The 72089-nt window shown below is 44.7% G+C and overlaps 1 protein-coding gene and 1 long non-coding RNA gene across 2 annotated transcripts in view; both read right to left on the bottom strand.

Annotated features, from left to right (window-relative positions):
- Window positions 1-25002: 25002 nt before the first annotated feature.
- On the bottom strand, window positions 25003-38280 carry LOC119401893 (female-specific histamine-binding protein 2). The gene is made up of 5 exons (XM_037668899.2): window positions 38126-38280; window positions 34743-34915; window positions 33878-33957; window positions 30673-30762; window positions 25003-25289 (listed from the first exon to the last, which is right to left on the bottom strand). The coding sequence occupies exons 1-5, from the start codon at window positions 38237-38239 to the stop codon at window positions 25174-25176; spliced, it is 573 nt and encodes a 190-aa protein (XP_037524827.1). The 5' UTR covers window positions 38240-38280; the 3' UTR covers window positions 25003-25173.
- A 32524-nt stretch (window positions 38281-70804) lies between these two features.
- Window positions 70805-72089, bottom strand: part of LOC119402736 (uncharacterized) — a 21976-nt gene continuing 20691 nt past the window's right edge. Inside the window, exon 4 of the long non-coding RNA XR_005185906.1 lies at window positions 70805-71084. This is a non-coding gene — a long non-coding RNA (uncharacterized LOC119402736). The remainder of the gene's footprint in view (window positions 71085-72089) is intronic.

The raw sequence follows: 72089 nt of genomic DNA on the forward strand, positions 1-72089 counted from the left end.
TTTTCAACACCAACCCATGGCATTCGTACAGTGCAATACAGAACCGAAACCGAAACACAACAATGAGCTCGTGCGAAGGGCACGGAGGAAGGCAAATTTCAGCCCAGTCGCATTTTCAGCTTTGTTGAAACAGCGCTCACTAGACGACGACGAAGTAAAAGAAGGCACAGGACAGGCGCTGCCTGTAGTAGTAGTAGTAGTAGTAGTAGTGTCCTCTACTGCATGGCTCATACCCACTCAGGGAGATTGGCCAAGAAGTTGTCTTACAAATTTTTTTTTATATTTTGAGTATTGAATGCAGATGCCAATAAAAAGAATAAATAAATAAATAATAGCAATGAATATACAAAAAAACACGTACGCATCAATGAAAGAGTGCAATAATAGTTTTTTAAACATCCAGATCAGACACTTTAATCATTGTTCCGAATAGGAATTAGAATAAAAATAAGAAGAAGAAGAAGCACAATAATAATGAAAATAATATCAAAACTTTTTTTCTTATAATAATACTTATACAAGCGGAAATTTAAAGCCGTATTCGTTTTGTTTCTTGAAGGTAGCTACACACGGCATCAAACGCATTTCTGTGGCTGAAGCCCAGAGTTGAAGCACCGAAGGTAAGCACATTGTCAATTGTGAATTGCAGCCCCAGGTTAGCGAATGGGATATCAAGTCTTTTTCTGAGTAACCTGTATCTGCGACATGATAAAAAGTAGTGCTCTATTGATTCTATTTCTAAACAAAAGTGACATAGGGGCGATACCGCCAGACCAGCCCTGTGTGAATATAGATTTAACGGGGGCACACGACATCGTAGTCTAGTTACTAATACTTCCAATTGTCTAGTAGGACACCATTGGATCTTCCACGGAAATTTTAAATGACTAAATTATGTCCTAGCTGTTATTGATTCTATGGCGTCTGCACGAAGTGAAAATTTTCTATATCTAATCGCAGTTACACTGGCCACTACAGGAAGGACAGGAACAACTGGACCATTCAATGCAGCTCGCGCTAGTGAGTCGGACATTTCATTTAATTCCAATTCAGAGTGGCCAGGCACCCATAATAATTTTAAGAGCTTCAGCTGTGGAGGAATTAGCGTCAGGAACGTCTTTAGGGCAGTTGATTTTGATGAAGCTGTAAGGGACGTGCATACTGACATGGAGTCTGTTATTATTATTGCGCTATGGGCGTTCAAATCTAATTTACGCAGGGCTAGAATAATTGCCAAGAGTTCAGCTTCAAAAATGGGGGTGAAGTCCGGTAGTCTTAATGAAAATGACCAACCTGTCCTGTGCCTTCTTTTACTTCGTCGTCGTCTAGTGAGCGCTGTTTCAACAAAGATGAACGCATACCAACTCGCTCAAGCTTCCATTCTTATGCATTTTCAGCGCAGCTTAAGAAGCTAGGGTCCTTAAAGTTACGTATGTATGCATTTTCTATTAAAGGAACACGCCACCTAATACTTACCTAGTGATGTTGCACCTCAGATATGCATGATATTTAATTTTTGATCGACAACGTTCACAAGTATGAACAGCCGTACCAGTTCAAGACGGCTGGCCCTTGGGCAAGTGGTTCAACTTTGGCCGAGTGGCTGAATTGAGGGACGTGCCGACAAACAGAGACAGACAGACAGAGAGAAAGACAGACCAAAATTTCTGCGTTTAAGTTCCCCAAGAAAGACTATCGTCTTTAATATAGCGGACAAATTTGGTAACGCATAAATGACTCATTGTATGAGCCTAGGAATCAGGTCAACAATGACAATGCATCTAGACGTATTTCTTGCACAATACTTCAAAAAGTGCGGCTGGGTAGCAGGCTTTGACAGATGTGTTATCGTAGGCAGTTGTCGCGAACATTTGATGCGCGAAAACACTGAGGAAAAATGATATTACGGAATTTGTGAATATGTGCATGATATAACCTGTGTATCATTACGTTCTGAAAGATGAAGTTCGGACGCTATAAGACGCTATTCCTAAGTGAGAATCTTTAGATGTCTGTTGCGCGCAGTTGAAAATGTCTCTGCTGGAGTCATGTGTAAAGTAGAACCCATTTTGTTCAGTGTTTTTTGCTTGTGTCCTCTTATGTGCCCTCTCAATTCACGCTGCCGTAAGTACAACACATTGGTAATACATATTCTGTCGTTATTATTGTGTAGAAGTTTCGTATTATTGAAGAGAAACATTGCGAGCAGTAGTTCTGTGGTAAATCACAACTGCCCAAAATTTGGGTTGCTTACTGCTTGCTTATTGGCATGAAAAATGTCATATACTTCATTCTATTTTGCGCATTCCTTGGTTATATCTTAAAACGAACAGTCTTCTTGACAGGTAGTAAATTGTACGACTGTCGAAAAAAAATTACATATCCTTCTTTGCCGGCTGGTTCTAATTAAAAAACGATGACTCTAGTGTTGCGTTTGCTTTCGCAGAATGAATCGTGAAGCCTTTGTGTATTTTATTAGGGACATAATCAACACAAGAAAATTTGTGGTTGGCCTGCTTATTCTATATACTCGCTTCGGAATTACACTGTGATACGTTGCACACCTCCATGGCTTTCGCTGTACTAAGTTATGTTGCAAAATATCATGTATGAATCACTAAGCAACTGCCTTTTTCAATGCCTAAAATGTACAATAATTGCTAAATTTGTGTGACACACCTGCGATTTTCGTGGCATGAATTCGCTAGAAATACAAGAACAGCGAAATTGGGCCTGGAATTACGCACTACGGAAGAAACGTGAAAGCGACCTGTACCCATGTGTTCATGGAACAAATTTCTCCTAACGACAATATTTGCAATTTAATCTGCTTCGGCCATAACTAACTACGTTATCCGTGTATATTCGTATAGAAGAAATAAGGAAGAGGACATGCGTTCGGAGAAAAGCTATCTCGCAACATTCCCCCTTAGTGGTGGAGCCACGCGTACAGGACTCTACAGCCAACCAGTCTAGTGAATATTGTACTGCCTAAAGTCATACTTCAGAAACACTGAAACTACCAACACTCGCGCTCATTTTCATATGAAAGAAAAATATTCCCGACTGACGGCGGGGAAAGCTACAAAGGATGAATTCCCAAGGCACACATTTAACATTTTTCACTTACAGCAATGGCTTCATGCAAAGAGATCGCAAGCAATACGAAAGCGTTTACCTTCCAGGCGTCTTGGTTTTCACCATATTTCTCTTCATCCGCCCACACTGGGTTTTCTCCCTTAACCTGGCTGAGAATCAGGGATAGAGCAAGAGAGAGTACTACAGACATCATGTTGTCTGCCTTCGGAGTTCCCTTGGTGGATGCAGTGCTGGGTGACTGGAAGCTACGGTATTTATACATGCTCGTCCGGCTGATTAACAATGAATTGCAGAAGAGTGGTAAGTTGGGCGAGTTGGTAATGATCCATTATGTATCTGCGCAAAAAAAAACGGACGGTGACACAAGAGGAGAGGAAAGCACAAACAGGCTGCTCTTGTGTCACCGTCCGGTTTTTGCGCAGTTAAATAATGATTACCAATGAGCTAATATGCGAGCACCGTGGCAACGATCGATTATCCCCAGAGCACTATTATTTGTTGTGTTATCGAAAGTTGCGACGCTTGACTAAAAAAATTATTGCATGAGTCTCATGTCATAATTACCTTGTTTCATTTCTTTTTCTACGTATGCTTACGCTAGCGCTTAATCACATTGCGCAGATGCTCAGTCCTTGCAGAAATAATTTTTTCAACAGATGTCATATAATGGATTTTCATCGCGGCTTGACCAAATTGATGTGATAAAGCCATCTGTGCGTATCTAATATGAGCTCAATAAATGCCAGATGGCGTTAGCACGATAAATGTATTCGTAAGGTAAACATCAACGAGGTTTCGACTGCGCAAGAAGGCTATTTACTTATTGCCATAATACACCATAACATAATTGCATAATATGGCGCTGACATGCAAGCATGGCAATCGCGACAATCTTGCAAGATAGCGGGTTTCAATGCCAAAAAGTGATAATGCGGCCGTCAGTACTGCTGGGTGCGGGAAGTAGGGGGTGGGGGAGGTGACTACGGCATAACCTAGAACACGTGATCATGAGCTCTGTCGAAAACATTACTTCTTTCCGAGATCATGTGGGATAAAACATCCAGAAGACAACAAAGTAGGGCATACATCACACTGAAAACCACCACGTACACGCGTCAGGTGTTGCAGTGCTCCTTTAAATGCTTCTGGCAAACCACAACTAACAACCATGCATTTCTGCGCAGATACTTCAGTTGTATGTTTTTCTCAATACTGAAAATTTTTGTAAACTAATATTCCGTTGCAGTTGCCATTTAGCTCATAATATTTACAGTGGTCTATAGGTAACGTCATGCATATTTAGTCTCGGAGGTACATGTATAATCATTTTTATAGGCTTCCAAAGCAACGCTTAGCGGCGCTGCTGCTCTTGACAGGCAGCGCCATCTCTGGCAGAAAAAGAGAAACTGGGGTGTAAGCAGCGCGCGTTTTCCCTTCTCTCCACCGCGTTGCTGCTCGCTTCTGTGCACGTGCAGAGCTCTCGCGGTGCACTTGCGACGCCTCACAATGGAGCGCTTGCAGTGCGGCTTCAAAAGGATTTTCAAGCTTGACTGGCACTTCGAAAAAGCGAACTTGATATAATGAGAAAGGCTCGTCAATCACGTTAACGGTGAAGAGCAGATGATCGACGACAACGACGCCCGACTCAAAGCGAAATGCATTTCCCAAGTCGCGATTACACCGTGTAGGACGTACACCTCGAGGTAAGTCTCATTCTGTCATGTTAAAGATGAATAATGGTCCACATGCACTCCTAAATGAAGCCGTACACGCTATCGATGTGCTGCGGCGTGGACTACGAATCATATGATTGTTGTTGTTTTGATATAACATGCTCACAGTAGCAGCCGTGTACTTTCGTGAACAAACGTCTGCGGCGTGCGAAAAAAAGATTATACGGCCATGGCACTGCTACCTGAGAAGGTTAGAGTCAAGTCCTCTGTGCCGCTGGAGAATCACCCGCCGATTAAGATGCGAGGCAGCTAGCTGAGCTTTAACCACTGTGAAGCAAGATGAACTGCTCGCCTCGTTTTTTCAGCTCTCGCGTCATGCTTGCAGTCTCTTTTATGATATCGACTTGACAGGCGTATAAAACCTGTTGCGTGAACGTGACTAGAAAATCGCACAAAATCAGAAGGTGGTTACTTCAAGGTTGCATTTGCAAAGCATGTATTAAGTGCCAGTTATATTTAGCGGCTTAAATATATATCACCCTAATAAAGTAACAAAAACAAAGCAAACCTGCAGAACGATGTCAAAGCTTGCTGAAAATGCACAGACCTCCGTTCCGGCGTGATAAAGCAGCCTTCCAGGCGCGTGAAATGCAGGCGCCGAACTTCTGACAATGTGCCGAGTTCAGTTGATTTCAACCAACCGCGCAACGCTAACGGTATAACGCGAATGTGAACGTTCAACAACGACGGGTAGGTCTCGCGAGCACGGGGAATCAAAACATAAAGTTGCTTCACCTACAGCCGTAACTGGACTTTAACAATGCGAGAAGACAGCGAGTAATCATTACTGTAGTCGCTGCGTGCATGCGCCGCGTTACTTACCGATTCAGGTAGTCGGAACGAACGAAAGCGATGAACTCAGACAGCTAAAATAGAAGGCGAGACAGCGCTGTCAGCTATCCACGCTTGCCGCCTTTATTTCTCGTGCGACACGCCCGGGAACCGATACAGTTTAACACGTGAATCGTGTGCCTTGGTGTTGTCTGCACTGTTGTGGCTGGCCACTAACCCGCAATACTTCGGACCATGCTTGCGCTTCCGCGGGGTCGCTTCTGCCATCGAGGAAATGCGCAGCTTCGTACAGCAAGCCTCACGTTTCAACGTACCCAGCTGACGGCCCTCCAGTTACCCGCGCCGAGAGAAGAACACGTGCGCTACCGCTACCGTGAAAGGGGCTGAGTTGGCCGCGCCTAAGGTTCAGAGCTTTCCGGCAGAGCCGCAGCGCGGCTGGCGCGGCGCTGTCGTCGCGCCGCAAACTTGAGCTTGGGTCCCCTATAGTGACCTAAAAGAAAACAGCAGTTATATATTGCAGTAAATGCTCGTGTTCAACCAATCAAACCGAAAAAATCATGAATAACGATGCCTGACAAAGAGATTTAAGTACACGGCTCCTTTTGCACGACTGATAGTGAAGACTGAGAACAAATATTAAATGCCCGTTGTTCAGTGTAAGGTGTTTTGGGCTAATAACGAGCCGGTTGTTGTGGCGATAATATGCACCTTCGCCGCCGCCGATGTCCGTCGCCGCTATTTCGCATAATGAGACGAAACTGCGCGGTTCGAGCAGCAATTGTGCGATGCTACTAGATCATACGATGTAAAAAAGTTTCTTTTGCTTACCGATTGATACACAGTGCGGCACGCAACATTTTTTGTTAGTGCATGAACTGCAAACTTCTAGTCGGTATTGAAAACCAGCTATCGATTTTGCTGGTTTTATTTGTTTATTTATTCCGTACATCAGACCACTGATGCTTCTGAACAATGATGTACAATTTATACCAAATTCCCGCACGTTATTTGTTTATACAGCTGCAGGATTTCCGTACGTTTTCTTTGAGTAGCATTTTTAACTGCACGACTTCACAAAGGTAAAGCATGGTGTTTGCGCTGACAGCATGTCGATATAATGCACATTTATTCACGGATTGATTTGTAGAAGTTGAAAAGGATTTTACTTTTAACATATAGCCGACAAGCTTTCGTTGAGCCATGGTACACAAAAGAAGCTGATTTCTTGAGCGGTTACCATCCGTTATAACCACGCTGTGAAAACACGTCCGCGGTGATACTGCAACAGGTGGCCTTCCCGAACATTCCGTCTTTCTTGCTCTCCGTGCATTCTGGCGTGCTAGTGTTACGGCTCCTCTGCTAATAATAGTGAGATGAGCGAACGCCTCAACTGCTACATTCTGTGCAGACCCTTGAAACTACGCGTCAGCTGCGGAACGGAAGTGGCATGGCCGTGTTCAGGAGTGAATATTCATGCATGCAACTATCATCTACTTCTATTCTATCACTAGTCATCGAGGTTCCAGTCGCCGACGAGGAATTACTGACTACTGTGCTTCCGTGCGTGACCTTTTCAATGAAACGTGTCGCGATGAACCGGTAACCATTATTGTGTTCTGTACAGGTTCTGTTCCAGCAGAGGCATGTTCCAAAATTATTGGTTTGCGTACAGTTCCGTCTGTTATATATTGGTTCGAGTCCGGTTTTTGTTTGATATCTGTGTTCCCTTGTTCTCACTACGTCATAATGGCGTGTGCTCATTACTGAAATAGAGTCGATTTTCTTATCCATTACGAAGCTCATTATTATGCGAAAGGGAGTTATTTATTGGCAGAGCCACATCGTGACCCATTCGTATTGCAAAGAAATAAGGCTACCGCCCGATTGCCGTGGCCCTCGCGACTTTAAATGCACATGAGAAGACGAAAATTGGACATAACAAGTATATTGAGTTGCTCTTGAGAAAATGTCGTAACCATCCGGCGTGGCAGTTTTTCGTCGCTGGCAATTTCTTGTATGATACGCACTACGGCGAGACCTCTTTATTTTCGCACACTCTTCGACTCTCGCCCAAGAGCGTGCAAAAAGGCAATAGAGCCCCCCCCCCCCTCGTTACCTTCCTCACTGCTACGTTTTCCCGGCTGTTGCGTTGTTTTCCGCCGGTCCCGGCATAGCTCCCATAGGATCCAATATATTGGGAACCCCGCTCCTGCATCGCAACTGCGAGACCATTCCCGTAACATACGCCGCGAAGTGCGCTCCGAGCAGGGGGGGGGGGGGGTCACGGAAGAGAGCGGTCATGTTGACTTTTCATGCAGCTTGGCCTGGCTTGCCCGTAAGTTAAGCTGTGTGAGTGACGCGAGCGACACAAAAACGTACTTTCAGCCGCCGCGAACAAAAGCATAGCCTTCGAGATTCGTATTGCAAAGATTGCGTTTAAAACGTTTCAAACTTGTTTATAGCGCTTGCGAAAGTAAGGCCCTCGAGATTGGCGTTTCTTTCTCGCTGAAGGCCTTGACCACTTGAGGAAAACATCTATTTTCATTTACTTTCGGCAAAACGCCCCCTCCATCAGATTTTCGGGGGCAGTTTTAAGAAAGAGCGTGGCGTCCTGGGTTCTATTCTCACTCGCACCCGAAGACTTTTATTTATTTTATTTGCATCTTAATTTTTCGGCCATTGACCAGATAATTTTTCGCTCATAACAAAGGACGCCGTAACCGACGCCGACGCCGGAATTCCTCCGAAACGACTCTTTAACGCTATGGCGTTACAATAGTACCTCGCGTGGACAAGAAAAGCGTTGTCTTGACTACTTCAGGAAAACGTCTATTTTCATTCTCTGTTTTCGCCAAACAGCCCCTATTCATCGCATTTTCGCGGGGCAAAGCAGGCCCCAGCCCCCCCACCCCTCCCATAGCTTGGCTGGCTAGTGTCAGGACCAATGGCTAGACATAGCACATATATCAGGAAAAGGTACCTTGCCGAGCCCGTCGGCCTCCTCGTTAAATAAATCATGTTGTTGGGCTAGTTGTTTTGTACTTTGCAAAAGGTAAAAACATAATGCAAGGTGAAGAAACAACATGTACTGCAGAGAAGAGCATCAACTTGCAACTAGATTTATTTGAAGACAGGTAAATCCTTGTTCCCAGGGGCATATACTTGGGCGGGCAGCCAGTGGAGTAACACCTGGCAGCCGGCGTATTTCAGCAAAGCCAGCCTCGTAGCAAGGAGGGCAACGCTAGCGCTGGCTTCCTCGCGTCACTTGAGCGAAAGCAGCGCTGCCTTCGGGTCGCAGCATATGGCTACCAGAATCCACGGGAGCCCCTGCATCAGTTGTTATGCTGCTCATTGTCATGTTGTGTCTTTAAGGTCCTCTTGAATATTTATTAATAATAACATAATAAGTTCTGGAGTTTAGCGCCCCAAAACCATGAAATGATTATGAAGGACGCCGTAATGGAGGACAACGGAAATTGCGACCACCTGGGTTTCCTTAACGTTCATCTAAATTTAAGTAAACGGGCCTCAAGCCTTTTTGCCACCTTCCAAAACGCGGCCGACGCAGCCGGCATTCCATCCCGCGAACTTCAGTTCAGCTGTCGAGCACCATAACCACAAACCCATCGTGACGACTGAATATTTGCTATTCCTCAACTCGTTTTCACGGGGCTTGTTGCTGAGCTAGTTGGTTCATAACTTGAGGTAAAACTGTAATGACGCAAAGAAGACGGGGACGAAGCGAAGACACGAACAGACAGACACGGGCGCCATTGGCGCCCGTGTCTGTCTGTTCGTGTCTTCGCTTCGTCCCCGTATTCTTTGCGTCATTACAGTTTTACCTCGTTTTCACGATGTGTTATCACGATGTGCAGTGCAAACGTCAATTGCGTTTGCACTGCACAATCTTAGCTGTTTAACCCATATGATAATAACATTGTCAGGACCTAGAAAGACGAGTCGTTCTAGCGTAACGAGGTTGTAAACTAGAAAAACGAAAAAAAATGCGGTCACTTTGCAACATGACTCAAAAACAATGCAATGAACGGAAACATAATTGGCGACCGTGCGGTGCCTCGTTTCGTCTTGATTAAGGCTTCACATGAATTCACATATTCTTTAAATCTTAATAAAGAACTCAATAGGCAATGCGTCAACCGCAGAAAGGAACTTTGAGAATCAATCAATTGAATTTAGCGGCTATGAATCTCTATGAATAGAAATCTCTAAACCGGCTCATTGACTCAACCGTTACGCATGAAATTAGCGCGAAACATTTAAAGCAATGACAACTATTCTCGTACGTCAGATTTGATCAATAAAACCTGTTTATATTGATCCATGTTAATGCAGAACATTGCACACGTACGAATGCCTCTTGGAACGTTTCTTGTGCTTGCTTGGTGGCGAACACAGCCGAGGTCACTATCGTTATCTTCAAAAGCTAGCAGTACGTACGTGCGCCTACTTTCGTACGTCAACATTTCATTTTGTCTCGGCTCTGACCATGCGGCGCCTTGATTCGTCCTAATTATGGCTTCCTATAAATTGACATATTCCTTCAAGCTCAATAACTCTCTCAATTGGCTATCCTTTATCCGAAGATGCGAACTTTGTAATGAGTCAATTGAATTTAGCGCCTATGAATCGCTATGAACACATATCTGAGAGCGGCATTCTGCGTAAAGATTGAACACTATACAAAACGCTGTGTTAATGGTTAGTTTCAAGGTGTGTAGTTTTTTTACCTGGTATATGGAAAACTCCTGTTAGTGGGTCCATACTTGCGTTGATATGCAGTCGCCGGTCCAATGAAAGCTCAATTGCAATGTCGTAACATCTACATTAAATACTACAGTTGTATAATAAAACAGTATTTGTCAGGCCTTTCTCCACTATTTCCTACGCACGGCCGGCGTAGGGGACATTATTGGCCACTCGTGAAATTCTTTTACCAATGCTAATGAGAACTAAAAAGACAATAATGCCAAGGAAAGTATAGGGGATGTTTTTAGTAGTAAATGTAAAGTAATTGTGAAGAAAGAAAAGTGGACGAAAAGATAGCTTGCCGCGGGCAGGGACCGAACCTGCGACCTTCGAATAACGCGTCCGATGCTCTACCAACTGAGCTACCGCGGCGGCCATCCCCCCGTCCACTTTATAGGGTATATATGTGCATTTAAACGTGGGAGCGTCAGTCAGCGCCGCCAGTAGCCATGACGGCGAGAGTGAAACACTCTTTTTCTGCCTGTTGGCGTCACGTAGCACGTGAACTTATTACGAGCTGGCAGCTGACCAATAATCCCTCGCATACTACCTGAAAGCATCAAGTCTGCCAGAACGAGACCCTCGCTATGAATGAAGGAAAGAAGTGTTAATTTCAAGGGCTCGTTTTCTTTGTTATACACAATATTAATGAGAACTAACAGACAATAATGCCAAGGAAAGTATAGGGGATGTTTTTAGTAGTAAATGTAAAGTAATTGTGAAGAAAGAAAAGTGGACGAAAAGATAGCTTGCCGCGGGCAGGGACCGAACCTGCGACCTTCGAATAACGCGTCCGATGCTCTACCAACTGAGCTACCGCGGCGGCCATCCCCCCGTCCACTTTATAGGGTATATATGTGCATTTAAACGTGGGAGCGTCAGTCAGCGCCGCCAGTAGCCATGACGGCGAGAGTGAAACACTCTTTTTCTGCCTGTTGGCGTCACGTAGCACGTGAACTTATTACGAGCTGGCAGCTGACCAATAATCCCTCGCATACTACCTGAAAGCATCAAGTCTGCCAGAACGAGACCCTCGCTATGAATGAAGGAAAGAAGTGTTAATTTCAAGGGCTCGTTTTCTTTGTTATACACAATATTAATGAGAACTAACAGACAATAATGCCAAGGAAAGTATAGGGGATGTTTTTAGTAGTAAATGTAAAGTAATTGTGAAGAAAGAAAAGTGGACGAAAAGATAGCTTGCCGCGGGCGGCGCTGACTGACGCTCCCACGTTTAAATGCACATATATACCCTATAAAGTGGACGGGGGGATGGCCGCCGCGGTAGCTCAGTTGGTAGAGCATCGGACGCGTTATTCGAAGGTCGCAGGTTCGGTCCCTGCCCGCGGCAAGCTATCTTTTCGTCCACTTTTCTTTCTTCACAATTACTTTACATTTACTACTAAAAACATCCCCTATACTTTCCTTGGCATTATTGTCTGTTAGTTCTCATTAATATTGTGTATAACAAAGAAAACGAGCCCTTGAAATTAACACTTCTTTCCTTCATTCATAGCGAGGGTCTCGTTCTGGCAGACTTGATGCTTTCAGGTAGTATGCGAGGGATTATTGGTCAGCTGCCAGCTCGTAATAAGTTCACGTGCTACGTGACGCCAACAGGCAGAAAAAGAGTGTTTCACTCTCGCCGTCATGGCTACTGGCGGCGCTGACTGACGCTCCCACGTTTAAATGCACATATATACCCTATAAAGTGGACGGGGGGATGGCCGCCGCGGTAGCTCAGTTGGTAGAGCATCGGACGCGTTATTCGAAGGTCGCAGGTTCGGTCCCTGCCCGCGGCAAGCTATCTTTTCGTCCACTTTTCTTTCTTCACAATTACTTTACATTTACTACTAAAAACATCCCCTATACTTTCCTTGGCATTATTGTCTGTTAGTTCTCATTAATATTGTGTATAACAAAGAAAACGAGCCCTTGAAATTAACACTTCTTTCCTTTTACCAATGCTGGCACACAATGAGTTCCCCAGTGAAGAGTCATGCATTTAAACACGAAAGTGTTTTATGCTGGGGTCCACCGCGGCTCCACTGACGTATTTCCATCACGGATATGACGTTGTAAAATATAAAGACTAACAGTGGGCAAAGAAATAAACCAGAAGAAAAAGTTCCGCCACAGGGATCGAATTTACGACCCCTCGCTCCACAGCGCGCAGCGTGGAACGGTTCGGCCACGGACGGCATGTTCTCCGCCATGCTAACGGCGAGCTATTCATACACACCATTTGACGGTGGCCGTACTCAGAGATCTGTTACATCGCGTGTTTTTGTCATCACTAGTCAGATGGCGCGCAGGGCTCGAATAGCACGCTTTAAAGGTCGTCGCCGTTGCGACGAACGGCCGCTTCTAGAGGGCGTTGTCGCTAGTGCGCGCGCTTATCTACCGCGGTGGTTTGTACGTCTTGCGTTGAGAGCACGAAGGTCACTTGGCTCACTGCAACGGCCGCTTTTGGAAAAGGAGCGCCGTGCTCACGCAGAAATAAGTTACAAATGTGTCAGTTAGTTCGCGCTCGTCCTGTGTACGTCCGTTTAGGGCGTCTTTTCTGCTTAAGCAGCGTGTTGCAAGTTTCGAGCTGCTTGCCGTTCTTCGCGTGACATTAAATTTGTTGCTGTAGCATTCATTCCATCGCCCTTGGGGCGAAAGAATACACAACAAACGCCCAACTACGTCTGTGAAGACACGTTTCAATTTTATGTTATACCGATTCCTATGACAGAGGGATCAGCCATGTTTTTTTTTCAGTATAGTAAGCTAAATTATTATGAACGTCATTTTTGTGATGCAGGACCTCGTACAATTGGCAGCTGTCTATTTAGGTCATACGTTTTTCTCCACATGCAGCGCTCACGTGCATTAGAATGGCATACTCAAAACATAAATAATGAAGCAGGAAAATCTTCGTGCGTGTAGACGTAATTTGACGTGGTTCATCAGTACGTTGTAAATAAAAAAGTACCGAGCTTCCGCACAAAGGATCATTAGGATTGACACGATTTATTTCTCCCAATGCAAGTGGCGAGATACCGGGCCTCTATATTTGTTATGTTCTGTATTATCGCAATCACCTTCATTTAGACAGGACATATTCCACAGTGCTATAGTAGCGTGTTTTTTCACTCAACATTCAACAATCTCATTTTCATTCAACAATCTTTCGGCGAATGAAACAAGATACGTCACTCTACAGCAGACTCCGCATAACTTAGGTGTTCTTCTTTAGCGTATGCTGTATTTTTTTTTCGCTTATGAGCTGAAGCTTTGACAGTGATGTATAAGCTTAAGGAGCTGCAGTTCCCCTGACAAAGAATCACCAGATGTTTTGCAAGAATTCTGCTGTACAGAAACGTAGTTACTAAGCACCAATTTTTTACTAAAAATATTAAGCTTTAACTATTGCCCCTTTTCTACCCGTTGTTTTTAACAAAGATATGATCAAAATTACTTATACTTCCTCTGCTCATCACCCACGACTGTTCGTGTCGGCGTAATCAATACTCTGAATCTCTAGCCAATTACAAAATGCGCATAACTATATGAAATGCGAAACACAAAACAAGGGTCTCTATTGTTCTTTCTGAGCTGGCATTATGACGGGGAGAACTTTTTTAAAAATCATAGTTTCGCCGCAAGGCCAAAGCCATGAGTACAATAGCAACGAACTGGAATGTCACTCAAAGTAAGGCTAGCAGCTAATTCGTTTAGAATCCGATTTGGCGATACTCTACAAAACACTCGCATAAGACAACACGACCGCTCCAGTGATTGGAGCGGTTTTGGCGCTGCCTGCCGCTTCAACGCGGAGTAAGCGGCGAAAGTACAGCGCGCACAAAGTTATGAGCCGTCTACTGATGTCTAGCGAGGTAGCGCGCGTCCCAGATCTCGCGACCGCGAGATCTGGGACGCGCGCTACCTCAGTTGCTGCCTCAGTTGCTACCTCAGTTGCTGTTCGAGCGACGCAGCCTGCACACTGGCACCCTCTCATGCTCCTTCGCAACGCCCGTCTGTAGCCATCCCAAACTTTGACTCGCACATAGAAGATACGATGCGCAGGGGGAGATGTTCTCGATTTCGACTATATACCGAACATGATGGTGACGACGTCATCTAAAATCCGGCTTCAGTGCCATATTATTTCTATTGCAATGATAAATGACACTTATTGGTAGGCTGACCGGCTGTGCGATTCCTGTTGTACCTAACTGCATAGTACCAACAGCGTTGGGTAATTTTGCCTAACGTTGGGTGTTTGTATGGCTGGCGGGTGATCGCTAATGCTTGCTTTTCTTGACGCGGCCATGAATTCAGGCTTATTAGAGGTAATTAAGAGTAATTGTGTCCCGTTTATGTTTCATTTACTGCTCAATCGCAAGTGTATTATGGTTCGGCAAGACTTACCTCTACAAGAGAGTGTGTGACTTTCCCGCTGTCTCCTTGTTTCGACAGTTTCTTTATGCGTAGTCACAAGTCTTAGGTTTTGATGCACTTTAAGGAACACGACGTGGTCTAAATTCCGAAAACCCTCAACCATGGCGTGCCTCCTAATCATTCGCGGATTTCGCATGTAAAATGCCGCATATTGTTGATGTAACGGGTAATTATATTCGTTCAATGTCACAAGCAACTAAACATGATCCCGCATAAGTAGTAACTGTGTTGTAGCCCTTCTGAAAGCGCCCACCAAATATGTTGATTCCTTGGTAAATTGACGATAAAACTCGTCGATGGCGATTCCACGAATAATGGCCAAAGCGGTGAACGATTGCTAAGCGATCAAATCAATTATCCGCCCACCCTTCTTACATCGCACTCGCGATTAGAACTCAAAACTGCTTTAGTCGGCTTAGCACGTAAATTGTGTTTCCCCTGCCTAGGATGATAATAATGATATATTATTATTATTATTATTATTATTATTATTATTATTATTATTATTATTATTATTATTATTATTATTATTATTATTATAAATGCGAAGCATTTCTTAGCGAACCCTTGGCAACTTGAGCGTTTTTATCTACATATCTAATAATAAAAATGATTACCAATATTATTTTTTTCGTCCATGCAGTGATGGTTGAAAGCTTCAGATAAAAGCTCTTCTCTGAGGCAGCTTGTGAAAGGTCCGCAGTTAGCAGTGTCAACTTCAATGGCGTGCAAGATCAGCAAACACAGGACTCTTTAGTCTTAAACATCAACACTACTAACAATGTTGTAAATGTGGAACTTGTTTTAAAACTTAGAATATACATTCCTTGCAATTTGGGCTGTGTAGAGCTCAATAAATCTATGCAAGTTTTTCGCACATATAAGATGATGCTCGTCCTGTTTATTGTAGGTAAAGAGGTTCTCAAGCTGGTGATGAAAGCTAACTATATTTCCTTGCGGTGACTCATATTAGAAAGTTCAAGAACATTTTCCACGTGTCAAAGACAAATGTGCATCATATCATATGTGTCATTGGTGTGCTACTATTTATTACCGCAGACATTCGCTTTGAAAAATTAGTCAATGCAAAATATTTCTGTTATGCGTGAGGAAAGAATGTTCTATAATTTGTTTTCTTGGTGACACAGCTACCTCTTCAATGCCACGTCGCACTAAACGTAATGATAATAAAACTGCAATTGAAAAGCATCGTGTCTGGCGAGTATCTCATCAACATTCTTTTAGAGTTAGTGTTCACATGAAAGCAGGGCAAACATAAAAGAAAGGGTTATGGAACATATGGTAGTACCAAAGCGAAGGAAATATCTGTAGGCTTCATCAGCAGTTGGAGTTCTCCCTAAGTCGTAACAATTGGTTTGCTGTAGGCTGCGTGAAAAGTATTTAGATGAGTATTGCAAAACGTTCTCAGTCTTTCAGGATTATGTTTTAGCGCCTCAATCACACCGCGTCAGGATCCTACAGACATCCGATAACTCATGTAGGAAGCCACAACCCGGTGATTTGTTCCGTGCAATTCTAAATTTTGTATAAGTAGACCTCTCGATGGCTGTCTTGGAAGAGTGATGCGTTAAACATGGAAAACCTTGCACACCCAACACTTCCTAGAATTCATGGACAATTCTGATGCAACACATTTTTATATAGGAGTCACCTTAGTGTGGCCTTACTATATATCCATATTTACCATTGTGTACATTCATAACAGCGTAACTTTTACGATATAAATAAACCCTTTCTTTATGGAAGGTTAGAAACTAAAGTTTATAAAAACTCTACAGACGACAATACTATATATAAAACTTTGTTTAATGCGAGCGATAACTAGAGACCGAAGAAGTGAATGCGCTTGAAAGACGAGGACGAAGAAGAGACGGGACACGCACTGCGCAACTTATAAATTGTTTATTGGAAAAAAGGGAGTAGCGTCACTTATATACGCCGAAGCACGTTACACAGGGCCTGCGCATTACACGTTACTGAGGACTCAGAAATTCACTCTCTTTCTTAGATAATGTGAATTTTTAGTGCTCAGTAACGCGTAATGCGCAGGCACTGTGTCACGTGCTTCAGGGTATATAAGTGACGCTGCTCCCTTTTTTCCAATAAACAATTTGTAAGTTGCGCAGTGCGTGTCCCGTCTCTTCTTCGTCCTCGTCTATCAAGCGCATCCACTTCATCGACATGCAGAACCAACTGGCGCAACTAAGTGCACTAACAAGCAAGAGACCGGATTTTAGGCTAATGCCTATTTTGTTCTTTATGCTCCTATCACCCCACTTTGATATATCCCTATTGAAAATTTATCCACCATGTGGGATGGTGGATTCCACCATCCACCATTATGGTGGATTATGGTGCTGGAAGATGGTGGCACATGGTGTATGCTGGATGCTGGCGTATGATGGATGCTGGGAATAGCGGAGCGTAAAACGGCTCTACAGCGTCGGGACCATCGTGATTAGCTGTTACACATAAATAATTGTATAGAAGGCGATGTAGAAAGCATTAGTACAAAAAAAAGAAAAAAAAAGCCGTATGCAAAAAAAAAAACTGCCGCCACCGGGAGTCAAACGTGCGACCTTCGGATCTCGAGCCGAGTACTTTACCACTACGCCACGCTGACTTTTTTTTTCTTTTTTTTTCTCTTTCATGGTATTTACCACACTTAGTATTACAGTGCACAATAATAGCACAAATAAAGCGAGCAAAAGTACAATCACATAGCGACAATATGCGCTCAAGCGCTACTAAGTGCACACTCGATGGCTAACACAACGTGCAGTAGAACGGTGAGAGTTCTTCACATCGTGTTATACTGGAAAGGTGGTGAGGCCGAGCACCTCACCAAGAGGGGGTACCAGTCTGGTCTAAAGTCCAAGTCGTCATAAATGTCCTTTAGCTGACAGTTGCTTCGAGTTCTGCAAAATGACTAGTCAACATACGAATACACCGTTTGACTTCAGCTTTGTATGTCTCATACTGGACACAGACGCGATCTTCACATCGTACTAAAATTTGCATAGTTATTAAACACGAACAAACTGCTGCCGGTAACGAATGACACGTCGATAATGGCAACAGCGCTAACTTTCTTGTAGAATTCACAACGTAACTCCAAAAAAAGTGTCAAGTGGACCGAGGAGCGGGTATAGTGAACCGAATGTTACAGCTAAGTTTAATTGCCGTTTCTCGCTTTTTCCAAAGGGCGACATGTGCAGAGGCTTTATGTCGACTCAAATCTCATTCGATGAATACGCGCGTACAGTTGATTGAGTATTGTGATCCTTTTGTCGCGCAACCTACAGCGCAGCCGTGCCAGCGCACTGATCTGACGCTGTATCATTAGCTACAACTGCAGAACAGCTCGGCCAAACGCAAGTGCAGTGCGCGGGAAAAATATGCCATCATATTGGTTCAGTAAGGCGTTCGAATTGACAAGTCTATGTTCTCGCATACGTGTCAGAGAAGCGCCGGCGAGTGCGACCGGCGGCGGTTGGTGAGCGGAGGCGTTTGCTGGAAGCGCGTCGCATCTGTGGTGATCGCTTCTTGTGCGGACACCGTACACAAGAAAAAACGCTTCATTTAGGTTAGCCGATGCCACAGCTGTGCTGTAAAGTCATTCGCACTCATCGGAATTGTGTATCCTGAAACCCAGAAGTGCCGATAACACGTAGACGGACTCGGTCGGTAAGCTATGCCTAACCTTTGGTGGCAATCATGGTGGTAGAATATGATGGTGGAAGTGATACTTGGTCGGGCTTATCTCGACGCAGGCCGAAGGTAAAAGTTTGTGCATTTTAGCTTCGCACGCATTTCTACTGTTACCTTAAAGTACCGCTGAGGTAAGTGAGTGTACAAGAATTGCCAGAGTTGCGTTTCTAGCGTGACGGTATCAAGCGGCGGCTGTTTTCTGGTCTACCCACTGGAAGGGCTCACTTCTCGGCAACTGCGCGCCGATGTAACACAGATACTGTCGCTGTTCACACCGACACTTCTAGACTTGTAAACATCACAATAGAGCAGCACATCGCGGATGTAAACCTGATAAGTACGTGCGTAAAATGTAAACATTCACGGCTGCTGTGCTCCACAAATCTTGAGGCGGTTACGCCGCATGAATAAAAAAAAAGCGTGCTGAAAAGCTTAATGATCGGCGTTAGCTTCTTTGAACTGTAAACAGATTTTTCTACACATTGAACAGCAAAACATTAGAAGTGACAGTGATTTCACATAATGTCACGTGCACTTCCATCATGCCACCGTCATCCAGCTTGTTCACCAAGCCATCCACCGAAACACGTTTTGCTCGCCACCATCAGCCAGCATTTTCCACTTAACACCAAAAAAAAAGCTCGCCACCACCACCACCATCTGCCACCATTTTTCCACTCTCGCCACCATCAGCCAGCATTTTCCACTTAACACCAAAAGAAGCTCGCCACCACCACCACCATCTGCCACCATTTTTCCACTCTCGCCACCATCAGCCAGCATTTTCCACTTAACACCAAAAGAAGCTCGCCACCACCACCACCATCTGCCACCATTTTTTCCACTCTCGCCATCATCAGCCATTATGACCACCACAGTTTCCACCACATCCACTATTGTTTCCACCTTGTCCACCAAGAATTCCAGCATCCACCAACCCACGATTTTCAATAGGGATGAATATGAATTTGAGGTTAAGAAGAGGATATAGAGTGCTATTTACTGTAATAAATACCTATTTTTGGCGTTTGTGCCTTAATGCCTATAAGTGCCCGTAAATACCGTTATTGAAAATCGGGGCATATGTGAGGACTATTCAGATTCACCCTTCGGTTCCGAGTGCAGTTTGAAACCGTTATCCATGTTACCGCGCAAAACTGACTGTTCAGAATTCTATTGGGTTCAACATAGTGATCTTGTTCTGCCAACCTCCGAAAAACAACTGCTAGCAGCAGTGAAATCGGATGCGCCGCGCTTACATGGTGCGAGCTGCTGGCGAATGTGAAACCACAGAGAGCAAAGAAAGAAAGAAAAATGTGGTGTGCACGCGGCTTTTGCTTTGTTTGTATTTTTATTTTCAAGGTGTTCACCGACAGAGAAGAAATCGTCCCTACGCGATTCAACCTGGCAATACTAGCTATGCCTCCATTATGTCGTTTTAGTGGTCTGGCTATCTGCTCCTGCTCTGCCCTCGCCAGCCATGCGGAAAATATACACACCCACGAGTGTGTTGCTTCGACAGCACAAAAAATACAAAAAGAATTGGCCGCCTATCTGCGTGCTTCGCTGCAAATGTCGTCTAAAGACGATAGAAGAGGCGCTGCGTGAGATATGGACGCCATCTGGCAATACGTCGGGAAACATTAGTGCTGTGTTGCGGGCTGGTAGTCCCGGCGCAGCGGCAGGCGAAGACCGGCGGTGACCAACGCGACCGGTGGGGACGCCGGCCAGCCCGAACACGCTGTTTGGCGCGATGCGCCGAAGGAGAAGAAACGTCCGCACTCAACGAGTACTCTCCACAAACTCTCTTACTTACACGTCACCTGAGTAAAACAGGAATGCCAGAGCGGCGCCCCCTGTCATTCGTACAATGCAATACTGAACCGAAACCGAAACACAACATGAGCTTGTGCAGAGGGCACGGAGGAAGACAAGTTTCAGCGCAGTCGCATTTTCAGCGCACCTTAAGAAACTATGGTTGTAACATTGTAGGGCGAGTAGGGCCAGAAGGACCGTCACGACGAAAACCTGCCTCCTCAGTCGTATTCGCCTGGAACGTTGGTGTGGCTTCGCGTTCCCTCCTCCGCTCCTGGCCTTTCCACAAAGCTACTGCCTAAGTACGAAGGCCCCTACCGCGTCCTACGTCAAGCATCCCCAGTTAACTATATGATTGAGCCTGTTCAATCATCTACGGACTGCCGTCGTCGTGGCCGCGAGACTGCTCACGTCGATCGACTGAAGCCGCATTATGACCCGCCAGTTGTACCTGTTCCTTAGGTCGCCAGGATGGCTCCTTTTCCGCGGGGGAGTGATTTGTAACATGGTAGGGCGCAGACAAGAACGCCTGCGAAAGAAGAAGACGAAGACGGTTGTTGTTGGCACTCGCGCTTGCTCGGCTTGGACCGCTGACCGCTTCAGCTGTGGCAATCTTTTAATAAACGCGTTACTGTCTCAACGTTAAACGCATACCATCAAGGTCTTTAAAACTGCGTATCTATGTATTTTCTATTAAAGGAACACACCACCTAATACTTACCTAATGATGTTACGCCTCAGATATGCGTAATATTTACTTTTTGATCGACAACGTTCACAAGTATGAACAGCCGTACCAGTTCAAGATGGGTGGGCGGTAAGCGAGTGGTTCAACTTTGGCCGGTGGCTGAATCGGGTGACGTGCCGACAAACAGAAAGACAGAAAGACAGACCAAAATTTCTGCGTTTAAGTTCCCCAAGAAAGATTATCGTCTTTAAAAAATACGCAGCCTGCACAAAGTCTCGTAAGACTAGGACACAGGAGAGCTTGTGGAATGGTGGTGGACAAATCGGCGCGCGTATTCTGGGAGCGAAGTACAAGAGGAAGAAAGGGACGAAGATTAAGAAGCTAACGAATACAGTACGTGCCGGTTCGTAAAGGTCATAGTTTTTCTACTCCACACGGCAAACTATACTTGCTGTAGTGTACATTACAGGGCTATGCTTTCTATCTTTTTTTTTCTGTCATATTTTTGGGTATGTTGCTTTCTATCCCCATCTCTGTCTATTCCTTTCTTCGTCTTTCTGTATTTTTCTCTCTTTCTTTCGTTCCATCTTGTTTTGACCATCTGCGTGACAAGCAGGTGTCCTACCACAGGGCCCCGGTATTGCTTGAAACTGCTTCGGCAAAAAATTGTATATGAATGTCATGTCCTGGAAGGAGTCTTCTTAACGCATGTAATATTGCGTGGCAGAAGCGTAGAATCACGCCAGTCGTCATAACATGCTAATTGCGCAACCAGTGGGTGTTCTAAAGGCCCACCCATTACAAAGCTTTCACGCATAATTAGTCATCATCATCTGCAAAAGCAGCAACAACGTGAGCAGCTACGTAGGTTCGCGTGTTGCCCTACGGACGCGTAGAAGGCCTTTCGCTGATTCGCAAAAGGAGGAATTATGGCGTAGTGGGCACTTCACAACTGTACTTGCAATAAACATTCTAGGATAGTTTGAAACGGCCAATGTTACGCGCACAGTCGTTCGTTTCCTAACTACACGGTTGAGGCATGCACCCAGAACAGAATCGAGGCTAGCACTTGAGAAGGCGATGCGCACGGGCCTGATTACGTTATCGCGTTCTGCTCTTGAAGCCGAAGTTCAAGCGTTCTTCAAGCTTTTTTTTCGTTCAAAATTGATAGCACGTTACGCTGCCTAGCTTCATACGTTAGTATTTCACTTTGGCTAGAAACAAAACGTTACTTGCATACGAAACGTTATGTAAAGAGTTTATTTTAACGTACATAGCTCTTTTATTGTTAATGACTTCCCTGACACAGTGTAGAGTGACACAGTGACACAATAGACAGCACATAACGATGGCTTCATGTTTGTGTTAAAACGCAATGGTTGGGTCAAAGAAGGTTCAATTTTAACGTTAAAACTCGGACATTTCCTAGTACAGTTGTACAAAAATACAGCATTTGGTAGGCTTTTGTCCCCTCTTGCCACTACGCAACGGGCAGCCACTTTGATTTTGGGTCCATGATGATGTTACCTTGGCAACTCTGGCAAGGCATTATGTACGCCATTGTGGAGTCCTCATGCTAAAAATGACGTGCAATAACACACGTAAAGCGATGTGCATTAATGGATTACTCTCTTTCTTCCTCTGTTTCTCTTTCCTCCCTTCCTTTCTGTCTATTTCGCTCTTTCTCTTTCGTTTGATGTTACGCTTCTTTCTTTTTTTATTGTCTGTATTTCTCTTTCTTTCTCTTTCTGTCTTTGTTCCATTCTTTTTACTCTATTTCTCCCCTTCGCTTTCTTTCTGCGCTATGGGGCTCTGTCTTCTCTCCTCATTTCCCTCCTTCACGCCACTACTCCCTTTCCCACCCCTTTGCTATACTATACCACACAAGGCTATGCTCTGCTGTGCCAGCGTGCCTGGATAACCGAGTGGTTACGATGCTCGCCTTCGGATCGTGGGACCGCTGGTTCCTATCCCACCTCGCCAAGAAATTTTTTCGCGAAGAATTTCTCTTTCTTTCTCTCTGTTGCTGTCTTTTTCTCTCTCTTTTTCTCTCCTTGTGCGAAAATGTTTCGTAAATGAATGCGAAGTTTATGACCAACAAATTTATACGCTGCCAATATATCTTCATTTATATTTGGTGAGCTGGTGGACAGGGCCTACAAGTATCACAGCGTGACATGTCGGCAGGGTAGTGTGAGCTCTCTCTAAGAAGCAAGCACATATGGCTCCCTAGTTTGTAGTGGCACTGTCTCACTACACCTCTACATAACCGTTGTCGAGGTATGTTGGCACAATGTTTGCGGCGTACCGGTATATTAATATGAAGTAGGCCCTACAAAACAACAAAAAACGGTGTCACGTGGCTGATACATGGAGAATATTGGTCGTCAAAGAAGTGTTGTCGAACCAGCGAAGATTACAAGAGTCGTGGGGCCAGAAATCGCTAATAACGTGTCAGATATTGCGGCGAGTTCTGGCCACTGCTTCACATCGTAGAGCTCACCCACGGGCAAGGCGTACGGTGAATTTGTTGCCGGCACTGATTCTCAATCTTTGCGAGTAGAACGAAGTAATAATTCACAAGACAGCCAATGTTTAGCACCTTTTCCGATTAGAGAGGAGCGTCTGATGACGTCCTACTGCTTGCCGTGCTCGCCTTCAGATTTTCTCATCCGTGAAGAGATACTACGATCATAAGCAAGCGAAATATAGTTGAACGCACCAAAATTCTGAAAGGTATGGGACTCATTGACGGCCTGCAACGGCCAGCACCGAACCGTTGCAGCACCTTGAGAAACAACAGTGTTTTGTCTCTTCTCTTCGTAAAGTTTTCACCCCCTTTTCCCAGTGCAGGGTAGTTCAGCCCTGGTTAGTACCCCTCCGCTTGTTTTATCCTTGTTTTCGCTTCCTTTCTCTAAGAGCACTGGCGCATGACTACCTTGTGGGGAGCAGCGCCTCAGTAACGTGAATTTTCATCTCTTTTATTGTAGACACGTGTTGTTACAATTGTTCTGAGTAGTCGACATTTCTGTGAAGGTGGAGTATCACATTAGAGCTGCTAGTGAATGTCAGGCCATGTTGTGGAGGTTGTCGTTTATTTCAGCTCGTAACACCGGTCAAGTGTACTGCATAGGGAGGTAGAGGGGCGGTGCGGTGTGGTGTCTTTATTCACCGTGATGCTTGATCACTTACGTTTTATTTTTGGCTGGGTGCATCCGTAATTGGCATTTTCATACTAACACTCCACAACTGCCCCATATGAAGCGAAAGAGCTTGGCACCTTTTTGTAACGCTGTTCAAACCTGGGAAGGCGATCAAAGTATGTAATACAAGAAAGACAGGCTGTATCCTCGTGATGCAAAGATAAATTCGACTTTGTCTAAACTTCCCATCGACTTTAGAAGAACGCGTTTCACAGTAAAACAGACATTTTTGTTTGTTGAAAGGCTGAAAAGACGTTATCCTTCTGGTGGAGAGTACCAGAAGAGAGGTTGCATAAAGGCTCATAAAATTGAGCCGTGTCGGTGACAGCTGCTTGATAAAATTTCCAATATTTGAATGCAGAGACAGGAAATTGTGTCTCAACGATCATTCCTACTTAAAGACACGACACTTCGAATAATTGTAAACTTGTTCAGTTTGCAAAACTTAGTGCCAAATATATCTTATGAGCATATCAATTTTGCGGCATGTTCCGCGGCCATGGGTGGGCATATTGATGCAGTGCCGGTCTTAACGTTTGGCTGACCTGTCCTGCCTGTCATTCAATGTGAACAAAATATATAAATTGGTAGTGAAATTGGCTGCAGTCGCAAAATGTGTCCAAAATCTGGATTGCTCCTCATCTAAATAAAATGAGCTTGAAATAGGGTCTTGTGTCAGTGTTTGCGTAAAGACATCGTTCCTGATTATGAAAGACTGCACATCACATTATTACTGAGGAATATTAATATGCTTTATTTCCTAATACAAGTGCTCTCCATTTGCAATTACCATAGCAAGGACCGAAAGACAGGAAAACAACATTATTCAACCCTACATCAAACACTCGTAACAGATGGTGACACCATGCGTCTGTTTTGAATGCAGAAAATTGCCATTTTACGGGCACTCGCTAGTGTATACAGCGCGTATATCGAAGTTCTCAGAGTATTCAAGAAACTTATCCAGACAGCTATCAGGAATGTCGTCGTAATCGGTAGCCCATAGTTCATAACCTGGAAGGAAATGCAAGTTAGAGGTGAGTTTCAAGAGGTGGGAGGAGAAAGCTTTCTACTCTCGAAATGTAAAATCTACGTGACGAGATAGAAGGATGCTCGTTTTGCAAATCAGAAACTAGAAACCATTGTTGATCTTTTCAAGGCTTGCGAAATATTTGAAGATATTCAGTCACATGAATTAAATTCACGTTATTTTGCGATAGATCAGCTGTTTGATTTCCCCGGCTGAATCTCGGAATAAACTTATTCATCAACCGCAGAAGAACGAAACACCAGTGAAAATTTGAAAGGTGCTGATTATTTATTTCGGAAAGTGTTTATTACAACAACTTGTTTTTAAACGTCTACGACGAGAATAAATAAAAAACCGCTTATATGATGCTACCAATATTAATGAGCACTAACAGACAATTTATTGTCTGTTAGTGCTCCGTAATATTGTGTATAATAAAGAAAATGAGCCCTTAAAATTAACGCTACCAATATTAGGCTCACGCATCATGCGATCCGCTGGTTACCTGCTGGCTAAAAGCACTCTACGTGCGCTCTGTTAATTGTCCCTTCGTTGCGTTGTAGAAGCAATTTGCAGCTTTATACTCAATTGTCACTATTTTCAATGAAGTTAAAGTCCGGTTTCCAAAAGCGCACGCTGTAAAAACATTGCGGCGTTCCTTCTTGCTCTTTTTCGATAAGATAATCACCTTGCGCGATCAACATATTCAGGTTCCGGAGTCAATATTGGAGTCTCAAGAGAAGATGGCGCGAATTTTGCTAAAATCAATCTAGAGCAGCGCAAATTTTACATTTCAGCCCTTCCCTTATGGGTATCCACTTTTTTCTTTTGTCGGTATTTTTTTTTCACAACCAGATAATGACCGTGGATATTTCTGCTTTATGGCAACATATTGTTACGTGCGCGAAAGGGTTTATTAGGATGCATAGTAACAGTTAACTATAAAGTTGAAACTCGGCTTAACGAGTTGTCTACTATGCTGGAATAAATTCGTTAAATGGGGAATTTCGTGCAATCGGGAAAGAAATTTCTCGGTCCTTCCAAATCTATAATTGTAAAGTAGCGTCACTCAAAAGCTACCGCGGTATTGTCTTTGTCGCCAAACAACGTCTGTGCATGACAAAAGACAGCGGCGGTGGTCCGAGGGCAGCCTCGACATTGAGCCTGGCGACATTGTTCCAAGGGCGGCCTCGACATATGGGGCACCATGTCCGGGTGATGTGGTCCACGTAGACGGTCACGCGAATCTATCACAAGCCATTCGCATCCGAAGACGCGGAGAACAGACGTACTGAGTGAGCGAGTAGGCCGAGAAAAAAACATGGTTGATCCCTCCGTCATAGGAATCGGTATAACACGAAAGTGAAACTTGTCTTCACAGAAGTAGTGCTTATTGTGTAGCGATACATGAGAGCTTGTACAATGTCTATTCTTGTTTGGCAGCTATAGCACTGTTTGACGTGGATGCACCCATGTTGACAGCATGTCTCTATCGAGACGACTAACGCCCATGATCATGATTAAATTGTTGTGGTAGCTGACGGTGTGAACATATATTTGGACACAGCGAATCGTGAATACCGCGTAAGGATGATATCAATAAGCTCATAATCAACACTGGTACCCGGTATGCACTTCTTCAAAGCGTCGTCAATTAAGGAGAGAAACGGCACGGTGTGCGCTTTCTAGTAATGGGTAGCCAACCCCTGTGCTCATGCATACACTAACAAACACTGCGTTTCAGCAACACGGGAGGTAGAGGTTCGTAGCCTGAGCCGCAAACGCGTGCGTCCCGCTGGTTTCTGTCTCGCAGGCGCTGCTCTCGCTCCACCAAGGCACGACATTCGCCCGTCGAAATCCCGTCCTTTCTGCAACGCGTATTGCAGCAGTTTTGTTAGTCGGTGCTCTCGCAATTGAAGCAGTCGGCGGCGGAGAAATCCCGTTGGTGCACGTGGAAGCTGCACTAATCCGATGAGCCGACGCACGCTAACACGAAGCCAAAGGCAAAGAACGTAACTGCGTCAACGGTACCTCGGCGACAACAGCGCGGCCAGTATACCTCTCTGGTATCGAGACGCTTTAACCATGACCTCCGATATCGCGTGCAATCTCGGAGTAAGCGCTAGTTACCGTCGATCGTGAAGCATTACTTCTTTTCACATCTCACAGACGGCGGCACCACCCCGCTCCGCCCGTCGCGAATGAGAATGCGTGAAAGATATAAGGCGCGTTCGCGCCGTGTCTAGCATCTCGCGAGTTAGCTTAGTCGGTAGCGCGTCGGGCGCTTGCCGTCGCGGCCGCAACGTCGTGGGTTCGATTCCCAGCGGGGTATCTCTTTCTTGGTTTTTTTCTTTCTCACCTGTTGGCGTCCATTTTATGGACGTCATATCCGTGACGGATGTACTTGGTGGACCCCGGCATAAAACACTTTCGTGTTAAAAAAGTTGCGAGGAGGCGACCAGCGCTATCTGCCGCATAAACTATGAGTTAATGAAAGCAACCACCACCGCCCGTGGCACCATCCTGTATGTAAGAGCGCTACCGACTGCCGAGTCCGTTGTTGAGTGCACGGAAAGTCAGAGGTGTGCCTCGCGATAATATGGGCTCGTACAAAGTTTAGGTCGTATCTCTTCTGGTGTCTATTAAAAGTTCAGGCTGATCATCACGACGCTTTGTGCTGATTGGTAACTAGCACAAAGCAGCATAATCGCAGCTAAGGCTGAACCTAGGGTGCATATGTTTAATGCAATATTCTTATGGTGCGCGATAAAAGAAAAATCTGTCTATGCCCATATTATAATAAATTCACCGCCTTTTTCCTGACGTATTTTAAAAAAAATCTTCATAAAATCGGGTTTGGTGGCTAGGGGGGGGATCTCTGTTCGTTCCGCGTTCGTTCTGGCGGTGTTACGTCACAAAAGTGGGTGGTCCGCAGCTCTCTTCCGCCGAGAGGAAGATGACAGCCAATCGTCAAGCTCTGAGCGGCGAGCTTTCCCGAAGTAGACGCGCATCGTTTGTCCTCGGCAAGGGGACCGTATATTTCAAAACGAAGTGTTTCTCGCCTTCTAATAAATACAGTTATACGAAGAGATATTGTTTTTCTTTTCAAGCTCAAACAGTTTCTGAAACAGCAATAGGTTTGTGCGCTGATATTTATTGGTGTTAGTTTTTCTAACGTGCTCGCTATGTGAAGTCGCGCACGCGAAAAAAAAAAGAGAAAAGTAGCGGTTGGCGCAGTTTTTCAAGATGTCGTCCCACCGGAATGTCTGGCTTGGCTCCCGGGTGTCGAATCGTCAAAAGGAGCTTCTGCTGGCTTTTATAAAAGAGCACCCACAGATACCTACGCCATCGTGCCCACTGGGGCCGTCGTTCACGAGTGAGGACCGGGACGACACGTGGCAGTAGCTGGTAGCGCTTTTGAACTAAGAAGTCCCTGCGCGTAAGACCACAGCCAGGTGGCAGGCCCGTTCATTTTGTTCGCACTGTTCGTTTCGAGAACAGAAAGCGACGCCGCACTCGCTCACGTCTTCAAACGCATCTCGCACCTCCAACCGCAAGAGAAGCACACGTCGAAAGCGCCTTTTTCTCAAAATCAGCTGTTGCAGCAGCCGCAACCGCCGCATCGTGCCGTGCGAAGCCGTTTGTTCGCTCGACAGAACGCGTGCGAAGGGTCTCGCGCTCCGTTCGTTTGTAGCACACGACATGCTGGTTATGACACGGTATGACGTAACCAAAAAATAAAAGATCAAGCAAAAAGAAAAATGGTTACGCCCCTCAGAGACGTGGTTTTTTCCGGCTTCGGCCAATCGCGTACGCCGCCAGAATGGGTACAGAACAAACGGCGCAGAACAGAGATCTCCGATCACCCCACTCGTTATGCCGCGATATGACGTCACCAAAAAAGAAAATATCAAGCAAAAAAAATGGCGACACCCCCCGGCCTTGAGTGGCATCTCCCGCTTCAGCCAATCAGCTCGCTTGTTCTTCCCCAGGAGAACGAACAAGCGGAACGAACAAATCTCCGATCGCCCCCTAGGTTATTTCATGAATTCCGATTCCATGAATTCGTATTCATAAATTCCGATGACAACAATGAAACCTGTAAGTATATACCGGGGAACGTAAATTTCTTTGTTATATCGGGAACTCTGTAACATTATGTTTCCACAAATCAACTTTTAACTATATATATCTTCCGCTTCATGCACTAAGATTTACAATTTTTTAGAAAGAAGAAATGCCTTTCATATGTGATGCTTTATTAGTATCGAAGCAAAGATGCTTCCGCGGGAACATTGACGTGAAGATAACTGCTCTGACGTCGTCCACCTTCACTCAGTTAACACGTGACTGTGGATGCGCATTTTGAACCTTTGTAGGAGAAGGTGACAAAGCAGTCAATGAATCGCTAACTGCCTGAGGGAGGCCTCCACGGTGCCTCAGTGCTTGCGGTGCTCGCCTGCTGACCACACAGTCGCGGGTTTGGTGCCGGCCACGGCGGCCGCATTTCGATGGTGGCAAAACGCTAGAAGCTTGTGTGTGTGTGCGCACGTTAAACAAACCTGGAGGTCGAGATTACCCGGAGCCCTCCACCACAGCGTCTCTCATAGCCTATAGCTTTGGTCGCTTTGCGACGTTAAGCACTATAGAGCAGCCATCATTAAATGACCCAATTATTGCGCAGAATATTTTCTGTTTCTGAAAAAAGTGTCTATTATTCTGAGTCGGCTGCATCCTTCCTTCGGTCACCGTATCTTCATGAAGACTGAAGACTTCATGAAGCCGAAGTTTATACAAAGTTTTTAAATTGCGTGACTTTTGAACGAACACGTAGGCTCACGACAGAACACACCGAGGAGAATGCGCATTCGGATATTGTGAAACGCGGGCAATTGAAATTCAGATGGATTGATGTGTCAAACGAAAGAACAATACACGGTATGCTTTTAGGTTGGCGTACGGCAGCAGGCTAACACTTCAAGTGCGCTTCAAAAAAGCAACTGCCTAATAAAACTAAAGATACAACCGTCTTGTCTTTCCTCAGTACATGAATTTAACGGTAACTTACAATTCTCTTAGGTTTAGGTAAATAAGACTCCTCATGTTCTTTATTTAGGAATTGTACTTTTGTTAATAGTTCTTGTGCCTTACTCAGATACATGCGTCTCCATTGCTATTCTCATAGCCCCCATGTTGATGACGCTCATGATTTCCTTAGGACCGCTTGTGCTTGAAAACTTTGTGATCTGGAGTAGTGTTTGTAGTCTACGTATTTAGGTAAAGTGAACGTGCGCTGCCGTAAAAGCGCTTACTTTGATAGATGCGCTAGACTTTCTACTCTGAACACAAGATATTACAGTTACCTACCTCCACTAGGAAGATCAGCTGTCGGGGGAACGTAGAATACATCGCAATTTCCACCAGAGTATACAAGGGCGTCAGTGAAAGTCCTCCCATCTGTGACATAAACATGAAAATACAGCGTATAACTTCAAAACAGCATTAGTTGCACACATTTTCTCGCGCAAGAAGACACATTTTGTAGCATATATAGAATAGATGTTCCAAAATATCTCACAAAATTGTCTTCCCTTTGAAGTGTTTGCCCCTTTGTTTATACCTTTTTTTATCGCGCGCCTGCTCTTCTCTCCGCTGTCCTTTCCATCTTTCTTTCCCTTTCCCCCTCCCCTTAGTGTAGGGTAGCAAACCTGATGCTACAATTCTGGTCAACTTCCCAGCCTTTCTCTCGTTTTATTATCTCTCTCTCTCTCTCAAGAAGCAGTTTGCTTGACACAGGTGTAATTCCTCGTTTTTCTATTCTTTTTTTGCGTTAAATATTCTTCAACTTCTTTCTACAAATGCTCCCTTCCGTAATAATAACGCACGCTGCACTGGTTAGTTCAGCATTTCTGTCCCACAGGCCAGAAATGCTGAACATTCGTTATGCAGCGGGAACTGCTCATCAAGGAATATGGACTCATTGGACTTAATTGCCCGAACCTTGACGATTACCGGTTCCCGAGGGGATGCGCTGCTCGGCGTGACCAGGCCCATCGAGCTCCACTAACTTTTATGAACAAAAGAGACTTGACTTGGTGTTCATGGACATTTTTCAATGTGAATACTTATTTATTTGTGACTCCATATATGTTATTTGTTTTTATTTCCTCTTTTCTTTGCTCCTATAATCTTTTCCTCTGTGTATTCCTCTTCCAGAAAAGGCAGGCAGCTGTTGTGCCCCATTAAGTGGCAGTTGTTAGCTATCCCTCCCTCTTTCCTTCGTGTTTTATGTGTTTTGTGTACCCAAACCAAATATCAATATCAATAATACAAATAATATTGGGCAGTAGTTAAGGGAAGCTATCATAGCGAAAACCTAGAAGAAAACTATTTTTCACGCTTGTGAACATGAAGAGCACAGTAAATTTGATCTCTATAATAAGTATAGTAACATGATTTCACGGCTTTGTATGTTGCATTTATGAGCGTCACTCTTCAGAAACAACCGACTTGAATGCGTGCATTTTGGTCTGCAATGCTGACCTTGAGATATGCACTTTTTAACAATCCTACGACCGCGCCCGTAGCCAAAGGGGGGGGGGGGAGAAATTTTGATGGCACATGGTGTTTTACCGAAAATAAATAAGGAAAATAGGCGTTGTTCTCAAGTAGTCAAGGCTTTCAGCAAGTGAGCTCCCCTTCGAAAAAAATTCCCGGCTATGGGCCTGCCTACGATATTAATAGATCATGTGTGGGAATATTGTCGTGCTCTCAAAAACGTACTTTGTGAAATATCAACCACAATGTAGATACCGCTACATGCGCTTTTAAATACCTGCATGGGCCAGAATAGCTAGTGTATCTTCAGCGTGTCCCAAAGAGATTGTTTTTATAATCTGGGTTACAACTAGGGCACTTCGCCCCAGCGGTGCGCAAACTCTGAATGTATGTCGAATGATTCTGCACAGAGTTAACAAATGGAAAAATTCGTAAATAAGCCTGAATCCAGCTTACGGCCTTTTCATAGAACTGTTCTTTACAGAAGCTATATTGCCGTAACCATCAACACAATTAAAACATGGGCAGGTGGTCATAAAAGCATACAAAGTTATATATAATTACGCAACCAGGCAATATTTACCTTCCGCAACTATTTACCTTCCGCAACTACACCATGTGTAGTTGCGGAAGGTACGAACAAAGACGACGAACATTGTTGGCCTTGTTACCCAAAGTGGTGGCGTGTGGGAAAAGCAATATCAGTACAGTGAGAGTGCATTCGATGGATATATTATATAATATGTCAAGTTGGTATAACTTCACCATGTTAACATATTAAATAACTTACCGCATAATAAAATACCAGCGCAACAGCAAAGTTTGCAAACGTTTATCTTATCGCGCCGTGCCTCGACAATACGAATATCTGATATCCTCGCGTAACGTAGGAAACGAAACACCGCCCTGAGAGCTACAAGGCAACTTTCAATTCTGCTGTGATGACGGGTAATGTCAGTGGCGTCGAATGTATCAAGCCTTAGTGATTCCTTACTCAATACGCATTGAAAAGCTTTTCCTATCACATCAGCTTGTATCGGTGTAACCACACAGCGCCTCAGTAGAGACGCCAGTACCCTTACAGAGCGCTTGAGCTAAAATCTTGAAGAAAACTTGAGCTTCGCCTTCAATAGTAGAACACAATAGCGTGATCGGGCCCCCAGGGCGCCGCCTTCTCAATTACTAGCCTAGCTTCGGTTCTCGGTGGATATCTCAATCGTGCCGCAATAAAACGAACGTCTGTGCGCGTAACATTGGTCGTTTAAAACTACCCTAAAATACCTACTACAAGTACACTTGCGAGGTGCATACTGCAACATAAATCATTTTTTGGCGAATCGGCGATGGGCGCCCTACGCGTCTGTAAGGCAACACGAGAACCTACGCAGCTGCTCACTTCGGTGATGCTTTTGCTGCTGATGATGATTAAATATGTCTGAGCGCTTTGTAATAAGTGGGGCTTTAAAACACCCGCTAGTTGCGCAATTCGCATGTTTTTATGCCTGGCGTTATCCTACGCTTCTGCCCCGCAATATTACATCTGTTAAAGACTCCCGCCACTACATGACAACGTTATAGCGTTTTTTTTTTTTTTTTCGAAGCTGTTTCAAGCAATGGCGTGCCCCTCTAGTAGAACACATGATTGCCCCGCAGAAGGCCTGGTTTCGACTCTCACTCGAACCTAAGGTTTTTATTATTTATTTTAATTGGCTATTTCTCGATTTTTAGCTCACGGACAACGCTGATTTTTCGCTCACAACGAATGACGCTGGCACCGAGGCCGACGTCGGAATTTCTGCGAATCGAGCTCTTTAACACTGTCGCGTTAAAACGTATCCCAACTCGCAAGGCACACCTCAGCACCTGCTCCTTCACCAAGTCAACGGCTAGTCCATTTCGAATCGTCGGTTATGCGCTTCGCGCCTCTCAAATCTGTACTCCCGCAAAACTGCTTATGGTTCACAGCGGCACCCATACAGTCACTGCATCTTTCAGAATACCAGCAGAAACTCACCTTCCGTCTTGTATGTAATGGCGTTTGCCTTCTTGTAATCGAACAGAAAATCAGCATAAATTTTTTCATTGGATGTTTTGCTGAAATGTTAGCAGAAATAGGGTGCTGAGGTCACTTTAGGCACAACACCAATGAACAACACCGCAACATAATCGACATCATGAAACACTGCTTCATAAAAAAAAAACGTAGGCTACTGAGCATTACCCCTGGTGTATATGTAGAGTGGCCTTATCATGGGTAGAAAAAAATATGGATGTTCTTGCTATGGACGCTCTGGCTAGGAGACTAAAAGGTTCACAACGGTTCGATTCACTCTCCTGCATAGGTCGGCAATAAAAGGTGGAGCTCACTCAAACTCATTCAATACATTTTGCGCTTGGGGCTCACTCAGAGTCGTCAATATTTTCCGCAAGCGGACTCAGTCGCACTCAAGCTCACTAAACGTTTCCTCAACCGGACTCACTCGGACTCAGACTCAAGGCCCGATCTCAGTCGGAATGAGTCGACTTATGAGTCGGTTTGCCGATTTATGGTCTCATGTACATAGTGCTGTGTCAGTGAATAGTAGAATAAGCTAAACCATGACTTTCGGGTTCATATACATTCGATCGTTATCGTCGGTGAACTTTTGGGCAGGACAATGGGCGGCTTGCGGTATGTTCGTCACTTTCCGTGCGCTTTCACTGGGCTTATAATCTCTGGCAGTACCGACCTCCATGACGTCTTTTGTCTTGTTTAGAAGCAGTTTCCAATTATTTTTCGCAAGAAATATGGAATGATTTCTCGTTTCACATTTGCTCTCTGTTGCTACGAAATATACATTTTTAGTTAAAGAAATAATAACAAAGGTCAAGGGACTTACTAGCTAGCTTCTTGTTCATGGTTATATGTAATTTTAGCTTGAACACTCTTCTCTGCTTCGTTCACATCCGTTGCCTGAACCTTCAGGCAAGTAAAGTCGCGGCCCCATACAGGGTCATCCGTATATGTCGCCAATAGCATGTAATAGGGAGAACTTGCATCTGCTTTCAAGCTCTGAAAGAAATTAAAACCAGATTTATTCATAGTTTCACGATGCCTTTCGCAACGTCTAACAATGTTTTGGTTGAAATCGACTGCTCTGTATCTCACATTCCATAAATATCATGTAAGGAAAAAAAGTAAGGAAAAGATCACCTGATCCCTTGTCGAATATACATGGTACGCATTGATCTTCTGACCTTCTCATGTTTTGCAATACTATACCTAGAATATGATTATACTCTACAAATGTATTCGGACTGTTAGGGAATTGGTTGGCGCGACTTCACGTCATCTATGGTAAAAGACAGTGATGTGACGGGAGAGAAGAGACGATGCAATATGGTAGAACACAAGAAAGCTGGTCATGATGCGCATAGTTTTCCTGACTAACCAAAAATCACCAGGCAGCGTTCAAATTTAGAACGCACCTGATGACGCCCTTTGCGCCAAAACGTATGCTCGCTTCACATAAGCCATTTTTACTCGGAGAACGAAGTAAGAAATTTTAAGGAAAAAGAGAAAGACAGTGAACAGGGTGAGCGCTAGGGTTAGTGCTCGCCCTTTCCGCTGTCTCCTTCTCTCTTTCTTATGATTTCTTTATTTTCGTCTTTGCGTAAAAATGTTTAGTGTGATTCATGAATAACTCGCCTAACAGCGAGTTAGTAAGTTATATTGAGCTATGCACGCTTCGAACCACCACACAATTTTTACGCGGATGTTTCTTTTTTGTTTCTCTTTGTGCGTGTGATCTTCATGGTCACCAAGTGCTCTTGATTTGCGTCACGGGTACGTTTCGTGCGCTTCCCAGCCAGAATATTGAAATTGGAAACGGATGTAGGAATGTCGGTTAGCTTATAAAAGACATGGTAGAAAATAACGCACGGAGGTGGTGCGGTGCACGAGTTCAGAATACGTGACCATGTCTTGCTTAAATTGCTAATCAAATTGAGTGAAAAAGAAAAAAAAGGAGTAACCACAGAAATTACACAGTCGACGCTTACTTGCTAGTGATTGGTTTCGTATAACATGCTAACATTTTTTAAACTCAAGGGCACAGCAGATCTAAGAGCAAAAAAAAATGAGAATCTTCTGAGAAAACACGCGTCAACCGACCAGGAAATGCCTCATTTTTGTAGGATAAACATACAGAAGGCTAGTTTACGCCGATATCGGCCACTTTTGGGGCGGATCCTGGCTTGATGATTTTAGGAACAATATGTAGACTGCGGACCATGTGCGGAGCTATACTCCATCTCACAAGCTGGTTGCAGCGGGGTGGAAGCTTCGAGGTGTAAGCAAGTCACACTCTTGCGCAGCAAAACATAGTTCCGTTTTTAATTGCATTTAATTGGAGAAGGTGGTACGCGTCACAGCAATACGTGATGCGCTAAGCAGGATTCGCATGTACGTCATGAGAATTTAATTATTGCATCGGTAACTTCCCATAGTTGTGAAGACGAACCAACATGGCAGCGCCCATGCAGACGCGATCGCCCGCTTCGATCCGAACTCGCACTTGCTACTTGCCCACTGTTCTGACAGCAATAAATAAACGGTGGAATCTGCTATCGCTTTGTGCCATCTTACACTGAGGACAAAGTATCAGGCACGTTTTATTAGCTGTTTGTTCAGCCATGCCTGCTAAGCTTTGTCGCCGAGAATTTCAGAATGAATCTTGGAAAAAGTGCAAAATGGACACTAGTACATTGCTGTCGAAGCACCGGGAGGCAAATATAACGCAAACAAAAGCGTCGGTTTAGAACTTACGGGCCGCACAGCTCTCGACGGCGACTTCCTAATTTCGAGGCGCATGGAACCAGCGTCGACGTGTGCTGCCATGTTATTCCTTCTTTTTTTTTCCCGGCGCTACCACTGCTGCCCAGCGCTAACAGCGTTGGTTGGTACCACTTGTTCGCTTTACTCGCACAACGCGTTACGGCTACGGGGACGCCGAGCAGACGACGCTACGCGGATGAATACATCGTGAGGTGTGCTCACTCCTGCTATTGGCTGTGCAGCCCCGTAGCTTTCACAGTGCTGCAACCAGATTGTGACATGGAGTATATTTTCGCTTGTTTTGCGAAAAACATTCTACCGGACAGAGTCGTCGGCGCATAAATGACCGGTTGTAACAGCGTAGCAATAAGGTCAATAGTTAGAATGTATCCAGAGGTATTTCTTGCACAACAATTTAAAAAGTACAACTGGGCAGCAGGCTCGGACGGATATGTTACGATAGACTGGTGTCACGAGGTACTCATGAGCGAAAATCACTGCCCATATTTTTACAGAGTTCCGTTGGCTTATTGGCATCAAAAATCTCATATACTCCATTCAGCCTGGCGCATCCTTTTCTTGTATCTTAAAATGAGCAATTTCCTTGACAGCTAGTAAATTGCACGACTCTCGAATCAAAATTTCATAACTTTCTTGCAGGCTAGTTCTTACAAACAAATGATTACGCTATTGTAGCGTTCGTGTTCGCAAAATCACCCGTGAAGCTGAGTGTATTTTATTAGGGTCACAATAAATATAAAATATTTGTGGTCGGCCGGCTTATCCTATACACACGACACTGTGGAATTATTCTGCGACAACTCACATGCCTGCATGGCTTTTTCTGTGGTCAGGTATGTTGCAGAATATCATTGTAGGAATCCCTAAGGAACTACATATTTCTATACAACCATATACACATTACCTGCAAAGTTCGGTTAACACACCTGAGGTTTTTGAGGCATGGATTCAATAGATTTAATATAAGCGCAGTAAAATAGGGCTGCATGGAATTACGCGCTACGAGAAAAAAACCGAAAGCGTTCTGTACCCATGTTATCATAGATCTAATTTTCTGTAACAACAATATTTACAATTTATTCCATTCGACCACAACTAACTGTGTTATCCATGTATATTTGTATAGAATAAATAATGAAGATGACATGCGTTGGCGGAAAAAGCTACAAAGCAACATTCTCCCATAATCGGTTAGCCATGCTTCCAGGACCAACTAATCCAGTGAATATTGTACGGCCATGATCATGCTTAAGAAACAATAAAATTACCACGACTCGCGTTCATTTTAACCTCAAGGTAAAATATTCCCGACTGATAGCAGGAAGAGCTACAGAGTGTGAATTTCCAAGGCACACATTCACAATTTATCACTAATAGAACTTTCTTCATTTAAAGAGATGAGAAGCAATGCGAAATCATTTATACCTCCCAGGCGTCTTGGTTTGCACCAAATTTCTCTTCATCCGCCCACACTGGATTTTGTCCCTTAGCCTGGCTGACCACCAGGGCCAGAGCAAGAGAGAGTACAACAAACTTCATGTTGTCTGCCTTCGGAGTTCCCTCGTTGGATGGAGTGCTTGGGGACCGGCAGCTTCCATATTTATACGTGCCCGTCTTGAGGATTAACAATGAGGTAACATGCGTGCAGCGTGCCATCAATCAATTATCCACAGAGCACTATTGCTTTTAGTGTTATTCCATGGATGAGTCTCTTGAATAAAATTAATTATTGCATGAGTCTTATGGCATAATTACCACGTTTCATTTCCTTTCCTCCGCATGCTTGCGATAGAGCTTTATAGCCATGCGCTGATGCTCAGGCTTTGTCTTGTTAGCAGAAATATTTTTAAAGCAGACGTCATATAATGCATTTTCATCGCGACGTGATAAAAATAATGATATCATGAAGCAATATATGCGTATTTTATATGAGTTGATTTTTATGTCTTAGTGACTGCCAGATGCCGTTAGCAGGATAAATGTATGTGACGAACCACACGAGAACGGTGTGGTGCGGTAGTGGTGAGAGAGGAAGACGAGGTTTTTAATAAACTTGGATCTTCGTACAGCCATCATGTCTCCTGCGTTACATGTATATTTAAGGTCAACATAAACGGAGTTTATATTGCACAAGAAGGCTACTACTTACGGTAATAATACACAAGAACATCGTTGGATAATATGGCGCTGACATGCAATCATGACCATCGCGTAAATTCAGCAAGGCAGCCGGTTTAAGTGATAATACGGCTTTCAGTACTGCTGGGCGTGGGAGAGGAAGGCCTGACTATGGCATAACCAAGAACACGTGATCTTGAGCTCCGTCCAAAACATTTCTTTTCTCCGAGATCTCGTGAGATAAAACGTCTTGAAGACAGCATACCAGGACGTACATCATAATAAAAACCACCAGAAACACGCGTCGCCTGGTTCGGTCCGCTTTAAATGCTGCTGGAAAAGAAAGAACTACGTGGCTAACAACTATGTATTTGTACGCTGATACTTCAGTTGTATGTGTTTCTGACTGTTGATAATTTCCGTAAACTAAAATTGCGTCGCAGTTGCTATTTAACTCAAAATATTTACAGTGGTCTATAGGTAACGTCATGCATATTTATTCTCTAACGTACATGTATACTCATTTTTATAATGACCTGAAAGAAAACAGCAGCTATATATCGCACTATATTTTAGTGTTCGATGAATGGCACCGAAAAAAAAAAAACATATGAATAACGATGCTAAACAACGAGATTCAATTGACACGGCTATTTCTGCGCGACTGATAATGAGGACTAAGAACAATTACTATAAACCTATTTTACAGTGCAGCTAATCTCAGGTAATAAACACCCAAATCTTGTAGCGATAATGTCCACCGTGTCCGCCGCCGGGTCCGTCGCAGCTATCGAGCATAATGAGAAAAAAGGCAGGGTTCGAGCAGCATATGTGCGATGCTATACAAGCCCATACGATGTTAAAAGGTTTCTTTTGCTTGCCGACTGATAACTAGTGAGACACGGAATGTGAAGTGGGTAAAACAAAGCACGCACTTTTTTCCTAATATTACAAGAATCGCAAATACCCATATTTCTAGTCTTTATCAAAAAATAGCTAACGGTTGTGCTGTTTTTGTTTATTTATTTATTCCCTACATGAGAGCACTGATGCTTCTCAAAGGCGATGGACAATTCATGTCAAATTTCCGCTCGTTATTTTTGCTACAGCTGCAGGTTTTCCGCACGTTTCTTTCCAGTACCGTCTTTTCACTAAGCGACTTCAATATACTATGCACACTCTGCCCGAGTATAATTTGTAGAAGTACAAAATGACTTTAGTTTTGATGTAGAAGCGACAAACTTTCGTCAGGCCATGGTAATCGTAAGAAGCCGATTTCCTGTGCGGTCACCATCTGTTACTGCCCCGCACTGGAAAAGCGGCCGCAGTGTTACGCTTGGAGGAAGCCGTGATAATAAACTCATTGCTATTCCTATTTTTACATTCGGAAAGCGCGGACGTTCTTTCTCTGCATGCATTCTGGCATGCTAATTTTACGATTTCTTTACTAACAAAAACTTCAAGGACGCTTGACTTTCGCCTTCATGAGTGGAACATGATAGCCTAATCGGGCTCCGTATGCATCGCCTTCTGAACTAGTAGCCTAGCTTCGATTCTCGGTGCATGCCTCAACCGTACCGCAAGGAAACGAAACGTTTGCGCACGTAACACTGGCCGTTTCAAACTATCCTAGAATGCCTACTGCAAGAACAGTCGCGCAGCGCCCACTACGTCATAATTTTTTTTCTTTTGCGAATCAGCGAAGGACCCCCTACGCGTCCGTAAGGTAACACGCGAACCTACGCAGCTGCTTACTTTTTTTATGCTTTTGCTGGTGGTGATGATTATGTATGTCTCAGCGCTTTTTAATGGGCAGCCCTTTAAAACGTCCACTCGTTGCGGAATTCACGTTTTGACGCCTGGCGCGATTTGCTCTTCAGCCACGCAATAGTAAATGTGTTAAGTAGATTAGATTCCTACCATTACGGGACATTCACAGCGATTTTTTTTTTCGAGTCTGTTGCAATCAATGGCGTCGCTCTGATGTAGAACACCTATTTGCCGTGCACAAGTCCTGGATTCGATTTTTACTCAGGCCGAAGAGTTTTATTATTTATTTTATTTGCATATTTCTCGATTTTTCGGTCACGGACAACGTTGATGTTTTGCTCACGAACAACGACGCCGCCGTCAGAATTTCTGATAAACGAGATATTTAAAGCTATCGCGTTAATAGTGGGATGGCCTAACGCCCAAAGTGGGACATTCTGAAGCCCTTTGAAACGTTTCAGCTGTGGGCGAAAGTAGCATCGCAATGTTCAGGAGTAAATATTCATACAGTTTCGAGCTTGCAACTTTCGTCTGTAGCTATTCCATCGCTGGCCATCGTGGTTGAAGTGGCCGATGAGGAATCGCTTATCTGTGGAGTCCCCGTTCATGCCCTTTTGCTTGAAATGTGTCGTATGAACCGGTAACAATTATTGTCTTCTGTTGAGGTTCGGTTCCGTCATAAACGAGTTCTAAGAATATTAGTCTGAGTGCAGTTCCATCTTGAATTTTGTTCAAGTACGCTTTTTCTTTCACGTTTGTGTTCCGTCGTAGATACTGCATCAAAATGAGGTCTGCACATTACTCAGATAAAGTCGTTTATTCTCTCTCATTACACAGGTCAATATTATTCGAAAAATGTGAAATTTTTCGACAGGACCAAATAGCGCCCCCTTCGGAATGCAAAGATGGCTGCCTGCCGATTGTCGTTGTACGAGGGACTTGTAGATGCGCGTGGGAAGGCAATAATTGAACTTTATTAGTATATTGAGTTGCTGTTGAAAAAATTCCGCATGCTTACGGCATGGCAGTTTTTCGTTGCTGGCTATTTTTATATGGTACGCACCGCGGCCCGACCTCGTGATCGTAATCACGTAAACGCTAGAGAATCACGGGAAGGCCGACCGACTTCAAAAACAAGCACAACACTCTTCGTGCGTTCATCCACTCTTGAAATTAAACCCCTATCTACATTCGTACACTCCTTGACTCTCGTCGAGGAGCGTGCAAAATATATCATATCAGAGAAGGAAATGATAGTCCTTTTTCAAACGAAAATGGTACGTGACGTGAGCACGGAGAACATTGAATTGGACGAAACACAAAAATTTAGAGGGCACTTCAGACTTGCCTTTCAAGAGTGAAGCAAGATAACGTTGCCGGGAGAGAAAGAAGTGATTTTTGATGAAGTAAATTCGCACTATTTTCTGCAGCCCTTACGGTGGCGCGACCCCAGCACAGTCGGGGGAGTTAAGAGGGCGATAACCACTGAAGTTCGAGCACGTTGCACTCTAGCAAAAAAAATACATGTTACTCTTTTCGATGCCTCCTGACTTTCGACGTATATGCCTCTCTTTAGAGATAGATATTAACCCCTTTCTGGGTCCTACGACTCTGCTACGAGAGTATAATCATCTACAGAGAGTTCACCTGTCTCTTTAAAGAGAGTCATATATATGCCAAGTCAGGAGTAGCAAAAATGTGTCAAAGGACTTTGTTTTTGTTTACAGTACAGCGGCCAGAGGAAGCAGGCGTGGCTCTCCTGAGCTGGTTAAACACTAGAGTTGAAAGTGCCACTGGAGGGGTCGTACGTGAACGGGAGAACTTCAGCTCCCTGTCACAGGGGGACGGAAACCTTTGGCCTACAGGATAGATGACAGCGCCGTGTCGAAGAACACGACGAGGCTCTGAAGGGCAGTATCATGGTGGATCTTCAGGAAGAGCGTCTTCCCAGCTGGCATGTAGGAGACCCAGCGAACGGAAGGCGGGCAGAAGCTGGCTCTTCCGCTGATCGTGCGTGAGGAAGACGGGCAGCAGCTGTAGGATGGTATCCGGATCACCGCACGTAAAGCAAGACAGAATGTGCCTGGCAATGTCGGTGGCGACGAGCCACAGGAGCCGCAGCAGCAATATGGTATCTCTCTGACAGAGGCGACATTATGGCAAGGGCTGCAGTGATATCCCTTCCCCACCTTGTCAGGATGTCACCCCTGGAGGTGACGACGCCGGTGATGTTGTTTGAAGTCCACAGCCATGACAGATGCGCTAGGAGGCGCGTTGGTATCGTCCGCACTCTTGCCGAGCCTGTCAGACTCATTGTTTTATTGTTGGGCTGGTTGGTTCACATTGTGCAAAAGGCAATAGCATAACGAAAAGGTGAATAAACAAGATGCACAGGAAAGAGTGCCAACTTTCCACTAGATTTATTTGAAGAAAGGTTCCTTTCATACGGTGCAGCCAGGTGGCTCCTTGTTGCCGTGCACATAAGCGTGGGCGGGCAGCCAGTGGAGTAACACCTCGTAACCCGCGTCCTGTAGCAAGGCCAGCCTCGTAGCATGAAGGATAACACAAATGCTTGCCTTCTCAAATCACGTGAGGAAAGCACCACCGTCTTTGAGTCGCAGTAGATGGCTACCGTAATCCACGGGAGCACCCACACCAGTAGGTAGACGGTCGGAGGGCGCTCAGTTGTCACCTTTTAAGGGTGGAACGCGATAGCCTTGTCCGGCGCATTCCCATCGCAGTCTCATTTGCTTTCCAATATTAGCGATATTTATTCGTAACGCGTGTAACGGAAAAGTTCGCGTTGCTCGAGGAGGCAGCTAGGTTTAAAATGACGCGAATGAATGCCTGGGTATAAAGTGCACACGAACCCCATCGGCATAGACAGGGAGGAGGAGGTAGGGCTCAAACACCCTCCACCCCCGATTTCTTTTTATTTTTGCATGTGTATATATACACCCACACATACAAACGCACGCATGGACATACATAAACTATGGTTGAACCCTGCCCCCCCGGCCCCCCGAAAAAAAAGATCCTGGCTACGTTATTGGAGCGCTCGCTCATTCACTAGGTTCGCCTTTATTGACCTTGTATCAGAGTCGTTATGACGTTAGAGATGTGTGCTCGCTGCGCAGCCGGAGTCCTCGGCCAATCTCAATCTATACGTACCGAAAAGCTCAAATACTTTACCTTGCGTGCAAGAGCCGTCTTGACAAATTGCTTGCATTCATCTAAATTTTTCGTTCCGCGACAATCCTGCCGTCGGGTCGATGACCGAGTCTTCTGTGCCATTAGCTCCTTTAGGATTTAAGGCTACAACATCCGGATGTTACTGTTTGCCGCCAAGGCTTTCATAAGGGGTTGCACAGCTTCCACTTCGACACCTTATAGACCATAATATTGCATGGCGCGGTACACGCTTCTTTCCAGTTATTCAATGCCTGTTTCAGTGACTGGTTCAATAGACTGATTCAGTGAAGTCTAGTGGATCTCTCTTCATATCGGTACACGATACCTTAGTCACCTGTGCTCTGCGCCATGTTTAATTTCTTCCATACTGCAAGACATGTTCAAGCAATGCTTTTATATTCTCCGGTCAACTGTGTTGCAACTCCAGCCTCAATGCTTCGAGAAGCGCATACGTGTCATTTGGAGTGAAACTTCAAGACTAAAATGTCCCTACGTTTCAATAGCCTCACGTCACTTCCTTCGAACCGCAGCGGTGAATAAGTGTTAGAGCGCTCGTCTCCATAATGGGGCGGATGCGTACGGCTTCATGTGTCACCGGACGCCTACATGTATTATAATAAAGAGATAACCCATACTGGTGCTCACTGATGCCATATTCATCTGGAGAGGCAATTACCCCCCATTCGCACTTACCTATAGATCATTTCCATCATGCTAGCTAGCACACGTATACTATACCACAGTCTTTCGAAGTAGTTATGCTGCCCATGGTCCTGTTGTCCATCTAACATTCCCTTGAATGTTTGCTAATAGTAACATAAAAAACGCCAGGCCTGCGCTGAAACCGCAGCATAGTCACAGCGAAAGCTGGAAGAGCAGCGTTTCCAGAGCACGTTGTAAGCTCTCTTGGGGCTACAATACAAGTACACTAGAAAGGTACCCACTACGCCATAAATCACAATTTTTGTGAAGTTGGGAAGCACCTACTAAGCCATTATTCGTCATTCGGCGAAGAAGCGAGGCACCAGCTACACGTCTGCAAGACATTATATGCACTTTGTTGACGCGACGACTGATGACGATGAAGGATTATGGCTCAGCGCTTTGTAATGGGTTGGAAGCTTTAAACGGCCCACCAGTTACGTAATTTGCATTGGGTAATATCCGGTCGCTATTTCCCTCTCCCGTCATGCTGTATAACATACGTTGACGTGGGAGAGAGACGGGGGGGGGGGGAGATTTTTACTGAGACCCCGAGAAAATGGATCATGCGACCATGCGCTTATGGGCTTCCTTGGCAACCAATATAAGTGCACTTGTGATGAACCCACTACGCTATAAATCATTGTAACTTTACTGCGACCCCGAGGAAATGGATCATGCGCTTATGGGCTTCTTTGGCAACCAATACAAGTGCACTTGCAAGGAACCCACTACGTTATAAATAATTGTAATTTTTGAGAAGTAGGGCAACAGGCACTGTGCCATTTTTCGTCATTCTACAGAGAGCCGTGGTACCTGCTAAACGCATGTAAGGCATTATGCGCACTTTGTTGATGCTGTGCCTGATGACGATGAAGAATTATGGCAGATGCCTTTGTATTGGGTTGGAAGCCTTCAACAACGTACTCGTTGCGCAATTCGCATTGTGTGACGCCTGGGTACAGAATTCGCGTTGTGCGACGCTTGGTGCTTATTTTACTCTTCTACCACGCTATATTGCATATGCTAATGTGGTTCCTTCCCGACATGAAGCCTGTATAGGACCTTTTTCAAAGCAGTTCCAAGCACTGGCATGGCTCAGAGGTTGAATACTGGGCTCCCACGCAGAGGGCCCAGGTTCGAACCTCGTTCCGTCCTGGAATTTTTTTATTTCGTTTTTTTTTCTTATTTCGAGCGATACTGGTTACGGACACCGGCGGCGGCGGCGGACAACTACGGCGCCAAAAACGGCCGGTGAAATGATCTCACAACAGCTTTCGCTGTAAAAGTGTTGTGGTTTAACGTCCCGAAAGCACGATATGGTTATGAACTACGCCTTAGTGGAGGGCTCCGGAAATGTCGACCACCTGGAGTTCCTTAACGTGCACCTAAATCTAAGTACGCATGCCTCACGCATTCCGATTCCTTCGAAAATGCGGCCGACGCGGCCGGGATTTCTTTTCGCGGCCTTAGGCTCAGCAGTCGAGCACCATAACAACTAGAACATCGTGGTGAATTAATATTTCCTATTCCGCACTCCTTTCCACAATGGGTGCATTCTTGCATGTCATTTGCCTTTGCATTGACAACTTTAGCTACTTTACCCATATTGGTGAACCCATAGCGTGACAAGGTTGTGAACAAGCAAAGCGATCAAGTGGGGTCACTACGCAATTAGACACTGCAAAAATAAGATTAACTTAAATGCCATTGGCGACCATGCGGCGCTTCGATTTGTCTTAATTAGGGCTTCATATCGATTGCCTTCATCTTTCAAGTTCAATAGCAAACTCAATTGGCAATACTTTAACCGCAGATATGAACTTTGATAATCAGTCAATTGAACTGAGTGGCATCCAATCACCATGAATGCATACCGGAAAGCCTGCTCATTGACTTAAGACCGTTATGCATGAAACTAGCGCGAAACATTTAAAATAATGGCAATTATTCTTACACGTCACATTTGATTAATGAAACATGTTTAAATTGATGCCTGTCAATATAGAACATTGCACTAAGAACATTGCACCAAGATGTACACGAATGTATCTTGGGATATCCCTTGAGATAGCTTGGTGGCGAATACAGCTGGAGTCATCGTCATAATATTAAAGGGCGTGTAGTACATAGGTGCGCCTACCTTTGTACATCCCTATTTCATTTTGTCTGGTCTCATTAAGCTCACCAGTGAAATAATGTACGTTTTTGTATAGAGTCGTTTTCTGCGTAAAGATGGAACACTATACGAAACGCTGTGTGAAGGGTTGGTTTCAAGGTGCGTAGTTTTCTTTTTTTCTGGTATCTGTAAAAGACGTGTTAGAGGGTCCATATTTCCGTTGAAATGCAGTCGCTGGACCAATGAGATGTCAATTTCAATGTCGTAACACCTGCATTCACTGCTACGGTTGTATACAGAAACTATTTGTCAGGCCTTTCTCCACTATTTCCTGCGCAAGGCCGGCGTAGGGTACATTTCTGGCCACTCGTGAAGCTCTATTGTCAATGCTGACAGCACAATGTGTTCGGCAATGTGCAGTCACACATCTGTTTCATTATAATTAGCTAAATTATTATCAACGTCATTTTTCTGAAGCGCGACCACGTACAATTCGCAGCTATTTATTTAGGTCATAAGTTTTTCGCCTCATGCTGCGCTTGTGTGCATTAGAATGATGTACTCAAGATGGAAGGAATGAAGCAGTAAAATCTTCCCGTGTGTAGACTTATAACTTGACGTTGTTCGTCAGCACGTTGTAAATAAGAAAAACTTAGCTTGGGCAGAAAGGGTTATTAGAACTGAAATAATTCATCTCTCTTCCCATGCAAATGCAGTCGCATCATGTCTGTCTATTTTTTATGTTCTGTCTTATCACAATCACCTTCATTTGGACAGGAAACATTCCACAGTGCTGTGCTGTAGTAGCGTCTTTGTCACTCAGTAATGCAACTATTCCTCTGCGAATGAAACAACATCCGTCACTGCACAGCAGACTCGGTACAAGTCAGCTTATGAGCTGAATAATTGAGAGTGGTGTATAAGCTCAAGTAGCTGCAGTTTTCCTGACGGAGAAGCACCAGACGTGTTGCAAGAATTCTTCTGTGCAGGCACATAATTACTCAGTACAGAGATTTTACTACGAATAATAAACTTTTAGCTGCTGCCGCTTTTCTACTCGTCATTGGAGCAAAGATATAATATTGAAAACATGCTCTCTCTGCTCATAACCCACAACTGTTCATGCCCGCGTAATCAGTGCACTGAATGTATAGCCGACTACAATTTGCGAATAACAATATGAAATGCGGAACAGAACGCAAGGGTCGCTATTGTTCTTTCTGCGCTGGCATGGGGAGAATTTTAAAAAGGCCACAGTTTCGCCGCAAGGCTACTGCAGTGAGTGCTATAGCAAGGTATGCTTAGGTGTGCGGAGGGTTCACCTTCAGGGAGAGCCGAAGGTTAATCCCAGCGCCCCCCCCCCCACATACTAAGCCAAAGTATGAGGTAGGCTTTGCGCCACCTCCCCCTTTTAGTTGACGAGCCCACCTCACCCCCCCCCCCCCCATGCAAACGCCTATGGCCGCTGTGTGAGTAGAGCGGTTTGCACGCTGTCTGCCACTTCAACGCGAAGTAATCTGCGAAAGCACATCACGTACAAAGCTATGAGCCGTCTACTGATGTCGAGGTAGCACGCTTGCCAGTGCGCGCCACCGCGCCCTTCGTATCAAACTTCGCATTTGCTGTCCGAGCGACGCAGTACCCCCTGGGGAGCCCTTCATGGTACATCTCCCGACGAAGTCGGCCGGCGCGTTTCATCTCTGCGCGAGCCGCGCCCATCTGCAGCCTTCGCAAGCTTTTACTCGTCCATAGAATATACGATGCGCAGGGGACAGCATTATCGATTTCTAATTAATACGGAACATAATGGCGACGAAGTCGGCAAAAGTGCGCCTCGAGTGTACATATATTTTCAATCGCAATGAAAAATATATTTCTTGTTATAACGACCGGCCGTGTGATTCCTGTTGTATGTGATTGAATAATACCAACAGCGTTGGGTAATGTTACCTAACTTTGGGTGTTTGCTATCGCTGGCAGGTGATCGCTAATGTCTGCAATTGTTCGCGAGCCCAAAATTTCAGGATAATTAGAGGTGATTAAAAGTGATCGTAACGCCTTTCTTTCTCGTTTACTGCTAAATTGCCACTTTATTTTGGTTCAGTGAGACTTGCCTTTAGAAGAAAGTTTGTGACTTTCCGGCTTGCTTTCTCCCCTTGAGTCATGCGCAGTGGGAAGTCTTAGGTTTAGGTTCACTTAAAGAACCACAAGTGGTCTAAATTCCTAGAGCCCTCAACTATGACATATGTTCTAATGATATCGCCTATTTCGCATGTAAAGCCGAGGATATTGTTATAATTCTCATTTATATTTGTTGAACATTACAAGAAAAAAAATAAGATCCTGCATAAGTACAAATCATGTCCTAGCCTTTTTAAAGCACCCACCTAAATGTCGATTACTTGCAACAGAAAATCCTCGTCGATGGCGAACACTACAATATTGGCAAAAGCGGTGAACGATGAATTGCTAAGAGAATAAATAAATTATTCGCCCATCTCTCTTATACTTACACTGTCGATTTAAAAAAAGTCAAAATTGCTTTAGTTGGCTTAACACCTCAATCGTTGTGTTACATTTCGCAAGGATAATAGTAATATTAATAATACTATTATTATTATTATAAGAAGAAGAATTTTTATTTCCATCAATACATTGATGAATGAAAGCTGCAGGTAAAACCTGTCCTTCAAAGAAGCAGCTTGGCAAAGATCCACAGCTACCTTTTTTTACAAAACAGTCACCAGTGGCAATCGCAATGGCAATCGCTGAACTCCTTAGTCCTTAAAAAAACACTACTAACAATATAGTAACTGTGATATTTGATTTAAAACTAACATATGTATTTCCCTCAATTTGAACATTGTGCACTGCAAGAAATCTATGCCAGCTTTTCACATATATAATATTATCCTCATCCTCATTATTGTAGTTAAATATGTTTTCAAGACGGTGAAGAGAGGTGACTCATATTCGAAAGCTCAAGGGCGCCTTTCATGTGTCAAAGACAAACATTTGCATCAAATCATGTGACTGATGGCTGTTCTGCTATTGCAAACCGCAGACACTCGTTTTAAAAATCTGTCAATGCCACATGTTTGTGATATGCGTGTAGAAAGAATGTACTATATATTTTTTTTTCTCTGTGACGTGGCTGGCTCTTCAATGCCACGTCACCCTAAGCATAGTGATAATAAATTCGCAGTTGAAAATCATCGTGTTTCGCGGGTGTCTGATCACCATTGTTTTAGGGTTAATTTGTGTTTACATGAAAGTAGGGCAAACAAAAAAATTACACCATTTCCCTCTAAAGGGGACCATGAGGCGATGCGAAGCCGGAGCACTTGCACGATCGCGTTCAGTTGGCGTTCGTTGGGCATGCTGCCGACCTCGTGTCGTGGAACGCGAAGAGGAACGCTACGCGCATCTTGTCTTCCCTCTAGCCTGGCCGTTAATTCTCACAGGGCGAACGGGGAACGCGGTCGACAGGCTTGCGAGAGGGGGGCAGCGTAGGAGAGGAGAGAGAGGGGGAGGGGACGTGCATGCGCTCGCGCTCATCGCGGCGTTGTGCAGGAGAGAATTTCGGCATGTCTAGCCCGCGTTTCAGAGGAAGAGTGGAGAGGGGGAGGGGAGAGTGGAGGGGGAGCGGAGAGTGGGAGGGGAGAGGAATGTGGAGAGGGGGAAAGGGGTGAGGGGAAGGGGGAGAGTATGTGCATGCGCAGTAAGGGTGGTCACGCCGCACATCACCACCACCACCACCACCACCGGGTTTGAACTCCGCTATAAGATGCTTCGCATCTAAAAGAAATGGTTATGAAACATATGCTACTAACAAAGCGAAGGAATATTCTGTAGGCTTCATCAACAGTTGGACGTCTGCCTAAGTTTTAGAAAATAGTTTGCTGTAGTCTGCCTGCAAAATATTCTAATGAGCAAAACATCCTTCTGAAAGTTTCAGCGCTATGTTACCTCCTGCTGAATGTCTCCACCGCACCTCATGTGGACCTTACAGAGATTTCAATATTCATGAAAGAAGCCAGAGCCGGGGAATTGATTCGATGCAAATGTAAACTTAGTATGAGCAGACCTATCGGTGGCTGCATTGACGGAGTAATGCGTCGAATGTGAAAAGCCTTGAGCAACCGCAGCTTCCTAAAATTCGTGCAGAATTTCGGAGTAACACATCTATATTCGTACATACATCCTTACATACGTTCGTCTAGATACAAAATAGTGTATTTTTTTTAGTTGCAGGTAAACATTAATTTTGGAGGTGACACACTCCAGCTTACAAAAGTTTCAGAGATGGCAAACCAAAACATAAAGCGTCGTCTCATATGCACAATAACTATGCCTTTATTTTTCATGACAAACATTGCCTTGAATACAATATACTTGTCCTTCACCACCGGCCTTGTCAAAAAGTTTCGACGGAATTTTTCAAGATATTGTTTTTGCAGACATCATGTCAGCGGACAAAATGCTCGTCTTCGTGGCGACTGGGATGTCAAATATTAATTTGAAACGTCCGAAGGAAACGTTAATCGGAACACCTTTGTCTTAATATCTGTCCGAATGAAGAGATCCTATTGGCTCTATAGGTTTGCTTTGGTAAAATGTGGTTATCATCGTCACCGAGTGTTTTTAATGAAACAATAAAAGTGGTAAACAGTGAATGCTGCGCGATCTTAAGAATGGCATAGAATTTGTTCACAAGCTTCGCAGGCGACCCATCATCATTATGTGCAAGAATTTTTAAGGTTTTCGTCCTCACAAAGCACTGCCCTTTTTTATAGACGTGTTCAGCAGTGTTTTGAGAGCCCGACACAAGTGCTCACTCATTAATACAGCTTTGCTGGATACATGGGGCATATAAGACTTTCAGATTTCGCAAAATCTTCATCGATAGACCGCAGTCTTGTGGTCTTTCAGTAGCACAGCTATTTGAAGGCAAGTTTTAATGCTGGGAGTAAATCCCCTCTGACACCCGTAATTCCCTTCAACTCTGACATACAAGTTAGCCTTCCATCTGACACACTGTCAGGCCTTCTAGTGTGCCTGCCAATTTACTTTAACCCAGAAATATTCCCTTAACTTGTGCATGAATCTTATTGATTCTTATTGATCAATGTGTCGGTGTAATCGAATGTGCGGTGTAGATGTTGTGGTACTATCAAAAAGGGAAACAAAACTTGTTGGTGCAGGCATGTAAAGGAATGTAGTGATGTTTTCCTGACACCGTGGCAAGGCTTAGGTAGTATGCAAGCTGTAAAAATAACAAGGACAGCCCGTCTGTTACACGTATCTTGTGGAATGTTGTAGGTGCATTCCGCATCTTGCGTCATTTTTAAGATAAAGCAAAACGATCTACGCGAACTATGCGACAAATGGTAATACAAAGTGCAATCGTTGTGTGTATGGTTTCTTGTCATAATTACTTCGAACTAAAAAGCATCAATCCCTGACGCCACTTTGTGCACTGTCGCACTCGGTTAACCCGCTGATTAGGTTAACCCGGTGAGCTTTTTCATTAGACGCTTCTAACCACTGCTGCTTGCACAATGGATATCATGCCACACATAATTCATCCAGTATTTCTTTTTTGTGGTGGCTCCGGGTCGTCTAGCTAATGTATGATTCCGGTTTCATCGCCATTTGTCTACGACACTTCTAGATGACATTAGTAGAGCAGTTTGCTATACCGAGAGGCATGCAACTTGTTGCAAGCTTCGCTGCGTATTAGTCACGTTGTGAGAAAAGAGAAAGAAGAATGACAGCCAACGACGCTTGACGGAACGATAGTAGCAACGTTATTCTATTGTCAAGGCACGCGTTGGCGCTTTCACGTCTTCCCCTTAAAGGAAACCTCTAACACTTTTCAAGACCTCATTGTTTTACCCTTTTTACTTTTGGGTTGCGCAGACTGAAGGCTAAAGAAATTATTGCAGCAAGAGCGGCAGTGATAGGGGCGCGCAGTCCGAAGTTATTCAGCCTATAACACTCAAAATACAATAAAATGGAGGCCGAACCTCAACTCGATTTTCGCGGGGTCACCTGACCACGTTTCACTCGCGCTGTGACGTTTGATGGCGCCCCAATGAAATGAACTGAAAGATTCTAGGTACGGGAAGCTTGCATACAATGTTGGCCGTTCTTTCCAACGTGATGATGACGCCGTTGCAATAGTAACAAACAATGTGGTGCATTAAGAGTGAAATGCACGTGCGAAACGAGGCAGATCGCGAATGCCTCCATCATGTTTTGTAGTTTTAGTCATCTTTCTTGTATCGATGGCGTCTATATCAACGCTCTTACATATTTTTTCCCTTCAGTTTCTTCAAACAACGGCGCCTGGCGCGTCCCCAGCGCGTTTCCTCCACAGTCTTAAAAAAAGAGAGTTAAAAGAGAGTCACGTCTACTTGACTCTCTCTGTGGCAGCCGATGACCACCTTTTTCCTAAGGGGGGTCACAATTCTCTGCTCGGCGCTCCTGAATGAAATAGATGACTCCCTTGCTCCAACGGAATCAGTGATGGTTCTACATGTATAGCGTGGCTATCTTAAAAAAGAAAGCTTCACTGCTTTCACCAAGATACAGTTCGCTGCTTTGGACTGTGCAAAAAATGATATAACGAATACTATCGGTTGAGAATATATAGCATGTGATCGTAAAATGCAGAATTACGCACGTATTGTGCCATGGCTTCAGTTACGATATTGCTGAAACTGCGCGTCTAAAACGTCTACAAGTAAACAGGGTTCTTACAAAACTGAAACTTTTGCCCTCCAAGCTAAACATTGACAGTTATGACAACGTTTGACAATGGTAGCACTGACAAATTTACGATTCTTTGAACGTTTGCAAGCATGGTTTGTAGATTCCTACGACAGCATGTATTGCAGAAAACATATGCTTACTAGTGAAATAAGCGGGCATGGTGGTGAACGCACAGGCGATCGGGAACACGTCTAACTCGACGGCCGTGAAAACAGTGCCGCAAAGCTGGCATGATAACAGCGCAGACCGGCTATCAAGGCGACACTTTACCGCGTCTTCTAAACAGCCACAACAATACCAGAATTATAGCGCGTGTGGTCACCATTTTTGCCCACCACAGCTAAACTATATCTGCATGATAATTCGCGCCGGCCGCCAAAGCGCTCAGCAAGCGTTGAGCATACGCACGCACACACGGCCTCCCCGCGCTCTCCGTAGCCCCTAGTGCAGGGGATGCACGCTCACCTGTGCCCCCTCCCACCGCACACCCCTTACAGACACACACACAGCGCACGGTTCGCCTCCTCTACCCTGACATTATTTAATAGAGGTATAAGAAGGCATGGATGTGTGTTCTACAGCACCAAAACAAAACCGAAACCATGTAGGTGTCCGTGGAGGCTACCTTAATCCAAAGCCGAAGTCATGAATACGAGACAGCCATTTCGGCGTCGTTAGGCGGCATTGTTTGTGATCCCTCTCGTTGTGGTCGTTCTTTAGTCTGCCAGACTGCCAGAATAATCTGTGTCGTCAGGCGTGATTGCAAGTGATCGTTTTGCGTGACTTTCTTTCCGTGCTATGCATTCGTGGCGTAGTATCGTGTCGTCGGCTCGCTTTTGCCGTGAATGGCTGAAGCAATGTCACTCAGTGTTTGTGAAAAGCAGCCTCCGGACGGAGAAGTGCCTGCAGTAAGCTTCTTTTCATCGTGAACTTGCCTGAGCGAGATGGCAGCGCATGACGGATCCCCTTGTCGACGACGCTCCTACGATCGTTATAGATTTCAGGTGAGTTCTGCCTACAACTATTTTCTTCGCTTCAGACGTAGCTTTGCCGCTGTCTTTCTGATTTTCCAGTTGCACGGATTTTGCTATCGTGTTTCAATGGCTTGGCAACGACGAAACCCGCACTGGACTATCCAGTAGCGGGTAAAATGGAGTGGTGCGCGCCAATATCGTGTTTCCTTATTCAACACATGCCAGAGAAGCATGAAATTGAGAGTTCAAATCGCGGCTGCAAGTCAAGTGTGGTGACATGTAGAGCGGCATTGCACCGTTATGTATTTGAAGGGTATGTAAGCTTAGCTGATCAAAATCAATCTAATTATCCCGGCCCCAACATGCCTGATATCCAGAACATGATTTTGGCTCGTGAAACTCTAGAATTTACTCTTTCTTTCCTTTGCTGCCCAAACGCTGAAGCACTTTAATACGTATATACTCGCTGCATATTCGAACTTCTCCCCCGCGCGCTCGCCCCCACGTGTGTGTGTGTGTGTGTGTGTGTGTGTGTGTGTGTGTGTGTGTGTGTGTGTGTGTGTGTGTGTGTGTGTGTGTGTGTGTGTGTGTGTGTGTGTGTGTGTGTGTGTGTGCGCATAACTGCTATAAAACTTCGTGGTAATAGTTTTTGTATCTCGGCTTCATTTAATTGAAACAGTGATGACTTCATCTTATGATATTAACAATTATCATGCAACGAAGAAAAATGTGTGTTCACTTCAAAGTTGTTTTTTGCCACAAACTGCATACGAGCATAACCTGATCCTCCTGTGATCCTTGCTTTGTCTAATGTGGTGTGGTGTTAGTACCTAATAGTAAATACAACTCTAGCTAGTAATAATGCCAGTGAATATACTGCTCAAACGCTATGTTGCGTGGATAATAGATGTCTTTGTTATTGCAGCGAAAGCTTTTATGAGATCATTTCACCGGCCGTTTTTGGCGCCGTAATTGTCCGCCGCTGCCGCCGCCGCCGCCGGTGTCCGTAACCACTATCGCTCGAAATAAGAAAAAAATTCCAGGATTGAACGAGGTTCGAACCTGGGCCCTCTGCGTGGGAGCCCAGTATTCAACCTCTGAGCCATGCCGGTGCTTGAAACTGCTTTGCAAAAAGGTCCTATACAGGCTTCATGTCGGGAAGGAACCATATTAACATATGCAATATAACGTGGTAGAAGAGTAAAATAAACAGCGAGCGTCGCACAACGCGAATTGTGTAATCAGGCGTCACGCAATGCGAATTGCGCAACGAGAAGGTTGTTGAATGCTTACAACCCATTACAAAAGGCTCCGCCATAATTCTTCATCGTCATCAGGCACAGCATCAACAAAGCGCATAATGCCTTACATGCGTTTAGCAGGTACCACGGCTCTCCGTAGAATGACGAAAAATGGCATAATGCCCGCTTTTCTACTTCTCAAAAATTGCAATGATTTATAGCATAGTGGGCTCCTCGCAAGTGCACTTGTATTAGTTGCCAAGGAAGCCCATAAGCGCATGATCCATTTCCTCGGGGTCTCAGTAAAGTTCTTCGACCCCCCCCCCCTCTCTCTCCCACGTCAGCGTATGTTATACGAAATGGCAGGAGAGGGACATAGCGACCGGGCGTCACCTAATGCAAATTACATAACTGGTGGGCCGTTTAAAGCTTCCAACCCATTACAAAGGGCTGAGCCATAATTCTTCGTCGTCTTCAGTCGTCGCGTCAACAAAGTGCACATAATGCTTACAAACGTGTAGGTGGTGCCTCGCTTCTCCGCAGAATGACGGATAATGACTTAGTAGGTGCTTCCGAACTAGTGCCTTGCTAGTGTACTTGTATTAGTAGCCCCAGGAGAGGTTACAACGGTGCTTTAGAAACGCCGCTCTTCCAGCTTTCGCTGTGACTGTGCTGCGGTTTCAGCGCAGGCCTGGGGGTTATTATACGAGCCGTGGTTCAGTTCAGTTTTATTTTCAACACAAAGATACAGTGTAGAGTAATGTTGTGGGCACTGGACAAAAATTCTTTAAAATGGGCTTGGAAGCGTTACGCTGCTAAGCGCATGTGCGCGGGTTCGACTCCTGACCCCGGCAGCTGCAATTAGATGGGAATAAAATACAGAAACTCCCGTGCACTTTGATTTGTGCACGTTGAAGAACTCCATGTAGTTAAAATTAATCCGTGGTCTCCCACTATGTAGCACTGCTTAATCGTATCGTGGTTTTCGCTCATAAATCTCTAGAAATTATTACTTCGTCATTATACCTAGAAACGTTCACTGTATCGTATTTGAATTCTATTCGCCATCGTCTGCAATGAATATTTAGCACTTTTTGCAGCAGGGTACCTCTTTTGACATTCTTTTACAATTCACCTTATAGTTGTCCCAATTTCGTGTCATAATCAGCTGTTGTTTTTATTATGTGTATAAGTCACTTCAGCACTGTTCCTTGTTGTTTGACCGCTTGGCATGACATACTGAGGTGCGAGTTTTGCCTGTACAGAGGCGTCAGTTAAGGCGTGGCAAAAGTGTGCCTCCTCACCCGCCCCTCTCTCTCTCTGGCCAGCAGACATACCTTAGCATCCCTAGTTAGCGTTCGTATTTTGTTTTATGCATGTAGTGTACTGCTGAAATGAATCCTGGTTAACGAAATGCCAAACTGTGACCACAACAACTCCAGATTTATTGTTTTTACCTCTTGTGCTGTGCAGTTTGCCCTAGTTTGCTCCCAACCCTCTGTACTGGTAAACGCTGGCTGGTGGGTTGTCCTTCCAGACAATTGGAAAAACTAGACCATTGCCTGTTGATAAAGATCTCAAGAAAAAAGGGTACATTACGCCTTTAAAATAGCTGCACCTTCGCGCAGCTGTTCTGAAGCAAGGCACTAGAAAGGCACGCTCCCAACGACGCGACAGAAAGAAGGCAGTGAAGGCAAGCCTAGTCTTGTACATTCGCCATATTGCGTGCAGCTGTATACACACTTTACCGTTTTCTTCTTCGTTACAATAACAATAATATTTGGGGTTTATCGTTCCAAAACCACGATATGATTATGACAGACGCTGTAGTGGAGGGCTCCGGAAATATCGACCACCTGGGGTTCTAGAACGTCCACCTAAATCTAAGTACACGGGCCTCAAACATTTCCGCCTCCGTCGAAAATGCAGCCGCCGAAGCCGTATTCGATCCCGCGACCTACGTGTCTTCGGTAATATACTGCTGGTCTAGTGGTTATGATGCTCGACTGCTGACCCTCAGGTCGCGGGATCGAATCCTGGCCGCGGCGGCCGCATTTTCGATGGAGGCGAAAATTGTTGAGGGTCGTGTGCTTAGCTTTAGCCGCAAGTTAAAGGGCCCCAGGTGGTCGAAATTTCCGGAGCCCTCCACTACGGTGTCCCTCATAATCATATCGTGGTTTTGGGACGTTAAACCCCAATAGTTATTATTATTAATTTACTGCTGCCATGTTAGACAGAGGGTTTTTTTAGACAATACATATCTTTTATAAAAAAATTCTATGACAGTCACGTTCCAGTCGTTTTCTCATACGTACTCTAGTTCGAGGAGGAAATATTTTGCCGCAACTAAAATTGCATTGACGAGACTAATAACAAAAACCCGTTAACTAACTTTTATTTATTGACTTGAGGGTACTTGTTTATTTAGAAGATTATAGTGCGTGCCAATTTATGGTATACCCCATTTTTCAGAAATCATGAAAGTTTTACGTAACTCGAGATATTTATCGTGAAATGTTAAGGGATAAATCAAAGCTGATCGCGCCCAGCGCACAGAAAACGCGGTTTCTCTATTACGTCAGACTGGAACTACCCGCGACACGGAAGTGACGAAACTTGAATGAAGGCGCGTCGTGGTCGTATCGTTTCGTGGAAGCCGGCAAGTCATCTCACCTGCGCCAGTAAATCTTACCTTTGCGTGTGGCGCTTGGTGCTTATCTGTTTCTTTCGAGATGCGCGCAACCGAAACTGCAGCTCTATCAACCTTTTCTTTCTATGATTATGGTTTAAGAAAGAAACAGATAAGTTACACATCGCACCCAAATAATAAGCTGTTTACTTGTGTATATCGGAATGCTTGCAGATTTTCCTGATCATATTCTGCTTCCGCGCATCCTCATTAAACTTTCACCACCTCCTTTTCACGTGTAGCTCCGAACTTCCATAACAGAGAGGCCACGTTTCCTGTGCGTCAGCCGCTATCAGTTTCGATTTTGTCCTTGAAATTCGAGGATGAATATCTCGAATTACGTGTAACTTTCGAGATTAAAAACATGTGCGTGCAATAAATTGGCACGCCACTATAACTTTCTAATATAAACAACTGCCCCCAAGTCAGGAATTAAGTTAATTTTAACGAGTTTTTGTTAATTAATCTCTTCAATGTCATTTTGGTTGCGGCAAACTATTTCCGCCTTGACACAGAGTGCGTGCGCGAAAACATCTTGAGCGTGACTATTATACAACTTTGACAAAAATATGCATTCTCTAAAAAAAAAGATCCTTTTGATTGTACGGAGGTCATGCAGTGGAAAGAGTTGCAGCTGGCTAAGGGAGTAACAGACCCTCAAAATGCAGCAAAGTTAATGAGTATCCCCACTTTTGTTCATTGCCAAGACACTTCATGGAATTTTGTGTGTGAGCACTGCTCTTATCAGATTAAGAGGTGATGGAACTGTTTATCATCATGGGTTTGTATTTGTGCACTTCAATATTTCACGTTGCTTCAAGACTGCACATTGAAGCTCTGCAGCTGCACTTGACCAGGCAGCCTCCTTGGAAACTTCGTGTCGCGAGGAATTGAAGACGTGTCCAAGAATTCGGAATAGCCACGCTTAAGGTCCGGTCGTGAGTGGCCTCGAATCAGTACAACCCCCTTTCCTTTTCGCCAGAATGCCAGCTGACATGGTCTGGGAACACGACACCGCCAAGCTCATGCACGCCAGCTGTGTCACCTATTGGGGTCCTGTATCTCAGATGACTACATGAGAATGCCGTACTACATGAGAACTACACATGCTGCAAGTTTTGCGTTGTATGCCACATAAAATTTGCAATGGATATCGCAAAGAAGTGTTTGATGGTTGGCCATTGACCAATTCATAAAAACTGACTGCTGGCTATACTAATGTTTATGCCAGGTCTTGTACATTGACGCATTTGACATGACATGCGAAAAGCTGCATTTCGCCGCTTTTCGCCTGGGGTGACCCCCCAACTTTATGTTGGAAATAAAGTTTCTTGATTTATTGATTTCTTGATTAATGAACGATGTTAGCGAAACTATGCTTTTGAGATCTCACTCATTCTGACGGTAATGTGTCTTGTGTCTCGCTGTATTTCTGGAGGTGTTTCTGTGTTTCAGTTCTGTACAGAACTCTCTACCACCGCTATATACATATAAAAAGTACTCGACACACGACGTACGTTTTAGCACACTGCTGAAACGTACTTCGTATATATAATATATATATATATATATATAATATATATATATATATATATATAATTATATATATATATATATATATATATATATATATATATATATTTAACAATGCTGGAGACTTGGCAAAGGAGTACGCATTATTTGCAGGATGTTCCGCGTATAGTTTAGGTGCCTATTGATAAAAAATAGCTTGTTATTACGATGTACACATGTATGAAATGGCATGAAGTGTTTGAAAATCGATCCAAAGAATAATTTTTCGAATGCCAGAAATTTCAGCTTGTTTATAGGAATTCGTTGTAGAATGAAGGCATGCGGACATGAAAGAGAAAAGATAGACAAGCCGAACGCTAGCGTTTGAGCTGTCTGCATCTCTTCTCTTTTCGTGTTACATGACTTACTTTCTTCTAGAGTAAACTTTTTTTGATGTTTTACGCGAGTCACGGCAATTGTTTGAGTAGTATTTTATTTCCCACAAAGGAATCGAGTGCACCTCTGTAAATTGCTACTAAAATTACACCATTTCCCGCTAAAGGGGACCATGAGGCTATGCGAAGCCGAAGCACTTGCATGATCGTGTTCTGTTGGCGTTCTTTGGGCATGCTACCGACCTCGCGTCGTGGAACGCGAAGAGGAACGCTACGCGCTTCTTGTCTTCCCTCTAGCCTGGCCGTTAGTTATCACAGGTCGAGAGGGGAACGCGGTCGGCAGGCGTGCGAGAGGGGGGCGGCGTAGGAGAGGAGAGAGAGGGGGAGGGGACGCGCATGCGCTGGTGCTCATCGCGGCGTTGCACAGGAGAGAATTTCGGCATGTCTAGCCCGCGTTTGAGAGGAAGAGTGGAAAGGGCGAGGGGAGAGGGGAAGCGGAGAGGGGTAAAGTGGAGAGGGGCAGTCGAGATGGGGAGGGGAGAGTGGATGTGGAGAGGGGAAGTGGAGAGAGAAAGTGGAGAGGGACAGTGGAGAGAGGAAGTGGAGTGGGAGTGGGGAGAGGGGAAGTGGAGAGGGTATGCGCATGCGCAGTAAGGGTGGTCACGCCGTACACCACCACCACCACCGGATTGAACTCTGCCATAAGATACTTCGCATCTAAAACTTGTCGCGGCTGTCTGCATTCACCACAGTATTCCTGTTTGAGTTATTAGATGCGAAGTATCTTAAGGCGGAGCTCAATACGGTGGTGGTGTGCGGCGTGACCACTCTTACTGCGCATGCGCATACCCTCTCCACACACCTCCTCTCCACTCCGCCTCGCCATTCCCCCTGTAATCTACCCTCTCCCATATCCCTCTCCACTCACCCTCTCCCATTCCCCTCTCCAACTTCCCTCTCCCCTCCCCTCTCCCATACCCCTCTCCACTTCCCCTCTCACCTCCCCTTTCCACTCTTCCTCTGAAACGCGGGCTAAACATGCCGAAATTCTCTCCTGCGCAACGCCGCGATGAGCTCGAGCGCATGCGCATCCCCTCCCCTTCTCTCTCCTCTCCTACGCTGCCCCCTCTCGCCCGCCTGTCGACCGCGTTCCCCGCTCGCCCTGTGAGAATTAACGGCCAGGCTAGATGGAAGATACGACGCGCGTAGCGTCGCTCTTCGCGTTCCACGACGCGAGCTCGGTAGCATGCCCAACGAACGCCAACGGAACGCGATCGTGCAAGTGCTCCGGCTTCGCATCTACTCATGGTCCCCTTTAGCAGGAGATGGTGTAATTTTTGATTAATCATTCCACAACCCCGGTGGAAGCGCCTTGTTGATTAAGAAGAGGTAGCGGCACCAACTTTCGTTGATTGTCAGATAAAAACCGTAATGGTATTCCATCTGATTTTTAAGCTTCTTTTGAAATTCTTGATCAAATTCTATAAAACGTGCTTAGTTTATGTCGCGTTAATTAAGTATATCACACATTTCATGTGCCGTGTTAGGCGGTTAGGCGCAACATGTTTTCGTAATCTGAACGAGTTACAAAGTAAGCATATCACAATAATATGAAATATGGACAGTATGCAACAGAACCAGAATGCATGTTCTAATCCCACTTAACAGAAGTTACACTATGCTGAACATTGACAAGTTAGTAGGTCTAGCTGGTGATTCGCTCACGAGAGTTCAATATTACGTAACCTTTAACTCAAACGGGTTTAGAACAACGGTTCGTAGGGGGGCTAGTGGGTTCATGAACATTATGACAGAACAGCGCAGTAAACTCCTTTAAAACTTGCGTACAGTTTTTATCCCCTAATTACAGCGTTATGTTGATTTACCTTGTAACTCTCCAAGTTTGAAAAAGCTTGCTCATCAAGACGCATAAAATTTCTGTGTGTTAAAACTGCGTTTTCTTCCAGAAAGATAATTGCATATTTGAACTCGCCACATAAGTAAACCTAAACTCAACAAGTTTCGTCACTATCGACCAAGAAGAAAAATAAACGCATTATTCGTCGCAGAGTGTCTCATTGAGTACCACGAAGTCGTCACGCTGACTCTTGCCAGGGGAGTCATGTACACTACTGTCCTTAAGGACAACGGAGTCAAAGGAACGCTAGAGTGGGGGTCAGTGTTATCATTGCAAAGGGGTCACCCTGACTACCCAGAGGTACTAGCGGGAAACAAGGGGTAGTCGTGTGGACTCCTGCGTTGGGAGTCATACATACTCTCTCTGCTTGTGAAGAAGGGAGTCGTTGATCTGAAGAACGAAGGGAGTCGTTTGACCCCCCAAAAGGTCATCATATGTGTAGCAAGGCGATTACCACCCAAAGGTAGTCAGTACAGACACCCTTTTTTTTTAAAGTGCAGCGCCGTGGCGTTCGGCGCATTCTTTGCCGGGTGCTGCAGTTTTAAAGCTGAAAAAGTCTAAGATCGTTCGTCTAGTTGGTGTTCAGTGGAAAAAAGCATGCTAACGAAAAACTAAACTCAATAATCACCCATTTTGTGATGCAACGCCGTTATTACTTCTAACGTTGCATTTATCCAATCATAGGCCAGCGTTCATCTTCGTTCTAGCGAGCGCCACTACGCGTTGATGCGGTCGGCAGCGATGTTGGCGCTTCAAAAAAGCGTTGGAGGGCCTCTTTAATAGATACAGTCGTCATCCTTGATTTGACGACGACGATTACAATGATAATGTTTGTTCACGTCAACCAGCGAAGTCATCTGTTGTCTTTGTCGGAAGGCCTGCTCATTTCAGCCGGCCATGGAGAGTGAAGCTGATTCACAACTATCTACAAGATACCAAAATAATGTTGCTAAGTGACCCTACTCTTTGGTGTGAACATAAGAACCCGGTGACAAGACTTGGTAGTGCTGTGAAATAAATTTCCTTGGCAAGGCAACGATGTCGTACAGCGAAAATTTCAAATAATTTTGGGTAGCTATGCACTAGTGGTACAACGACTGAGGAAACCGCGCAGCTGGCGGCCTTTCCTCCTCCTTTACCTTCTTCTCACCCTCACCTTCCTTTTGTCACGCCTTGCTATACCATACTCTACCTGGATATGCTATTCCTTGCCCTCACTTTTCCTTCTGTTTCCCTCCTCTTCTTATACTACGCTATACGAGACTACGCGATGGTTCACCCTCTCCCCTTCTCTATTCCATCCTCTTCACCCTCACTTCTCATTCCCAGCCTTCGCTAGACTATACTATGCTTCACGCACTCTCCTGCTTTTTTCCCTACTCACCTTCACATCGCTCATCATCACCCTCAGTTTCCTTTCCCATCTCCTTGGCATATATACTGTACACCTTTACACTATGCTCCTTTATTGGCATTGCGTGCCTTCGCATACCTAGGCTGGGCACCCCATAGAGTCCTCGTCCCCATAGAGTCCATAGTATTCGTGCTTGCGGGCTTCGAACGCACTTGTGGCTTTGTTTATTGTTGTGTTTTGGTTTTCTTTTGGTTAAAAGAATGAATCGTTGTGAACTTCGTTATCATATTTGAACTGGTGAGCTTAAAAAGGTTAAAGTAGTGAAGTGGAACTGCTGACTTTTGCTGAACTTCGTTTTGCGACAGAGCGGATGAAGGCGACGCGGAGCCAAACGGAGCCGAAAGAATGAAGTTTAGACAAATCCGTTTACTACCCAACATTCCCATGCTGGCTGAAGCGCCATGCATTGCAGCTCCCATAGACACTAGCGCCAGAGTTCCCTCTAGTGTGTATTGTAGGAAACTCTATGAGGCTTCCCATCTCTGAGCATGCCTCCTTCAAGCTCAAACAGTTAATGTGGGACGACAGCCGTGTTTTGCCCAGCTTAAACAACTTCGCTCTTAAAAGGTAGACTGTTTCACTGTTTCTTTCTTTTTTTTTTTGCTATAAAAATCCGAAAATTTCTGGGTCGATGGCGATTGCCAAGCGTATTACCAAGGGCTCTATATGCTGAAATTGCACTCGATACTTGACACAAACGAAAAAAAATTGCAGTGGCTTAGCTCGGCTATGCCAGGATATACGTAGCGTTAGCAAAGGTTCAGCTGATTATTCTGAGCTTTCCAGATTGTCTAGGATTAGCTTGGTTGTCATGCTTACTGCTGCCCCAGTGACACACATTCGGCCGCATCGTTCAGAACCGGTAGACCTGGCGGCATGGCCGGGTAACGATACCCATTGGTAACGCTAAAGAGCGAAATGTTCTGCTTAACGAGAAAGTTCTTGCACGTTGTACAAACCCGCGCCACGGTTTCACCCCACTCAGGCGCCGCCACTAAACTCAACGTTTCACGCATGGCACTACTTAGCGGCGTCAAGTCTTTCATGTGCCATAGTCTTTCACACACGTCGCACACGTATCCAAACGGATGGTTTACGAAGTCCGTCTCGAAGGTCCGAGTCGCACTGGCGCTTTCGCTAAGTTTCACAGTATAGGCAGTGGATCGGCGAGCCTTGACGTCATCGACGGCGTATTGTTGTTTCTGCTGCAGAGGTGGTCGGGCACGTCGCTCAGCATCCGGGCGACGCCGCTTTGCTAGACGTTCCTCCCTTTCCTCCAGTGTCTCCGCAGCACGTTTAGCCTCCCTATGTTCATTATTCGTACGCTGAACCGCTAATTACCAGGCAACTACTTCGCGATCCGATGACATAAGCTTCTCGGCTCTTCTGCGCCGTTGAGCAGCATTTGCGCTCTCCTTCTCCATGGCGTTACCCACCTGCAAACGCCAGTCAGAGGCGCTATCAAGCGGCACCAGCGCATTGTCAGACGGTGACTGCACAGCGAAGGCGAATAGCTGCACGCGCCATGGCTACGACGTCACCCCTCTCGAATGCGCAGAGCAGCAGCGGCGAGTCGCGCGCGCCGGCGCCAGTCTGTCTGCCCGGCTACGACGCCCCTCCTCCCGCTCTCCGCCACCAGCAGCGGCGAGCGGGTGAGATGCCGGCTTCGCACTCATCCTCGCGCATGCGCAGCACGGCTCATGATAACCCACGCGAAACCGGCTCCGGCTAGGCAAGTGTAGGTAACGCTACAAAAAGGGACTGCATCTCCCGTTGTCGAGAGTAGATATTGGCCGCGAGATCGAGCGGAGTCGCCACCTAGCGGCTTCTGGCTGAAGCGCGCCTAGTGTGGATTGCTCCGTGCGTCGTCTGCTAGCCCCGTTGTGTTTGCATGTGCGCGTACGTCATGCAGATTCTCAAAAGCCGGTTTGTTTTGTTGCGTTAGTGCAACTTTAACCGCTCGTACGTATGCCTAACACGGTGTAAAGAAGCATTTGGCCTTGATCAGCTGTATATGTACTGTAATAAGATCAGAGAGTGCACTATCGAGAGTGCTGTTTGCGGTCGTCGTACCCTCCGTTCACGAGAGTAATATCAGTGTAGGTGCCGCTCTGTGGTTCAAGCGCATTGCAAAGTGCACTTGGCGTTGCCCTAAAGATGAGAAGTATTAAATCTCATGTGAATATAGCCTTTTAGCCGCGCGGTGGTAAAAAAAAAAGGCACGCATATACTTGAGCGTTGTGGTTAGGTGTTGTTTATACGTTACGCGACGAGCTTTAGTTGTGTACGGTCCTGGTTTCACTAGAGAGAAATATTTCTGTTAAGTCACGTCTGACACCTCGGTACCTAAATTGTCCCCTAAAATGAACAGAAAATGAAATGACACGGAAATCGCAAAACTGAGTTCCCCTGCGCAATTTTAACTTGTGGCGAAATTTACACAAAAACACCCGTGTACTTAGATTAAGGTACGCGTTAAAGAGCGCTGATGGTCAAAATTAATCCAAACGGCGTAGTTTACATTTATGTTGTAGTAATTTTACGCGAAGCCACATCTTTTTTTTTTTTACATTATCTTGAGCGTTTGTGTTGCGTTGTTTAGATTGGCAGAAGGCAGCGGACATTATTCGTATGAAAAAGCGTACTTTGGTCCCGTGAAATAACCGGACCTTTGTTCCATTACTGTCGTGCAAGTTACTGTTACTGGAATAAAAACAAGTGTGTGCGTGTTAAACGTCTCCGTAGCGCTCAAGCGCTGTCAGCCACGTAGCTTTCCTCAGTAAACCTATAAACTGTCCTACATTTCACGGAGAACTGAATGAGAAATGCGAATGAATATTTGGGCACGCAGTGCACAAAGTGCTATTTCAACTCATCGCGCAGGAATACGGGCTTTCTTTTGTTGAGGGGCATCCAAATGAACAAGAAGTAAATAGTTAATTCAGTCGCGCGATTCAGCAGTGCGTAGTAGGTGGAACACAAGCTAAACATGTACAAATAAAACAACAAGAAAACGTCACCCATTGCGAAAACGCCGACTGCCGCCGAAGGCGAGCAACCCGTTCGTTGGCAGAATGCGCTTCTCTCACAAGTAATTGTAACGTTCGGCGCGCTTCGTGCATTATTCGGGAATGAAGAGCGCACATGTTACCACAAAGCTGCAGTCAACGCATTTTGTTTGCCGAAAATCGGGTCACATCGCTCACAACGAAGCGCTGTTGTCCACGTGTGTATACGCGCCGACAACCGCCTATCCACACTAGCGCGGCGACGGTGCTGCCCCTGTAGCCCGATCTCGCGGCGAATAGCCGTGAAATGGCTACCGGAAAAGGATACTGGTTGGAGATGACACTAGCCACAATCTTAAAATAAGCATAGTCAGCACCTGCTGTATTGTTCCTAAATGGGAAGCATTTCTTAGGAAACCAAGCGCTCTTTGACCGTTTCTGCCACGTGAATTGCATACTCGATGCCCACTCGAGCGGTGATCTTTATCTACGTCCATCGGTAGTTTTGTTTCATAGGTAATGCCGCCGACACCCGCATTGGATTTTCTGTGACGTGGTTACTTAGTGCCATAGCGTCAAAATTTCCAGCGTGTATTTTCGCCGTTTCTGCGTTCATGTAAAATGAACGCAGGAACCCGCATTCCATGGGCCGTGTATGGGGTTTGCGCCACACCTGAGTGCGGAAAAAGTTTTCATGACGTACGGGAAAGATATGTCACGTTATTCACGTCATAACCTTTTAATCGTGCTAGCCATACGCTTAAATAATCCCATGCCAATTTCGGTGTATACGAAGTTAACCCTTTCGGACGTCACCTATGAACAATTGTCGCTAAATGCGTCAAAACAATAAATGTTATTTCATGGCACTCGATATTATATTGCAACAAAAATAATGTCGTAATACGTCATGTGTGTCATAGTAATCATTGCTAATTACAATCTGAACCCATTTATGCTCTGTTTTTGCTCAAATAAAGCCAAATTTCAGGCTAGATATATAACGCAAATTCGTTTCCGGTTATGGCCATGTTTAGCAAAGCAAAATTGTATCTAGTTGGATGCATTATGTCGGTGCGGTACGCCTTAAGGAGACACCAAAGAGAAAAACCATTTTTGTCCTATTAGTAAGTTACCCTTTTACGATTCGAAAATCACGCCTGCCGCGAGAAGACGCATGGAAGCGAGAAAACACGCAAACAGAAATTACTGCTCGTGTTGCCACCTTGAAATTGCCGCATCAAACACCGGAACACCATAGATTTCGAAAGCCTTTCCTAGGCCCTATGCAGTTACTCATTGGTAAAAATGAAGTGCATTGTCTTTCAAGGGGCTCATAGACATTAAATACGAAGCTTCAGAAATTTTCGAGAAACGGAAGTCGCCAAAATACGAAAAATGCGCTTTGAAATCCGTGTTGTCACGCGTAAAAATTTTGGGCAAAATTTAAAAATGAATCTTTGAGCGTGATTTTCCCCGTTATTATTGAATCTGTGTTCGTGAAATTAACAACTTTATATTTCTGACACTACAATTTATCAATGTAAGCCGATTCATTGTTTGACTTTCGTGTCCATTTATACTTGAAAACAGAGCGCAATAAAAACCAAGTGAACAGAGCGTTCTGTTCTCCGTCCCCCCTGTTTTTATTGCGCAAGCTATTGAAACCGGACTCGCTGAAAATCACCTTTCTTCCTACAATATCTGCTACAAAACGCTCTTGATGACCCTGATTCTCTGCCTTTCCGCGTTATATTTCTCTCGCTCTCTATCTGTAGGTACAGTATAACACTGCCGAACAAACGTTCATCGTACCCAGTATTTCCGCTCAACTGTTTCCGCGGTGCGCCAGCCCCTTGTTACAAGAAATTATCGTTGGTTAAAGTAAAATTGCTAGCGAAGCAAGCGCCAAGTATGCGTGGATATTTGCAACTTAAAACGCCTTGCGGTCGATTCTATGTTGGGGCAACACCACCTAGATTATTGGCTCGGGCCTCTGTCGGGCCCGATCTGTGGTCGGACCTGGCTCGGGCGGTAAATCTGAACGAGTCGTGGTCCCGGGCCGAGAATCACGGTCCATGCAGTGCTCTAATCAGTGTATCTTATCTGTATTTTGCACATATTTCAAGTTTATTTTCTATGCATCCTTTCTTTTCACGAACTTGCACAATTTATTTTGCTTTGAGCTCTCCTTGAGCGTGGGCGCATTACACGCCTGATACCAAAATTAAGGCCACAATATATGATGGGTGGTCAGAAAAAACGCGGCATAGGTCCGCCAGATTAAGTAAGCGACAAAGTAAGCGGCACTGAGCATATGGCATAGCGTCATGTCCACGTTTTCGAAGGATCAAAGCACAATATTGTAAGTTAGGAATACCTCGCCCAATTGAGCACACTCCCAATTGGCGACAGGCGTGCTGCCTGCTAATATAGGGTGACATAAAACTTCGGCAAAACGCGGCCTGTAGTACAAACGTTTTCAACTGTACCCCAATATGTACATCAAAGCTCCGGCCACAGATTGATGTTTCAGACAGGCAAGATTGAAAGTGCGCTCGTGGTTTATAAAGAACGCACAAAGTAAAAAGCGTGAATTTTTACGGATAGTATAGTTCACATAATTGGGAAAGAGAATTCATTCGTATGAAGGCATCTTTTTTTAAAGGCATTCTAAAGCATGCCGCAGAAAACTGCTGAATCACTTTAGCCAACAGCACCAATATACTTAATCCCTCAAGGGCATTTGAACAAAAAAGATATAGCTCCAAAATTGTAATTTTTTATGAAGCGATATGCTTCAGTAACGTGTTCAAAAGTGAAAAATATTTGCGCGAATATTTTAGGGCAGGTAATATTGCTCTATTGGTCATTCCTCACTCCGTCATGTAATACTCCATACCTAGGGCATTTAAGGTTTATCCTGGTATAAATTCCTACAGCTCAAAAAAGTAATGGTTGCATTTGAATTGCCGTGCACTACATACACTTTTCCTTGAATGTTCACTTGAAACTTCATGAGGCTATCATTCGTGTTGTAGCACGAGAAGCCAATCAGAATGCCGAACGGGTGTGACCATGTTTGATTATAACGAGTGGGAAACAGAAGGCACACATTTCGCCATCTTGTGCGCAAACTCTCATTGAATAAAACCACCAATGACGGAAACCGTGCCGGTATCTATGTTTTAATAGGAAAGCCACATTTGACGAGCTAGCTATGTCAAAATCATCCTAGTACATTGCGTAAGATCCATGACGACCATAGGTCATCATAAACAATAAAGTGGCGACTGGTCATGACGAGCTTAGGTCGTCATAAGCCCTTAAAAAGGCCATGACACAGTCATCCAACAATTTGCAGTTTTCAACGCCAAAAGAAGTAGGAGGTGTTTTGTGCCTATACATATATGAAAAACGCACTGTGCGAGAGTTTTTCAGTGTGAAATAAGCCATAGAAGTCGCCGCCCACCACTGGCGACCGTGATTTTGCCATTGCCTGTGTCACGTCCCGAGCTTCATGCAGGGGAGCCGTCGCCTTTTCCAAATTTTCAGCCGCTGCAAATTGTTTGCATTCAATGCCAAGCAGAAAAAAAGCTGAACTCGATTTGACGCATAGCTGGCCACAGTACAAAATCATTCGCCGGAATGCAGACGCTCGCACAAAAAGTAGATTGTACCGTCACAGTTCGCGAGTGCACCAGTGTTGGCAAACACGCAGGTCGCTGTCATATTTATAAAAATATTCAATGATATATTAAGTGCTCGACGAAATACGCAAAAATTTTGTCAGATTGTTTGTGAACAAACAAGGATTAGCACACATAAAACAGACTATGGTAAAAAATTGGGTGTCATATCCCCTTAAAAGCGCGAACTCAGGGTGTCTTAGATGTCTACAGCAGAATCATTGAACATTGAAGGCGGAGCCCAAGAAGCAAGTTCATGCGCTTAGCCCATCATGAGAAGCTAATGATGTATTGAATGTATTTAGGTAAGGGTATAAGCCACTAGATAGTCACACGTTGAGGGACTGCTGGGATGCTGAGCATGCGACAATCGCACCATCCGTCGATGCAGTGTTGACACCGCTTATATAAGTTGTTTTGTCTTAGCACTGCTCTATCCTACAATCAATAAATTAGAAACGCTGCATCTGACTCAAGGTGAATGTTTAATCAGTATTGCTTGTTCTGAATGAAAGAGAGGACATAAGTAGAAGTTTCATGGATTGCATAATTACAAAAGCTGTGAAGCTTGCACTTTGAAGGCTTTATTGCTTTGTAACACTAATAATGATAAATTTTTGCAATGTACGATGGTGGCTTCAGGAGACCATCAGAGAATAACACAATAAAACACATTCTTCTATGCAATATATGAACCCTTTGAGGCTGGTCCTGACCGCATTAAACCTCCGAAGGACGATATGTGATATCGCAACTGCGATTCCAAATTTCGTACATCGGCATACCCTTTGTCAAATATTTAAAGGAAAAGTAGCAACAGGGTGGTACGTAGTTAACAAGTTGCGAAGTCACCCATAGTTCGTAGCCTGCAACATGAAGATCGTTCAGGTTAGCTCTGTAGTCTAAATAAAGTTTCAAATCACAAGGCTGTTATGCCGTGTTACAAGGATTAGTCAAAGGCATGTTTTGTAGTGCACAAATTATAAAGCACCCGTCAAACAACGTGCACTTCACACGATTTACTATCGTTTCTCTGTGTCGACGAAATGGGCGAAATGTGTTTCATGATTGGTTTATATTGACAGAAGCTCCTTTGTGCATCGCGACGCAGTAAGGCAGCACTTAATTGTAGCAGCGATAGGAAAACATATAAGAAATATATAGGTAAAAATTAAACGAAATCACTTCGTAATGAGGACAATTATTTCATGAAAAAGATAAACAGATTACCCCATTAACGAATCTCCATGACATTGCTTGTAAAAACGTTGACTTAATCCTATGTATTATTCTACAGACAATAGATATCCTTTCAATACGCTACCTCCAAGTCGCCATCACAATTTTAAAAAAACCTGACACGATTATTATCAGCAGCTGGCTTAAGAATGCGACTCAAAAATCGCGACGCTCCTCTATAAGTAAATTTGTTGAATTAGATGCACATGTTTGGTGCAATATTTTTTTACTCTGTGAAATATTTTCATGCCTTAATACGTTTGTAGCACCAAGGATTCAATTGAGCGCGCTAAACTGTTAGTATCTTTATTGTGCGAAAAAGTAACACGCTGTTTTGTAGCGCTACATTTCATAGAAGAGTGTACATTTAGACTGAATCGCGTATCGTAAAAAGGCACGAGTTAATTCACTTCCACAGGCTGTTTATTTCACTTGCACCGTCAGATTTTGTTTTCAATATGAAACGAGAATATTAAAACCTCGGTCTGTATAAAAATGTTCTGGGGTGCTATGCAGGGTGGCCCGAGTTTGGCGAAACTCGGGATCTTCCCGAGCTCTGGCGACACCCCCTTTTGAACTAGCTAATAGTACGAGAAGGTGAAATCCATCGCTCAGCGTGCGCTCCGTTCCAT

The sequence above is a fragment of the Rhipicephalus sanguineus genome, chromosome 8 (genome assembly GCF_013339695.2).
Source record: "Rhipicephalus sanguineus isolate Rsan-2018 chromosome 8, BIME_Rsan_1.4, whole genome shotgun sequence".
Taxonomy (NCBI): Eukaryota; Metazoa; Arthropoda; class Arachnida; order Ixodida; family Ixodidae; genus Rhipicephalus; species Rhipicephalus sanguineus.

Excerpts from the sequence above, each read along its gene's own strand:
- LOC119401893 (XM_037668899.2), bottom strand. The coding sequence starts at position 38,239 with ATGAAGTTTGTTGTACTCTCTCTTGCTCTGGCCCTGGTGGTCAGCCAG. Across the intron at positions 33,958-34,742 it reads CATGAACAAGAAGCTAGCTA|CAAAACATCCAATGAAAAAA; the intron begins GTAAGTCCCTTG and ends CTAACATTTCAG. Across the intron at positions 25,290-30,672 it reads AGCTGATCTTCCTAGTGGAG|GTTATGAACTATGGGCTACC; the intron begins GTAGGTAACTGT and ends ATTTCCTTCCAG.